The sequence below is a fragment of the Coffea arabica genome, chromosome 2c, assembly GCF_036785885.1.
Source record: "Coffea arabica cultivar ET-39 chromosome 2c, Coffea Arabica ET-39 HiFi, whole genome shotgun sequence".
NCBI lineage: Eukaryota > Viridiplantae > Streptophyta > Magnoliopsida > Gentianales > Rubiaceae > Coffea > Coffea arabica.
The window spans coordinates 53,074,068-53,146,156 of NC_092312.1; the positions used below are offsets into that span (position 1 = coordinate 53,074,068).

Below are 72,089 nucleotides of genomic sequence, written 5' to 3' on the forward strand. Positions count from 1 at the left end.
ATACATACCATTCATCAACCTGCAACTGAGAGGAGTTGACGTCAACTGTTAGTCGCAATCCCTAGGTGTTATTTCTTTCCTATAATGTGTAATGATGGCAAATCAGCCAATACAGTTAATGAAACATACGGTTAATGATATACGCTGTCGAAGTATCCAATTAACAAAACACCATAAATATGTGGGGTAATAATAAAAGCTTGTCACCTGGGGTGATTGTGAAAATACATGATATGCATCATTATCGCAGTGTTCTAAAATTGCTGCATGCTTCGCATATATTGTATAATATAACTATTCAACTGTCAACAACTCATTAGCAATGTGACAGCCCCACTTTCCCCTAAGGCGAACCAAAGGGGTGAGCGGACTGCCTGCCCAACTCTCGCCAGGACTAACGATGCAGACCAGAACTATCTATAGCGATCCGGAACTTACAAACGAGCGTAAACAAGTCAAAATGGTAAAATAACCCAAAATAAAAAAAGAAATCCGGAGTCGGCCATGAATACTAACCGACCCGTCAGAACCCAACCGAATAGCTAACAAACATTCACATCTGAACTTTAGCGTTTACAAATCAAAATGACATACAAAAGTTTTCAAAAGTTAATATATACACATGGTTTGCCAAATCAAAAGAGAAAATGCCCCCAAAAGTACACTTAGGGTTTTAATACATGAGCTATACAAAAGATATGTTCGACTAGCTCAATTTGGCAGCCATTTGTCAAATCCAGACCAAAAGGGGTTTATTTTCCTGTAAGGAAAACAAAAGGAACAGAAAGGGGGTGAGCTTGCGCTCAATGAGGTACCAAACATATAGCAGAAAAATCATGGCATTTCACATTTTACAAAATCAGATACACATGCTAGATGTAAAGCAAAGGAACCAAGGATTCAAATCAGAAGGATACGGGTGGCTCTCAGGAGCCAAATTTCCAGCGCCGTACTTGATCCAAATCGGTTGACTCTCCGTCAACGTATATAGAACCAATGCGTCCGTAGACCCCTCTTTACACCGAATTCCGTCCACCAAACACCCCTTTACCGGGCCCGCTCACCATAACCGAACAGAAATGGTAATACTCGAGTATACCCGGAATCAAGGGTCTCAATACCCAAAATCCCCGAACAGACTACCGTGGTTCGTTATCTAATCATCCAGGCCCTTGCCGGCCCGACTCGAATAACTTAGCCACAGGATTGAGCTCATAGGTCATAGAAATCCGAACAGATGCAGACACAGATAACAGACTCAGATACAGATACAGAATAGCAGATTCAGATAGCAGATTCAGATAGCACTCAAAATTGGCATATGGACAGACAAGAGAACGAGTGTGATAAAGTACACCCTCGTCTCCAACAATTAAACAGATTGCAGAGCAAAAATCAAGTTAAACAGCAATGGAGGGGAGTGGTACACTCACCGGCTCAACTTCAAAAGTTTTCACTTCAGATTGGCCTTAGTCGCCAAGAAACCCTAAAATAATCAAAATAAACCAATTGAAGGTTTTACTTCCAGAATCGAGTAAACAGAATGCACATGTGAGGCTCGACTACTAGTCGTATGCCTCGCCAAATAATTACTAATGCAAGGGTGCAAAACATGATTTTCTTGGAAACGAAAAGGTAGCATGAAGACCTAGGCGCAAACAACCCAAAAGCCTTTCATTCTACCAAAAGGCAAACCCAACTTAAAGGAACCAAACGGCCTAGAAAATCGGGCAGCACTTCCCCTAAATTTCTTACTTTTCCAGCCATTAAGGCTTCATTCTATCCTCAAATCAGTCCCAACATCTCACACAAAATTCAGCTCATTTCCCAAAAGCCGTTCACTAGGCTCAAAGTGGTACAAGTACAAAAGTTAACTAGGAAACAACCGAAATGAAAGCAAGCCCTAAAAGAGACTCGATAACGAGTCATATAGCAATGCTAAACACAACCCCAATAGGGTTTCATATGCATAAATGAGCATAATAGCAAACCAGAAATTAGAAAATGGCCTTAGTCTTGGCCCCAAATAGAAAACTGTTTTGCCCTTATTATGCGGTAATGGTGTAAAATTCTCTACGGTTATCGGATGGGGGTGTAAGACCCACCGTTTCGAAGCTATGAAACAGGGCTACAACAATGTAGAAGGTCACTCAATCCAGTTCCTAGCTTAACTAGTTCGAAAATGCCAAATACTATACCAGAATTACCAAAACAGGTTTGCAAAACACAGAAAACTGTAATCGGTATATCTCAGTCCATACAAGACCAAATGCTGAAATTCCAAAGGTATAAGTTAGCTAAGACATCCAGCTACATTTCATCAGAAGACACCAACTTCAAAATCCAAACCAATTCCAGTCAAAAGGGCCAATTACTATCGCAGTTTTCGCATTCTGATCAAAACAGAACAGCTACAGTAAAAATGGCATAACTCACTCTGCACTCATCCAAATGACCTGAAATTTTACAGACACCTCAAACACATCAATACCTACAACTTTCATGTTTTGAGCAAAGTCTAATTCGGCCTCTAACCCAGTGATCTAAAACCGGACAGAATTGGGATTTTATGAACCCTAACTTTCCATTTTTCACACCAAATCCAAAATTGATTGCATTTAACCACAATTCACACTCACTAGAGTCACTTCCAACCATTACAATTCATCATACAAGCCCCCAACATCCAGATCATATTAAACCAGAAAAATTCCCAATAAAATAAAAACTTCACCAAAACAAGCCAAATCAAGAGATAAATCACATTTTCAAACACTCAAGCCACTTCTAAGCATCATATAACCATTATTAGAGGTAGTAGGGTGTTCAAGCAACACTTACCAAGAAATCAAGAGAGAGAGGGATTGTGGACACCTTTGCTCTTCAAACAAACTTCACTACAACCCTTACTAGCACTAGAAGATAGGATTTTATGGAGTAGAAACTAGTTTAAGTAATTTTCTTGGAAGATTTGAGCTATATGGAGGCTAGAATTTGGAAGAGTTTTCCTTCTTTTGAGCTTCAAGGTGGCCGGCCAAGAGGGAAGGGAGAAGAGTGAATTTTTTTTGTAATTTTTGAGATATTTAACTCAAGTGGTAAAAGTCAAAAAATGAATAGTGTCTCAACAAAGTCCACCAATCATCTTGTGACACTTGTCACTACCATTAATGCATTCCTATCCCTTCTTTATCCTCTCACATCAATCAAATCACACATTCTACTTATCTCTTAACACCCGATAAATTTCACACAGTATCCGAAACTTAACCTTATTGGCCGAATTTTTCCAAACTTTTGGCACTAGTGGGTCCCACGTCCACTATTTACTCTTAATTTTCTAAAATTTCTCCAATGCTAGGAAAATCATCTTAAAACTATAATTGCTCATAAAATCCACTAAGAAAATATTTCTAAGCCAGAAAATGTAGAAAACATGCAATTAAGGGGAAATAAACCCTAGGAAAATAATTAGGGTTTTACGGGTTCTCACAAGCAATGCATATATTGCTCAGTTACAAAGCTAAATTGGACTAGACATTATAACAAAAATGATATTTCAGACCATTAAGATATCTCTGACGGAGTTATGGTTAGAAAATATAGAAAATTTGGGATGCATCCATTCTATAGGGATACTTCCATGAGGCTCCTGATTAGCCAAACTGTGGACCTTCGAATAATACAAAACAATATGTCATTAAAGCATTATATGTTAACTACCAAATATGCATGCTTCGACAGCGTTCGGGTGCCTACCATTACAATTAAAGAAAAAATAGCTCTACGATACGAAAAAAGAATCAAATTTTATCTACTAAATGTATATATACCGTTGAACTTTCCTTGATTTCGGGAGCAACAACGTTTGGAGGGTCATTCACTGACTGGGTCATTAAATGCTTCTACGAGTTTTGTATGGACCAAATAATTGTATAAAACAGACAAAAAGGGTATATCAGGAGGGATGTCAGCTGTAACAAAATCATCATACAATATAACATCATCATAACTAATTGTGCTGTAAGAAACATCTAAATAAAAGTTAAAGTCATGCCCATTTTATACTAATCGAAACTGAGTCAGTTGATGAACGGCATCCCATAAACATATGTTCATAAAATGAAATCGATGTCGGCTCCGATTCTGAAACCTGTATTATTGACACGACAATAATGTTATTTTTGTGACAGCCCCACCTTCCCCAAAGGCGAACCAAAGGGGTTAGCGGACTGCCTGCCCAGCTCTCGCCAGGACTAACGGTACGGTTTACGTCAATCTAAATCGTTCCGGAACTTAACCTCGCGCGCAAACAAGTCAAAACACAAAATAAAATAAAATAAAATAAAACGAAAACCGAAGCCGAAATTTATCTAAACCATAGCCAAGCATATATGTACAATGGAAACCAACATTTACAACCATAATGGCATGCCAAAACCATTCATTAAGGAGTACACATTCGATTTGCCTATCAAAAGGAAATGAACCCGTTATACATTAGGGTTTCACTTCAAGAGCTATACAAAAGACATTTACAAGCTCAGTATGGCAATTGACTATCCAGTCCATTTTCAAAAGCAATTATATCCCTGTAAGGAAAACAAATAACACGGAATGAGCCAAAGCCCAGTGGTATACCACCCAATAAGCAATCAAAGTCATATAAGAATGAACCTTCATTTAAAGTGCACAAATAAGCAATGGAGCAAAACGGTAAAAGGATACGGTCGGCTCTCAAGAGCCCATTTCCACGCTTGCAATCTTGAACCAACCTCATTGACTCTCCGTCAATGTTAAAATACCAAACCGTAGACAACTCTTTACTTCCATTCCTTCCACCCAACATACCCCAACCGGGCCCGCACTCCATTCAGTAATATTTTTGGTAATACTCGAGTTTACCGGAACCAAGGGTCTCATTACCACAAGGTTCCCCAGTACAGTCCCCGTGGCGATTCAATCTTCACGACCAAGCCCTCGCCGGCTCGATCCAATTGACTACCAAACGGGGTTGAGCTCAGTAATGCAGTAAGGCCGTTGGACATCGTCCAAACGACATCAATTCAGTTCCATGAAATGGAATTCACCAACCAATATATCAAGTTCAGTAATGCAATAAAACGGTAGCCATTCAGTGACAATATCAAAAGAGGTGAGGGCGGTCAAGTACACCCTCACCTTAATCAATTTCAATATTCGAATAAGCCATCAAGGCATCACATAACATTTAACAAAGCCACATAGTAACAATTTAGTGAGTGGTATACTCACCAAGCAAGTAAGTGGTATTTCATGTACCACGATCACCAAGCCGTCGTGCACTACCTTCAAGCCCTAGAACATATAACACATACAATGAGACTCGATGCCGAGCCATAAACAACACCAATTCACAACCCTAATAGGGTTTCATATGCATAAATGGGCATAATAGCAAACCAGAAATTAGAAAATGGCCTTAGTCTTGGCCCCAAATAGAAAACTGTTTTACACTCATTATGCGGTAATGGTACAACTCTCACTACAAATATCGGTTGGGGGTGTAAGACCCACCGTTTCGAAGCTATGGAACAGGGCTACAATAATGTAGAAGACCACTCAATCCAGTTCCTAGCTTAACTAGGTCGAAAATGCCAAATACTAACCCAGAATTCCTAAAACAGGTTCGCAAAACACAAAAAACTGTAATCAGTATATCTCAGTCCATACAAGTCAAAATGCCGAAATTCCAAAGGCATAAGTTAGCTAAGACATCCAACTACATTTCATCAGAAGACACCAACTCCAAAATCCAAACCAATTCCAGTCAAAATAGCCAATTACTATCGCAGTTTTCGCATTCTGCTCAAAGCAGAACAGCTACAGTAATTTCGTCATAACTCATTCTACATTAATCCAAATGACCTGAAATTTTGCAGACACATCAACCTCATCAATACCTACAACTTTCATGTTTTGAGTAAAGTCAAATTCGGCCTCTAACACAGTGATCTAAAACCGGACAGAATTGGGGCTTCAAGAACCCTAACTTTCCAATTTTCCATCCAAATCCAAAATTAGTTGCATTTAACCACATTTGACATCCACTAGAGCCATTTCCAACCATTACAATTCATCATACAAGCCCCCAACATCAAGATCATATTAAACCAGAAAAATTCCCAATAAAATAAAAACTTCACCAAAACAAGCCAAACCAAGAGATAAACCACATTTTCAACCACTTAAGCCACTTCTAAGCATCATGTAACCATTATTGAAGGTAGTAGGGTGTTCAAGCAACACTTACCAAGAGATCAAGAGAGAGAGGGATGTAGGACACCTTTGCTCTTCAAACAAAGTTCACCAAACAACTTGCTAGCACTAGAAGGAAGAAATTTATGGAGTAAAAACTAAGTTAAGCAAGTGGTTTAGTTGATTTGAGCTTGGAGTTGGCTAGAATATTGAAGAGTTTTTGTCTTTCTTCTTGCTTAGGGAGGGCCGGCCATGGAGGAAGAAAATGAGAGAATTTTTGGTGAATTTTTTTGAAGATATTTACTTATTTGGGTCAAAAGTCAAAAAATGTCAAAAGGTGAATAGTAACTCTTAAAGTAAGACTAATGACATGGTGACAAGTGGCACTACATTAAATGCAATCTTATCATTTCTTTTCTCTCTCACATCAATCACTTCACACACACTACTTATCTCTTAACACCCGATAAATTTTAAACAGTATCCGAAACTTAACCTTATTGGCCGAATTTTTCTGAACTTTTCGCACTAGTGGGTCCCACGTCCACTATTTACTCTTAATTTTCTAAAAATTCTCCAATGCTAGAAAAATCATCTTAAAACTATAATTGCTCATAAAATCCACTAAGAAAATATTTCTAAGCCAGATAATGCCGAAAACATGCAATTAAGGGGAAATAAACCCTAGGGAAAATATTAGGGTTTTACGGGTTCTCACACTCTCCCCCCCTTAAAAGAATTTCGTTCTCGAAATTTCTCACCTTAATTCCCGAAAAGGTTTGGGTATTTCTTTCGCATCTCCTCTTCTATCTCCCAGGTAGCTTCCTCCACTCCGTGGTTTCTCCATAGCACTTTCACTAATGGAATCTTCTTGTTTCTGAGCTCCTTGACTTTTCGATCAAGTACTTGGACCGGTTTCTCTTCATAGGCAAGTGATTCATCTACTTCGATATCCTCTGGTTGCAATACATGGGATGGGTCAGGATGGTACTTCTTTAGCATCGAGACGTGAAATACATCGTGGATTCGAGATAGACTGGATGGCAGTTCCAATCGATACGCGACCGCTCCAACCCTCTGAAGGATTTTGTAGGGTCCGACGTACCGTGGTTGAAGTTTCTTTCCTTTACCCGTTGTAAGACTTCGTAAGGGTGTGATCTTGAGAAATACGTAGTTCCCAACTTCAAACTCCAAGTCTTTTCTTCGGTTATCCGCGTAGCTCTTTTGGCGACTTTGGGCAGTTTGGATTCGTTGCCGTATCAACTTAACCTTCTCGTGAGCCTCTTCCATCCACGGAATAGTTGTCGGGTCCAGTGCTTTCTTTTCGCCAACTTCGTCCCAGTAAATCGGTGAGCGGCACTTGCGTCCGTAGAGAGCTTCGTACGGAGCCATTTGAATCGACGAGTGGAAGCTATTGTTGTACGCGAACTCTACTAAGGTCATGTGCTGACCCCAGTTGCCTCCAAAGTCCAGAATACAGGTTCGTAGCATGTCTTCTAGCGTCTGAATCGTCCGTTCCGACTGGCCATCCGTCTGGGGATGATAAGTAGTGCTCAAATTGAGTTTCGTCCCCAGGGTTTCTTGGAACTTCTGCCAAAACCGAGATACGAACCGTGGATCCCGATCTGAGACAATGCTCACCGGCACGCCGTGTAACCTTACAATTTCATCCATGTACAATCGGGTCAATTTGTCCATTGAATACTTCATGTTCACCGGTAAGAAATGGGCCGACTTGGTTAATCGATCAACGATCACCCAAACGGCATCATGTCCTCTTTGCGTCCTTGGTAAACCTGAAACGAAGTCCATGGTGATGTTTTCCCACTTCCACTCGGGTATCTCCAAGGGTTGTAACAAACCCGATGGTTTTTGATGCTCTGCCTTCACTTGCTGGCAAATGAGACATTTCTGCACGTACTGCGCGATTTCCCTTTTCATATTATCCCACCAGTAAGTTCCCTTCAGGTCTTGATACATCTTGCTGCTACCCGGATGGATTGTATACTTAGACCTATGAGCTTCCTCCAGAATTTCCTCTTTCAACACCTCTTCCTTCGGTACTACGATTCGGTTCCGATATCTCAAAAGACCCTCAGGACTCAAATTGAAGTCCGTTGTTTCTCCCTTTTCCAATTTCTCTCTCCACTTCCGCACCATCAAATCCTTGCCTTGCGCCTCTTTTATACGTTCCAGTAGAGTGGATGTAACCCTAATATTGCCAAATATCACCTTATGGCTCCCAAGACAGGGTTTCCACTCGCACACGGATTCTAGCAAATCCCATTCCTTGATCATTAGCCCTGCCACTTGCACTTTACGACTCAAGGCATCTGCTACCACATTTGCCTTTCCCGGATGGTAGTTGATTGTACAATCGTAGTCCTCCAGAAATTCCATCCATCGCCGTTGTCTCATATTCAGTTCCTTCTGGGAAAAGAGGTACCTAAGACTCTTGTGATCCGAAAACACTTCGAAGGTCACCCCATATAGGTAATGCCTCCACTTTTTCAAAGCAAACACAACTGCAGCTAATTCTAGATCGTGAGTCGGATAGTTCTGCTCGTGAAGCTTCAATTTTCTAGAGGCAAAAGCAATCACATTCCGGTTCTGCATCAAAACACATCCCAATCCTTCTCGCGACGCGTCTGCATATACTGCAAACCCGTCCACTCCATTTGGCAAGACCAGTACTGGAGCCATGGTCAATCTTTTCTTTAATTCCTGAAAATTCGTTTCGCATCGGCCGTTCCAGATAAACTGGCCATGTTTCTTTGTCAAGTCAGTTAGAGGTCCTGCCAGTTTGGAAAAATCCTTAATGAACCTTCGGTAGTACCCAGCTAACCCTAGAAAGCTACGAATTTCCGTGGGGGTTTCTGGCCTCTTCCAATTTGTCACGGCCTCAACCTTCGCCGGGTCCACCGAAATACCTTCATGAGAGATCACGTGCCCTAGAAATGCCACTTTCTCCAACCAGAACTCGCATTTGCTAAACTTGGCGTATAGCTGATGTTCCCTCAAGGTCTGCAACACCACTCTCAAATGTTCCTCATGCTCCTCACGTGACTTAGAGTAGACCAAAATGTCGTCAATGAACACCACGACAAACCGGTCTAGATAGGGTTTAAAAACCCTATGCATTAGGTCCATGAAGGCGGCGGGAGCATTAGTCAATCCAAAGGGCATAACGGCGAACTCGTAATGCCCGTATCTCGAGTTGAAAGCAGTTTTCGGGATGTCCTCCTTCTTTATCAATAACTGATAGTATCCCTGTCGGAGATCCAACTTCGAGAAGACCACTGCTCCTTGCAGCTGGTCAAACAACTCATCGATGTGGGGCAGTGGATACTTGTTCTTGATCGTAACGTTGTTCAACCCCCTATAATCAATACACATCCTCAAAGTTCCATCCTTTTTCTTCACGAATAGGACCGGAGCTCCCCAAGGAGACTCACTCTCGTGGATGAATCCCCGCTCCAAAAGGTCTTGCAATTGCAACTTAAGCTCCTTTAGTTCTGCGGGTGCCATTCGGTAAGGGGTTTTGGAGATAGGTACGGTTCCAGGTAAAAGATCTATTCGGAATTCTATCTCCCTTTCCGGAGGTAAGGCCACTAACTCATCAGGAAACACATCCGGAAATTCCCTCACTACGGCCACGTCTTCCACTTTTAACTTATCCGTAGGGGTATTAATTAAAAAGGCCAAATAGCCTCGCGCCCCTCTACTTATCAGTTTCCTAACTCGAATGCCCGAAATGAGAGCAGATGAGGCTAACCTACCCCTTATATCCAACCTTAAGGTTGCCTCGCCAGGAATGCGAAATTCAACTATTTTCGTTTTACAGTCCAGTTGGGCGTTATATTTGGCTAACCAGTCCATTCCCAAAATCACGTCGTACCCTTTAATGGACAAGCTAATCAGGTCTCCTACAAATCTCCGCTCACCTACCCATACATCACAATCCTTATAAACTATACTAGTCACCAAACGTTGATTCCCCGTAGGTGTACTAACCTCTAAGTCATATGGTAAACTAGCAGGTTTTATATCGATGCCACACATGAAATTAGGGTTAACAAACGAATGAGTGGCACCCGGATCAATTAAAACTTTGGCAAAGCGGTGGAATATAGGGATCGTACCTTCCACCACCTCGGAAGACTCTGGGATCTGGTGGGGCTCTAAGGAATATACCCTAGCCGGAACTTTTGGTTTGGATCCGTCTCCCTTGGCCGGTCCAGTATTGGTCCTCGACGGTAGTTGGCTCCCCTTTCCGTCTTGTTTCAGGACCGGACATGTAGCCAGTTGATGGTCCGCACTTCCACACCGCAGGCATTTCCCCAGTTTCCTCCAGCAATTGTCCTCGGTGTGGTTTGTCTTTCCACAGTGCCCACAGGGACCGCGAGGTGCAGAAGCCGAGCTACTCTGAACGTTTCCCCTCGGTCCTCGCCCAGCTTGACCACCCCTGAACGGAGTCCCTCTGCCTGATCTGGACTGTCAACCACCACCCATGCCCCGTCCAAACTTAGAGGGAGTGCTCTTCTCACCCTGTCCAGACGTACTCCCAGGAAAGCCACGCTTCTTGGCCTGGAAGTTTCGGACCTGTAGCCGTGCACTTTCCACTCGTTGGGCTTTTTCCATTGCCTCGCTAAAAGTAGTGATTTGAGCCGCCGCGAGGTCCTTCTGGATCTCAACGTTCAAGCCCTGAATAAAGCGCCTCACCCTTCGTTGCTCGGTCATGATTAGTTCAGGCGCGAATTTGGACAGGCGGGTAAACTGGCTCTCGTACTCCGCCACCGTCTGAGCCCCTTGCCGGAGCCGGATAAATTCGTCCTCCTTCCTCTCCTGGACTAGAGGAGGGAAAAACTTGGCATTAAATTCCCGAATGAAGTTCACCCACGTCCTTGGTGTCTGCTCTCGCTCCCATTTCTGTCTAATTACGTTCCACCAGGAACGGGCAGCCCCTTCGAGTTGAAACACGGCAAAAGTGACCTGCCGTTCGTCCGGGTAGTGTAAAGCCGCGAATATATCAACCATCTTCTCCAGCCATTTCTCGGCGACGTCAGGGTCGGGTCCCCCAATAAACTTTGGTGGGGAAAACTTTTGGAAACGTTCTAGCGCCCTATCTTCGCTCTCGATATGGTGGCCAGGGTTTCCGGGATTAGGGTTTGGGTTTTGGCCCTGTTGTTGCACAACCTGTGCAAGTAGGTTGGTCATTTGCTGCATAGCAGCAGCTATTTGCACATTAGGGTCTATTTGGGGTTCAGGATTCGGTCCAGTAGAAGCTTCTCCCGTTTCCCTAACTGGTGTGGGTTGCCTAATACCGCGCCCACGTCCCCGACCACTTCGCGTTCCTTCCATAAGATATACTTGGTCTAGGCAAGATTACTAAACCAAAGCAGTAACAAAGCATATAAGTAGCAAATAAACTTTCACTTAGCACATAACGATGCATTTCAAACAAGATCAAAAGCACACATATATACAAGCCAAACATATATACAAGCAGTCAGTCAAGTACGGCCAAAGCACGTACGTACACAAAAGATCCACCTGAGGATAGGCCTATCAAAAGAAATTTACACGTAGCTAACTCTACATCCAAAACGGTTAGCTAAGGCTCTATCCCTATCTGCCCTATACACAAGACCAAAACTATCTATAACAACTCTAGAAGTCATAACCTAGCCCGAAGATGAGCTATGAGACCCACTCGACGGAGTGGATCCAACCCTAGCCTCAGACCCCGCACAGGAGTCCTTGTCGCTCACTCCTTCCACCACCTCGGCACAGAGGTTTAGGATTGCAGCGGCTCGAGTCCTCACCTTCCGAGCCCTCTTAGACTCGCTCTCACGCGCCTCCCTCAGCTGGGCACAGAGGTCATCGACTCTATCCTCCGCCTCTAGTACATCGTACTTCAGATCCTCAATCCTTTTGGCTTGCCCCTCATTGGCCGCCTTTAATTGATTCACCTCAACCTCAAGCTTGGCATTAGCTTTTGCCAGCTCCTTTCTTTCCTTCACAACTGCCAAAACAAGGGCATTCGGGTAAGCATACTTCTCCTTACACGCGCACCGCCGAAGACGGTTAAACGGGCTCCAACGAATAACGGCCCCCTTTGGCCGGATCTGGTACTTAATCATCGGAAGCGCTACACGGGGTCGCTTGGCCGCAGGGCCATCACTAGGTCCACTGGAACTGTCCATCCTACACCAAAAGTGTAAAAATAAGAATCAATAAGCTTAAAAACCATAAACAATAAACCCTCAGATCAAGCATTCCTATAACACCCAGGCTAATTCAAACCTAGGCTCTGATACCACCTGTGACAGCCCCACCTTCCCCAAAGGCGAACCAAAGGGGTTAGCGGACTGCCTGCCCAGCTCTCGCCAGGACTAACGGTACGGTTTACGTCAATCTAAATCGTTCCGGAACTTAACCTCGCGCGCAAACAAGTCAAAACACAAAATAAAATAAAATAAAATAAAACGAAAACCGAAGCCGAAATTTATCTAAACCATAGCCAAGCATATATGTACAATGGAAACCAACATTTACAACCATAATGGCATGCCAAAACCATTCATTAAGGAGTACACATTCGATTTGCCTATCAAAAGGAAATGAACCCGTTATACATTAGGGTTTCACTTCAAGAGCTATACAAAAGACATTTACAAGCTCAGTATGGCAATTGACTATCCAGTCCATTTTCAAAAGCAATTATATCCCTGTAAGGAAAACAAATAACACGGAATGAGCCAAAGCCCAGTGGTATACCACCCAATAAGCAATCAAAGTCATATAAGAATGAACCTTCATTTAAAGTGCACAAATAAGCAATGGAGCAAAACGGTAAAAGGATACGGTCGGCTCTCAAGAGCCCATTTCCACGCTTGCAATCTTGAACCAACCTCATTGACTCTCCGTCAATGTTAAAATACCAAACCGTAGACAACTCTTTACTTCCATTCCTTCCACCCAACATACCCCAACCGGGCCCGCACTCCATTCAGTAATATTTTTGGTAATACTCGAGTTTACCGGAACCAAGGGTCTCATTACCACAAGGTTCCCCAGTACAGTCCCCGTGGCGATTCAATCTTCACGACCAAGCCCTCGCCGGCTCAATCCAATTGACTACCAAACGGGGTTGAGCTCAGTAATGCAGTAAGGCCGTTGGACATCGTCCAAACGACATCAATTCAGTTCCATGAAATGGAATTCACCAACCAATATATCAAGTTCAGTAATGCAATAAAACGGTAGCCATTCAGTGACAATATCAAAAGAGGTGAGGGCGGTCAAGTACACCCTCACCTTAATCAATTTCAATATTCGAATAAGCCATCAAGGCATCACATAACATTTAACAAAGCCACATAGTAACAATTTAGTGAGTGGTATACTCACCAAGCAAGTAAGTGGTATTTCATGTACCACGATCACCAAGCCGTCGTGCACTACCTTCAAGCCCTAGAACATATAACACATACAATGAGACTCGATGCCGAGCCATAAACAACACCAATTCACAACCCTAATAGGGTTTCATATGCATAAATGGGCATAATAGCAAACCAGAAATTAGAAAATGGCCTTAGTCTTGGCCCCAAATAGAAAACTGTTTTACACTCATTATGCGGTAATGGTACAACTCTCACTACAAATATCGGTTGGGGGTGTAAGACCCACCGTTTCGAAGCTATGGAACAGGGCTACAATAATGTAGAAGACCACTCAATCCAGTTCCTAGCTTAACTAGGTCGAAAATGCCAAATACTAACCCAGAATTCCTAAAACAGGTTCGCAAAACACAAAAAACTGTAATCAGTATATCTCAGTCCATACAAGTCAAAATGCCGAAATTCCAAAGGCATAAGTTAGCTAAGACATCCAGCTACATTTCATCAGAAGACACCAACTCCAAAATCCAAACCAATTCCAGTCAAAATAGCCAATTACTATCGCAGTTTTCGCATTCTGCTCAAAGCAGAACAGCTACAGTAATTTCGTCATAACTCATTCTACATTAATCCAAATGACCTGAAATTTTGCAGACACATCAACCTCATCAATACCTACAACTTTCATGTTTTGAGTAAAGTCAAATTCGGCCTCTAACACAGTGATCTAAAACCGGACAGAATTGGGGCTTCAAGAACCCTAACTTTCCAATTTTCCATCCAAATCCAAAATTAGTTGCATTTAACCACATTTGACATCCACTAGAGCCATTTCCAACCATTACAATTCATCATACAAGCCCCCAACATCAAGATCATATTAAACCAGAAAAATTCCCAATAAAATAAAAACTTCACCAAAACAAGCCAAACCAAGAGATAAACCACATTTTCAACCACTTAAGCCACTTCTAAGCATCATGTAACCATTATTGAAGGTAGTAGGGTGTTCAAGCAACACTTACCAAGAGATCAAGAGAGAGAGGGATGTAGGACACCTTTGCTCTTCAAACAAAGTTCACCAAACAACTTGCTAGCACTAGAAGGAAGAAATTTATGGAGTAAAAACTAAGTTAAGCAAGTGGTTTAGTTGATTTGAGCTTGGAGTTGGCTAGAATATTGAAGAGTTTTTGTCTTTCTTCTTGCTTAGGGAGGGCCGGCCATGGAGGAAGAAAATGAGAGAATTTTTGGTGAATTTTTTTGAAGATATTTACTTATTTGGGTCAAAAGTCAAAAAATGTCAAAAGGTGAATAGTAACTCTTAAAGTAAGACTAATGACATGGTGACAAGTGGCACTACATTAAATGCAATCTTATCATTTCTTTTCTCTCTCACATCAATCACTTCACACACACTACTTATCTCTTAACACCCGATAAATTTTAAACAGTATCCGAAACTTAACCTTATTGGCCGAATTTTTCTGAACTTTTCGCACTAGTGGGTCCCACGTCCACTATTTACTCTTAATTTTCTAAAAATTCTCCAATGCTAGAAAAATCATCTTAAAACTATAATTGCTCATAAAATCCACTAAGAAAATATTTCTAAGCCAGATAATGCCGAAAACATGCAATTAAGGGGAAATAAACCCTAGGGAAAATATTAGGGTTTTACGGGTTCTCACACTCTCCCCCCCTTAAAAGAATTTCGTTCTCGAAATTTCTCACCTTAATTCCCGAAAAGGTTTGGGTATTTCTTTCGCATCTCCTCTTCTATCTCCCAGGTAGCTTCCTCCACTCCGTGGTTTCTCCATAGCACTTTCACTAATGGAATCTTCTTGTTTCTGAGCTCCTTGACTTTTCGATCAAGTACTTGGACCGGTTTCTCTTCATAGGCAAGTGATTCATCTACTTCGATATCCTCTGGTTGCAATACATGGGATGGGTCAGGATGGTACTTCTTTAGCATCGAGACGTGAAATACATCGTGGATTCGAGATAGACTGGATGGCAGTTCCAATCGATACGCGACCGCTCCAACCCTCTGAAGGATTTTGTAGGGTCCGACGTACCGTGGTTGAAGTTTCTTTCCTTTACCCGTTGTAAGACTTCGTAAGGGTGTGATCTTGAGAAATACGTAGTTCCCAACTTCAAACTCCAAGTCTTTTCTTCGGTTATCCGCGTAGCTCTTTTGGCGACTTTGGGCAGTTTGGATTCGTTGCCGTATCAACTTAACCTTCTCGTGAGCCTCTTCCATCCACGGAATAGTTGTCGGGTCCAGTGCTTTCTTTTCGCCAACTTCGTCCCAGTAAATCGGTGAGCGGCACTTGCGTCCGTAGAGAGCTTCGTACGGAGCCATTTGAATCGACGAGTGGAAGCTATTGTTGTACGCGAACTCTACTAAGGTCATGTGCTGACCCCAGTTGCCTCCAAAGTCCAGAATACAGGTTCGTAGCATGTCTTCTAGCGTCTGAATCGTCCGTTCCGACTGGCCATCCGTCTGGGGATGATAAGTAGTGCTCAAATTGAGTTTCGTCCCCAGGGTTTCTTGGAACTTCTGCCAAAACCGAGATACGAACCGTGGATCCCGATCTGAGACAATGCTCACCGGCACGCCGTGTAACCTTACAATTTCATCCATGTACAATCGGGTCAATTTGTCCATTGAATACTTCATGTTCACCGGTAAGAAATGGGCCGACTTGGTTAATCGATCAACGATCACCCAAACGGCATCATGTCCTCTTTGCGTCCTTGGTAAACCTGAAACGAAGTCCATGGTGATGTTTTCCCACTTCCACTCGGGTATCTCCAAGGGTTGTAACAAACCCGATGGTTTTTGATGCTCTGCCTTCACTTGCTGGCAAATGAGACATTTCTGCACGTACTGCGCGATTTCCCTTTTCATATTATCCCACCAGTAAGTTCCCTTCAGGTCTTGATACATCTTGCTGCTACCCGGATGGATTGTATACTTAGACCTATGAGCTTCCTCCAGAATTTCCTCTTTCAACACCTCTTCCTTCGGTACTACGATTCGGTTCCGATATCTCAAAAGACCCTCAGGACTCAAATTGAAGTCCGTTGTTTCTCCCTTTTCCAATTTCTCTCTCCACTTCCGCACCATCAAATCCTTGCCTTGCGCCTCTTTTATACGTTCCAGTAGAGTGGATGTAACCCTAATATTGCCAAATATCACCTTATGGCTCCCAAGACAGGGTTTCCACTCGCACACGGATTCTAGCAAATCCCATTCCTTGATCATTAGCCCTGCCACTTGCACTTTACGACTCAAGGCATCTGCTACCACATTTGCCTTTCCCGGATGGTAGTTGATTGTACAATCGTAGTCCTCCAGAAATTCCATCCATCGCCGTTGTCTCATATTCAGTTCCTTCTGGGAAAAGAGGTACCTAAGACTCTTGTGATCCGAAAACACTTCGAAGGTCACCCCATATAGGTAATGCCTCCACTTTTTCAAAGCAAACACAACTGCAGCTAATTCTAGATCGTGAGTCGGATAGTTCTGCTCGTGAAGCTTCAATTTTCTAGAGGCAAAAGCAATCACATTCCGGTTCTGCATCAAAACACATCCCAATCCTTCTCGCGACGCGTCTGCATATACTGCAAACCCGTCCACTCCATTTGGCAAGACCAGTACTGGAGCCATGGTCAATCTTTTCTTTAATTCCTGAAAATTCGTTTCGCATCGGCCGTTCCAGATAAACTGGCCATGTTTCTTTGTCAAGTCAGTTAGAGGTCCTGCCAGTTTGGAAAAATCCTTAATGAACCTTCGGTAGTACCCAGCTAACCCTAGAAAGCTACGAATTTCCGTGGGGGTTTCTGGCCTCTTCCAATTTGTCACGGCCTCAACCTTCGCCGGGTCCACCGAAATACCTTCATGAGAGATCACGTGCCCTAGAAATGCCACTTTCTCCAACCAGAACTCGCATTTGCTAAACTTGGCGTATAGCTGATGTTCCCTCAAGGTCTGCAACACCACTCTCAAATGTTCCTCATGCTCCTCACGTGACTTAGAGTAGACCAAAATGTCGTCAATGAACACCACGACAAACCGGTCTAGATAGGGTTTAAAAACCCTATGCATTAGGTCCATGAAGGCGGCGGGAGCATTAGTCAATCCAAAGGGCATAACGGCGAACTCGTAATGCCCGTATCTCGAGTTGAAAGCAGTTTTCGGGATGTCCTCCTTCTTTATCAATAACTGATAGTATCCCTGTCGGAGATCCAACTTCGAGAAGACCACTGCTCCTTGCAGCTGGTCAAACAACTCATCGATGTGGGGCAGTGGATACTTGTTCTTGATCGTAACGTTGTTCAACCCCCTATAATCAATACACATCCTCAAAGTTCCATCCTTTTTCTTCACGAATAGGACCGGAGCTCCCCAAGGAGACTCACTCTCGTGGATGAATCCCCGCTCCAAAAGGTCTTGCAATTGCAACTTAAGCTCCTTTAGTTCTGCGGGTGCCATTCGGTAAGGGGTTTTGGAGATAGGTACGGTTCCAGGTAAAAGATCTATTCGGAATTCTATCTCCCTTTCCGGAGGTAAGGCCACTAACTCATCAGGAAACACATCCGGAAATTCCCTCACTACGGCCACGTCTTCCACTTTTAACTTATCCGTAGGGGTATTAATTAAAAAGGCCAAATAGCCTCGCGCCCCTCTACTTATCAGTTTCCTAGCTCGAATGCCCGAAATGAGAGCAGATGAGGCTAACCTACCCCTTATATCCAACCTTAAGGTTGCCTCGCCAGGAATGCGAAATTCAACTATTTTCGTTTTACAGTCCAGTTGGGCGTTATATTTGGCTAACCAGTCCATTCCCAAAATCACGTCGTACCCTTTAATGGACAAGCTAATCAGGTCTCCTAAAAATCTCCGCTCACCTACCCATACATCACAATCCCTATAAACTATACTAGTCACCAAACGTTGATTCCCCGTAGGTGTACTAACCTCTAAGTCATATGGTAAACTAGCAGGTTTTATATCGATGCCACACATGAAATTAGGGTTAACAAACGAATGAGTGGCACCCGGATCAATTAAAACTTTGGCAAAGCGGTGGAATATAGGGATCGTACCTTCCACCACCTCGGAAGACTCTGGGATCTGGTGGGGCTCTAAGGAATATACCCTAGCCGGAACTTTTGGTTTGGATCCGTCTCCCTTGGCCGGTCCAGTATTGGTCCTCGACGGTAGTTGGCTCCCCTTTCCGTCTTGTTTCAGGACCGGACATGTAGCCAGTTGATGGTCCGCACTTCCACACCGCAGGCATTTCCCCAGTTTCCTCCAGCAATTGTCCTCGGTGTGGTTTGTCTTTCCACAGTGCCCACAGGGACCGCGAGGTGCAGAAGCCGAGCTACTCTGAACGTTTCCCCTCGGTCCTCGCCCAGCTTGACCACCCCTGAACGGAGTCCCTCTGCCTGATCTGGACTGTCAACCACCACCCATGCCCCGTCCAAACTTAGAGGGAGTGCTCTTCTCACCCTGTCCAGACGTACTCCCAGGAAAGCCACGCTTCTTGGCCTGGAAGTTTCGGACCTGTAGCCGTGCACTTTCCACTCGTTGGGCTTTTTCCATTGCCTCGCTAAAAGTAGTGATTTGAGCCGCCGCGAGGTCCTTCTGGATCTCAACGTTCAAGCCCTGAATAAAGCGCCTCACCCTTCGTTGCTCGGTCATGATTAGTTCAGGCGCGAATTTGGACAGGCGGGTAAACTGGCTCTCGTACTCCGCCACCGTCTGAGCCCCTTGCCGGAGCCGGATAAATTCGTCCTCCTTCCTCTCCTGGACTAGAGGAGGGAAAAACTTGGCATTAAATTCCCGAATGAAGTTCACCCACGTCCTTGGTGTCTGCTCTCGCTCCCATTTCTGTCTAATTACGTTCCACCAGGAACGGGCAGCCCCTTCGAGTTGAAACACGGCAAAAGTGACCTGCCGTTCGTCCGGGTAGTGTAAAGCCGCGAATATATCAACCATCTTCTCCAGCCATTTCTCGGCGACGTCAGGGTCGGGTCCCCCAATAAACTTTGGTGGGGAAAACTTTTGGAAACGTTCTAGCGCCCTATCTTCGCTCTCGATATGGTGGCCAGGGTTTCCGGGATTAGGGTTTGGGTTTTGGCCCTGTTGTTGCACAACCTGTGCAAGTAGGTTGGTCATTTGCTGCATAGCAGCAGCTATTTGCACATTAGGGTCTATTTGGGGTTCAGGATTCGGTCCAGTAGAAGCTTCTCCCGTTTCCCTAACTGGTGTGGGTTGCCTAATACCGCGCCCACGTCCCCGACCACTTCGCGTTCCTTCCATAAGATATACTTGGTCTAGGCAAGATTACTAAACCAAAGCAGTAACAAAGCATATAAGTAGCAAATAAACTTTCACTTAGCACATAACGATGCATTTCAAACAAGATCAAAAGCACACATATATACAAGCCAAACATATATACAAGCAGTCAGTCAAGTACGGCCAAAGCACGTACGTACACAAAAGATCCACCTGAGGATAGGCCTATCAAAAGAAATTTACACGTAGCTAACTCTACATCCAAAACGGTTAGCTAAGGCTCTATCCCTATCTGCCCTATACACAAGACCAAAACTATCTATAACAACTCTAGAAGTCATAACCTAGCCCGAAGATGAGCTATGAGACCCACTCGACGGAGTGGATCCAACCCTAGCCTCAGACCCCGCACAGGAGTCCTTGTCGCTCACTCCTTCCACCACCTCGGCACAGAGGTTTAGGATTGCAGCGGCTCGAGTCCTCACCTTCCGAGCCCTCTTAGACTCGCTCTCACGCGCCTCCCTCAGCTGGGCACAGAGGTCATCGACTCTATCCTCCGCCTCTAGTACATCGTACTTCAGATCCTCAATCCTTTTGGCTTGCCCCTCATTGGCCGCCTTTAATTGATTCACCTCAACCTCAAGCTTGGCATTAGCTTTTGCCAGCTCCTTTCTTTCCTTCACAACTGCCAAAACAAGGGCATTCGGGTAAGCATACTTCTCCTTACACGCGCACCGCCGAAGACGGTTAAACGGGCTCCAACGAATAACGGCCCCCTTTGGCCGGATCTGGTACTTAATCATCGGAAGCGCTACACGGGGTCGCTTGGCCGCAGGGCCATCACTAGGTCCACTGGAACTGTCCATCCTACACCAAAAGTGTAAAAATAAGAATCAATAAGCTTAAAAACCATAAACAATAAACCCTCAGATCAAGCATTCCTATAACACCCAGGCTAATTCAAACCTAGGCTCTGATACCACCTGTGACAGCCCCACCTTCCCCAAAGGCGAACCAAAGGGGTTAGCGGACTGCCTGCCCAGCTCTCGCCAGGACTAACGGTACGGTTTACGTCAATCTAAATCGTTCCGGAACTTAACCTCGCGCGCAAACAAGTCAAAACACAAAATAAAATAAAATAAAATAAAACGAAAACCGAAGCCGAAATTTATCTAAACCATAGCCAAGCATATATGTACAATGGAAACCAACATTTACAACCATAATGGCATGCCAAAACCATTCATTAAGGAGTACACATTCGATTTGCCTATCAAAAGGAAATGAACCCGTTATACATTAGGGTTTCACTTCAAGAGCTATACAAAAGACATTTACAAGCTCAGTATGGCAATTGACTATCCAGTCCATTTTCAAAAGCAATTATATCCCTGTAAGGAAAACAAATAACACGGAATGAGCCAAAGCCCAGTGGTATACCACCCAATAAGCAATCAAAGTCATATAAGAATGAACCTTCATTTAAAGTGCACAAATAAGCAATGGAGCAAAACGGTAAAAGGATACGGTCGGCTCTCAAGAGCCCATTTCCACGCTTGCAATCTTGAACCAACCTCATTGACTCTCCGTCAATGTTAAAATACCAAACCGTAGACAACTCTTTACTTCCATTCCTTCCACCCAACATACCCCAACCGGGCCCGCACTCCATTCAGTAATATTTTTGGTAATACTCGAGTTTACCGGAACCAAGGGTCTCATTACCACAAGGTTCCCCAGTACAGTCCCCGTGGCGATTCAATCTTCACGACCAAGCCCTCGCCGGCTCGATCCAATTGACTACCAAACGGGGTTGAGCTCAGTAATGCAGTAAGGCCGTTGGACATCGTCCAAACGACATCAATTCAGTTCCATGAAATGGAATTCACCAACCAATATATCAAGTTCAGTAATGCAATAAAACGGTAGCCATTCAGTGACAATATCAAAAGAGGTGAGGGCGGTCAAGTACACCCTCACCTTAATCAATTTCAATATTCGAATAAGCCATCAAGGCATCACATAACATTTAACAAAGCCACATAGTAACAATTTAGTGAGTGGTATACTCACCAAGCAAGTAAGTGGTATTTCATGTACCACGATCACCAAGCCGTCGTGCACTACCTTCAAGCCCTAGAACATATAACACATACAATGAGACTCGATGCCGAGCCATAAACAACACCAATTCACAACCCTAATAGGGTTTCATATGCATAAATGGGCATAATAGCAAACCAGAAATTAGAAAATGGCCTTAGTCTTGGCCCCAAATAGAAAACTGTTTTACACTCATTATGCGGTAATGGTACAACTCTCACTACAAATATCGGTTGGGGGTGTAAGACCCACCGTTTCGAAGCTATGGAACAGGGCTACAATAATGTAGAAGACCACTCAATCCAGTTCCTAGCTTAACTAGGTCGAAAATGCCAAATACTAACCCAGAATTCCTAAAACAGGTTCGCAAAACACAAAAAACTGTAATCAGTATATCTCAGTCCATACAAGTCAAAATGCCGAAATTCCAAAGGCATAAGTTAGCTAAGACATCCAGCTACATTTCATCAGAAGACACCAACTCCAAAATCCAAACCAATTCCAGTCAAAATAGCCAATTACTATCGCAGTTTTCGCATTCTGCTCAAAGCAGAACAGCTACAGTAATTTCGTCATAACTCATTCTACATTAATCCAAATGACCTGAAATTTTGCAGACACATCAACCTCATCAATACCTACAACTTTCATGTTTTGAGTAAAGTCAAATTCGGCCTCTAACACAGTGATCTAAAACCGGACAGAATTGGGGCTTCAAGAACCCTAACTTTCCAATTTTCCATCCAAATCCAAAATTAGTTGCATTTAACCACATTTGACATCCACTAGAGCCATTTCCAACCATTACAATTCATCATACAAGCCCCCAACATCAAGATCATATTAAACCAGAAAAATTCCCAATAAAATAAAAACTTCACCAAAACAAGCCAAACCAAGAGATAAACCACATTTTCAACCACTTAAGCCACTTCTAAGCATCATGTAACCATTATTGAAGGTAGTAGGGTGTTCAAGCAACACTTACCAAGAGATCAAGAGAGAGAGGGATGTAGGACACCTTTGCTCTTCAAACAAAGTTCACCAAACAACTTGCTAGCACTAGAAGGAAGAAATTTATGGAGTAAAAACTAAGTTAAGCAAGTGGTTTAGTTGATTTGAGCTTGGAGTTGGCTAGAATATTGAAGAGTTTTTGTCTTTCTTCTTGCTTAGGGAGGGCCGGCCATGGAGGAAGAAAATGAGAGAATTTTTGGTGAATTTTTTTGAAGATATTTACTTATTTGGGTCAAAAGTCAAAAAATGTCAAAAGGTGAATAGTAACTCTTAAAGTAAGACTAATGACATGGTGACAAGTGGCACTACATTAAATGCAATCTTATCATTTCTTTTCTCTCTCACATCAATCACTTCACACACACTACTTATCTCTTAACACCCGATAAATTTTAAACAGTATCCGAAACTTAACCTTATTGGCCGAATTTTTCCGAACTTTTCGCACTAGTGGGTCCCACGTCCACTATTTACTCTTAATTTTCTAAAAATTCTCCAATGCTAGAAAAATCATCTTAAAACTATAATTGCTCATAAAATCCACTAAGAAAATATTTCTAAGCCAGATAATGCCGAAAACATGCAATTAAGGGGAAATAAACCCTAGGGAAAATATTAGGGTTTTACGGGTTCTCACAATTTTACAGTGAATGGTACTTATGGATTAGTTAACTGTATAACGATAACATTGTTGTAGCATAAATATTTACCATCCCGTGTATATCCCACATTACTTATCCAAAATCTGTCTCCTTTCCCATAAGTTCATGGCTCTGTTTCAATGAAAATCCAGCATCCTTGCTTATTTCAGGTTGGAATCCTTGAACCTCACTCACTTTTCTTTGTGATGGCATCATGTGCGAATATTGAGTAATGTGCAACTCATGGTTATGTTCTAAGACAAGGTCATGCACACGGTACTTCATTGTTCCTCTAAGCAACACGATAATCATTTTAGTTCCACACCCCATTTTCGTCGGCGCTCGTGTCCTCTTTAGCATCGCATCACCTTCGTATTTGCGCTTCACACCTTTCTTGCAGCAACTATATCTCCTAGATGTGATCACGCCATCTTTGTCTTTATTCAGATAGTTTTTGCATACACTAAAACTCATTTTAAAGGCATATTTGTTGTAAAGCTTGTACGCATCCTCTTCACTATTGAACTCCATTCCTAACTCAGGGATCTTATCTTCTGTCAATTTACTGCAATCCATTACTTCTGCTTCTATCAACTATGCATCAAACACCATAATTTGCAACATTTCATGAATTGTATATACATAAACGACAAGATGAATGTATATTACCATTCAGAATGTGTCATGAATCACATATTACTCATATACCAAATCCTATTATTATGCTTATCAATACGATTAATGAATCACATCACCTTACTTTTACTCTAAAACAACGGCATTATCTATGTACTAATAGAACTCTATGTACACTAAGTTATACGGATTGTAATGTATTGATCACACGATGTAAATCTATTTTAACTGTATATAGATCCACTCTGCTGATTATATTTAGGTTCTACATTCTTTAGTTCACTGGACCTTATGTCATTCATTAATGACAACCGCCTAAGCCAACTGGGCATTTTCTACTATTTCTACGTTTTAAGGACCAAACAAGTATTTTCTACTCATTGTAATATATTTCTTACATCATGTAATTAACTTACAACACCAGGTACATCCTTTTATTATTCACATATATGTCTTTTCCTCTACTTCACCTCAATCAACCCTACGCCTCCATTTTATACACATTGCATGGTCAGGAGAGGGGCAAACTAAGATTGTATGATGAGCATGGACCAACTACATATTACTCATTTAACACACTATATTCAGTCACGTTACCTTGGTCTTAACCATATGCTTTATGTTTCACCGAATTCAGAGAGCATAGTTGCTTCTACTATTAAGTTGCACGACAAAATCTGGCTTCATGAGATGATGAATTTTCTCTATTCGCTTCTACCTTGCCGCCTGCCTTGCACACATTCAAAAAGGATACAACACTCTCATACCCAGTTTCAAAATGCATACAACACTTTCACTGTACTGTTTCACTCAACATTATACTCCAGCTCTCTCCACCCACTTTTCTGTCAATTGCTACTTTCAGCAAGATGCCTCCTCTCTTCCCTCAGCTTTGTTTTGTGCGACTCTCTACTTTTCTATTTGCTTTCTTCCTTATTCACTCAACACCATACCCCGGCTCGCTCCACCCACTTTTCTGTCAATTTACTGCCTTCAACAGGATGCCTCCTCTCTTCCCTTAGTTTTGTTTTGTGTGACTCTCCACTTTTCTGTTTACTTTCTTCCTTATTCACTCAACACCATACTCCAGCTCTCTCCACCCACTTTTCTGTCAATTGTTACTTTTAGCAGGATGCCTCCTCTCTTCCCTCAGTTTTGTTTTGTGCGGCTGATTCAAATTTTCAACTTGATTTTCAAAATTGAAACTCTTCCGTTTGGTCCGTCATGTTCCCATTTTGGCTAAACATTTTTTTGTTTGCAACGGCATCATTTTTGGGGCCTATTGAAGGCTTCCTGACGTGGAATATTTCTCGCCTCACATTTGGGTCTTGTGAGGAGACCGTTCAGAAGCGATCGGCCTGACGACCAGTCCTGCCCCGTATCTGGGAGGCCACGGATGAGAAAGTGGGGGGCCGGTTGGAAAAAAAGGCCACGAAAAAAAAGGGACAAAAAAAGGAAAAACTGACTAAGGAAAAAAAAAAGCAAGAGGCAGAGGTTGGAGAATCAGGGTGGCGGCGAGAGAGAATAGAAAGCAGATTGGGGTGACGGCGGAAAAGAAAAGGGAGGAGGTTTTGGAACAGAGATAGAAAGGAAGAAAAGGCGACGGACCAAAAGAAAAGGGAAGAGGTTTTTGGCAGAGGAAATAGAAAATGAAGGGGGGAGAGTTGAGAGCCGAAGGGAGTGAAAGAGGATTTTTTGGCTGGCGGCTGAAGAGAGGCTTACGGGGGAGTGAATCGAGAGTGAGAGGAGAGTAACGGCGGGGGTTTTTGGGGTAAGCTAAGAGAGAGATTGTCGGCTGTGAACAAAAAGGAGAGGGGAGAAAGAGGACAGCTAGATGGCTGAGAGGAAAACCAGAGGAGAGGGGAACTTCGAGAGGAAAAGAAAGAAAATCACTAGTAGAGAGAGCTAGGAATAACGGGCTGGGGGTTGTTTACGGTTGGAAAAGAAGGGGCGGCTGAGAGTAAGGAACTAGAACCTACGGACTGAGGAGAGATTGGTGACGGCTGAACGGGAGATAAAGAGATGGAGAGGAGGAGCTACAACTGAGTGAAGAGCTGGGGGCGGCGGACAGAAAACAAGAAAAGGAAGAAGAAATTTCCGCAAAATTTTCGACAAAATGGGCTGATTTTTGGCACACCTTGCGGCATGATTATCTCCTGTCTGGTTGTTTAATCCGATTGGATTTTGGTTTCTACATAAATTACAAAGTCAGGGGGAGAATTCTTGTTCAGAAATCTCGGAGAGAAAACATCAGAAAGACCCTCGAATTTGGCCCTGAATTGGTCGGTCTCGACTCCCTATTACATGTTCGAAGTCGCAAACGATTCCAGCAGTCTCTTCTTCACGCGTTTTCCTACCCTGATTTTGATCCAAAAGGCTTTTTTCAGGTACTCTTCAACCCTTTTTCTTGTTCATTTCAAGCTCAAATGGAACCCAAATCTGCTAAACTGAAAGCTGATCCTTTGCTTATTTGCTGGGTTTCGTTAAAACCATGCCATCTGCATTTTTTTTAGGATGATCAAAGTTGTGCTTGATTTGATTAGAGCTGAATTTCCTCTAGTTGTGCATGCTTCTGTTTCTTCTTCCTTTTTCTCGTTGTTTTGTCCTCTCCAGTCATTGCGTGTTCTTGTCCTGGAAATTTGGTTTATCAAAGCTAAGGTAGTCGGTGTTCTTGTCAGAGGGCTGGTTTGGGTTTTGTTTACATGCTATAGTTTTCTTTCCTGTCCTATGTTGAATGTGCAATAGATCTGAGTAGCTGAGAGTTGTGAAAATGGCGGCTGCAATTTGCAGAAAGAAACCCAGCAACCAAAAATGTTGCAGTGAAAGGAAACCAGAAAGGAGAAAGCTATAAAAGCTTAGTGATCCTATTCTGAAGTTCTTTTTGCATGATTAGATGTTAAATTTCAGTGGTCTTATTGTCTAGATTAAAGCTTTGATGTTTAGTTGAGAAAGTTTTGATTAAAGTGTGCGTTTGAATCTGAAATTTGTGTGCGAAAATGAAATTGCAGCAGGTTTGATATGCTTTTAATATGATGTGTTTATTTGGTTTTGATGTTCTGGGTTTGCTTCCTGGAAATTTGGATTGAAGTTTTTAGAAGTTGGTTTCGGGAAAATTAGATTTGTTCGGGTGTTTTTGGTCATGCATATCCTGTCTTGTATTCTATTCCTTCTTGGCTGTTTTGATACTAAAGCTTCCGAGAAGGAATGGAGTTTATGGAATTGAAATTTACGTGTTGGAGTATTGAATGCTGTGTTTCTTTGCTTAAGATCTAAAGCTTTGATGTTGGTTAAAATGGTACTGATCAAGGTGGTGTTTGAGGTTGAAGTCTACATACAAAAAATGAAATTTTGCGGCTGCGTTTTTTGTTACAGAATGCATTCACTAGAAATGTTTCATGTTGCAGAACGTTTCAGAGCTTTTGTATGCATTTTGCATGGAAATATTCCAAAATTATACCTTAACCCCTCATATTTTTCTTTTGTCTCACTATGGCCCAAACAATTGAAAAGTCAATCAAATTGACCCCCCTTACTTTCATTTTCCCTTTCAATTGGGTTCTCATTTGGTGAATATGGACTTTTTAGTTATTTAAATGCTTTTAATGATTCAATTTCATATTCATGTGATTATTTCTTGATTAAAGTGATGCCTTGACCTTTTCTTTTATTTTGGAGGGTAAATTAGTAATTTCACTTCATTAGGGCCCCAATTCAAGGGAGGTACACCCTAATCCTTTATTTTTACTTTATTTGACCCTATGTGTGCACTTATGTGACTACATGAGCTTAATTGCATGCCTTTTGAATGTTTTTGTTATTTTATTTGCTTTATTTTGTTTCAATCTTTGTCTATTTTATTTTAATTTAATTTGTAATTATTTGTGAAAGGCAATTTAATGCCAAGGTTGTAATAGCTAGGTTATTAATTATTTTATTCTTTTTCCCCTCTTAGATTGTAGTAGAGCCCCCCCAATGTAATAGTTAGGGCTTGTTTGCTTTATTTGCTTGGTATGTTTTGCATGCTTATGTGTTATATGTTATCCACTTTCTTAAGGTCTTGCATCTAGATATCATGCTTATATGTTATGTGCTATACGTGATTTATGTGTTTACATGCTTTTATTAGGTCTTACATGATTTATTTGATTGTAACCGATGTGTGATGTCACCACACTAGTTCAATGCTAGTTGTGGCCCTTTTGTTCCGATTTTCCACTAGTCCAATGCTAGTAGGAATTCATAGACATAGGCTAGTCCAACGCTAGACCCTTAGGAGCCCCTCAAGCGTTAGATCATGATTGTGTGATAAAATCACTTCATCTCATGCATGTTTTTTCACTTTTAGGGCTTTACCATGTTGTATGACACTTTCCTTATATGTATAGCCCTTATCCCGTATTTCCCCTTATATGTATATTCCTTACCCCTTTGTATGAAAACATGACATTAGACTCGCATTTCCATTTAAGAATTAGAATTAGGGTAGTGTATTTGCTTGATTAGATAGGGAGTAACCCCTTGGATATGGGATATGAACGAGTTTGGCTTTCTAGCCTTAGCACGCTCGTATTCCCTCTATTAAAGGAAAAATTGAGTCGCGAACATTAGTCCCCCGTACCCGACATGATGCATTCCTTTAGGCCACGTATATTTGTATAATTATTTTTATTTTCCTTTTTTTTCTTAGAGTCTCATATTTTTGTATTATTCGTGACCTCTCCAAAGGATTCACATTGGGCATCACAATTATTGTGATTGGCACCAATTGAGTTTTAAAGAAAAATTTCGACCCCCCGATGCCCTCTTAGGTCTAGGGTTTGCATTCATATAGTACATCCAAATGTGATAAATCTTCAGGTTAAAATAAGAAAATCTTTGACTAAATCGCGCAACTAGCCTTGGTTAGGTTGAAAGGGTGCCTTGGATTCTTATCCTTGCCTTCCCTTTCTTCAAATGTGACTCCCGAATCTTTTTCTCTGATTTTCGTAGACTTGGAGTCGTTTAAAAAGGGTTTTTCTATTTTTCTTTAAAAATTCATTTTTAGGTGACTTAATACACCTCAACTCTATACCAAGTGGCGACTCCATTTTTCATTCAAAAAAACCTTTTTAAACTATATTTTGGGTCAAATCGTCGCATTTTCAAGCCCTATTTAGACCCATGTTCTTCATTTTCTTTTTAAATAAAAAATTTATTTTCCAATCAAAAATTGAATCAAAAGCCATTTTTCTAAACTCGTCTTTTATTTTCTTATTAAAAATAGGGCGCGACACAAACTATCTGGTTCGTTGTTACCTCTTAATCTTTATTTCCTTTCTATATTTATTGGTTTTATTCCCCAAAAATTTTCACCTGGTTAATATCTAAATTGTGCCTATATTGTTCCTTATTTCTTTATCCATGCTTTCTCACAAGACAGATGCAGCTAAAAGAAGATCATCACCGAGAAACATTGAGGGCAATTGTGCTTCCTTGGGTTTCGTCCTTCTTCATCTTAGGTTTTCTCTACTTTATTTTTTCATTTTTTTAACTTTTGTACTCTTTTTTAAGTAGTTTCTATATACTTGTTTCTTTCTTTTGGGTCTCTAGAGCCCCCTATACAAACTTGTATGATATTTATTATAGATGAAAAATGTATTGGGTAGAGAAACTGAAGGAAAATATTGTCCAGAAACTCTGGAAAATGGAGTTTTCATGGCTCATCTGATGGCTTTTTTTTTTTGGTTTGTTATGTTCAAGAGTACGTTCAATTATTGACTCACAAAAGACGATCCATATGGTAACCAACCCAAAGTCTCCATTTGCGGAGATCAAATTTTATGTCAATGACTGTTAAAAACATTAGTTATTTTTTTGTGTCTTTATTTTTGAGAAAACTATTTTTCTTATTTTTTTTCCCTTGTGAAGTTTTGGTTCTCATTTTCCAAAGAGTGTATATGGATTCTTTAAAACAAAAAAAAAAATACTTTTGTGTTTTCTTAGTTTTTTTTCCAACAAACATTGTGTTTTCTTAGTTGCTGATAAAAGCACTGAAACTGATCAAGGAGCTATTAGTTGAGATAGTCGTTTTAAGTACATGTTCCCTATATATTTGTGTATGCATGAATCTTGCCTACCTTTCTTCTTTTACACGAGTACCTTTTATTTTAGTTTTACAAGAATACCATTTTTTGGTTAAATTTTTGTTTATTTTGTTCCTAGAATATTGGTTTGAGTTCATGGGGATAACATTTTGAGAATATAAAGTGAATATAGGGTAAATATGGCAGATTGAGTATTAGCCTGTTATTGCAGAGAAATTTCTTACCATCTACTGCCATTTAAGTGGTTTACTACATGTTTCTTGCTTATTTAGACTTTACCTTTCGTGAAAATGATTTCAATGTTTATGGCAATTAAAAGTTTGGTGTGGTAATATGTTGGTCTTTCCAGATTCTTTATATTCCTTGACAAGGTAAAGAGGATTTTTGCAGCTAAAATAACAAAAAGATGTTAGGATTACTTTGCATTTAGATCCTATTTTCTATGGTCATCTTCTTTTTATTTTACTTTTGGTTATGTTATTAATTTTTTTATTCTTTTATGTTATTAATTTACTTTGTTCGTATTAAAGGTGCAAATGATTGAAGATGCAGTCACTCTGAAACCAGTTCACGGAATAACAAACTTTGTAAGTTAAAAATGCAGTCCTTTCTTATTTTTTTTTATCTTGCTTTTGTGTTGAGCATGGTCATTATTAGATGGTTTATTCTTAATTTCAGCCTTTCAGTCCTTCACTATTTGCATATCATTAATTCATTATATTGGAATCATAAATACTACTTTGTTTGCTATGGAAGGTTTTTTTAGGTCTCTTATTTTATTTAATTATCTTTTATTACAGCAAGAAACGTGAAGAATTATTGAAATTTTACTGAGGAAAAAAATGTTTAAGTGGGCAATTTTTTGTAGGCTTTACTCTTCATATATGTATTGATTTGCTCTATGGTTTTCTGCCCAAATTTTTGTCAAGAGAGGGAAGAAAGAAAAAATGGTGGTTAATTCTTACTTTTAAGCATTAGGGGGGTATACGACCATGCGAAACTTAATACTTACTGAATTTGTTGTTGACCATTATGCTGTTATTGTAAGAAAACTTTTAAGAATTATTGCCATCCAAGAGCATTCAAGAGGTTTACTCTATATTTCTTGCTCATTTAGACTGTCTATATTGTTTGGGTAAGATAGCAGATGGATTCGTCTGACATACACATTGTCATGCCTTAGGTAGTAGACATTTGTGGTATGCATCGAATCACCATTGCCAAGATTGCTTATTTTGTAAATTATAACGATTTGTTTACATATTTAAATTTGTGAAATTTACTTTACGGGATTTATTCCTCATCTCACCATTAAATGGAATCTTTTGAGAGTCCAAATAGAGCTTCATGAAAACAAGAAACTAGATTTGTGCATAATTTTGATGAAAATGGAACAATTTGGTTTGAAGGCAACATTAAGGAATCTTTGATTTTTCTTTGTATTAGCTTCTCACAATTGCAACAAATTTCTAATGGCCTTGCTTTGATTATGTTCAGGTTCCCATTTTAAACAGCAGGAGAAATGGGACAAAAAAAAAAGAAGCCATGAAAAGAAGCAAGGAGGGGAAAAATGGATCTTCACCAGAACATGTATACTTTTGTTTTCACTTTTTTTGTGAAATTTAGGCTGGTTCTGTAAGTATTTTTTTGTTTAATTTTTCCCCTAATTAGAAGGAGAAGATGAGAAGTAGCATAAGCAGATGAAGAGAAAAGTATGGATCTTCAGTCTAATCAGGTCTATAAGTTTCTTTTTTATTTTAATTTAAGCAATTTTGTAAGGTTTTATTTTAGTTCAAAATACATTTTTATCTGAGTTTTTGAAATGAAAATGAGATGAAGCAGATGAAGGGAAAGAACAGATCTTTGGTTTGATTCAATGCTGTAAGTTTTTTTTGTTACTTTTTCTTTGTAACTTGAGTAGTTTTCTGAGTTTCTTTCTTGTTTGCCTTTTTTTTGTTTCTGACTTTCTATTATTGATTATGAAGCAAAAAAGAAAGAAGAAATAATAAAATTACATAGCCCTAAGCGATTTTTTTTTTTTGGAAAAGTTTTTGTGTGAGTTGCATTTATGGTTGTAGAATTAGTTATTAGAATGATTGAAAAATTGAATTTTTGATCGACTCATTATAGATGGTAAGAGCTTGAAAGTAAAATTGGATTTCTACTATTGCTTTAGGTAGAACAATTTCAAATGTATTACACTTTGAATATGTCTGAAGATCTAAGTTTTATTTGATTGAATTGTTCCACTGATGATGCATTATCCTGCTGGGTTTAATTATTCTTGCTGCCTTTGGTTAAGATTGTCTTTGTTGCTTTTTCGGTTCTTGAGATATTCCTTTCTTTTGTTTAGAAACATTAAATTACCTCTTGTGCACTTGAAGTGTGAAGATGCTCATGGGTTATTTGCATTAATATCATCAAGAAATTTTGTCAGACCTCATTGCTTTTGGTTTCCCCTAAGGTACTGTCTTGTCTTTTTACTTATTTATTTGCTTATTTTGACCTTCGGACTATTATTATAGGTTGGTATGAATTGCTTTGTTTTTTTTTCCAATATTTGATGTTTCTGATTAGAATTAAGTGTTCCATAGAAATTCAAATTCCTAAGATCTTTTCTTTAGGATTTTTTTGTTCAAATGTTTGGTAATCTAGTTTATGACATTACTTCTTGTCTGTAGCTTTGAACTTGGAGTTTCGTCTATAGAGAGTTTTTCTAAACCCATCGTTCACTGCTGGATAGGTATTTGCTTTTGGCCTTTCACGGGAACGAGAGGAGAGTCTGAATGAAGCTGGAGCTCTTTGATGCTATTAGTCATTGAAAGTCTAGAATCATTTTGCTTTTGTGGCCAATTAGAAATACTCTTTTCTTTTCTTTGTCAATTCGTTCAATTGGCACTGGTATAGGTTTAATCTCACTAAGTAGATTTTCTCTTTATACTGCATGTATATGCATTTATTATTCGTTTGAATATATTGTAAAAGAAACTTATTGCTGTTAAATATCCTTTTCTAGGAACTAACAACTTGATTTGTGGTTTTTATCAACAAAAAACAAACTTATAGCTATTTTTCCCTTCTCCACCATTACAAGTGTCTCTTTTTATTTCTATTTTCACTCTATGCAAAAGCAAGGAGCATCTTAATGATCTTAGTAGTCTACTCATTGTATTGTCTTGCATTTCCTTAACAGATTATTGATATTCACTGCTTAATAAAACTACAAAAATAGAATGGCAAAGTTTTTGGTATATTTTTTGTAACTTTTCATACTTAATATTTGAATTTGAATCATTGTGCATTTCTGGGCAACCTTGAAAATTACACCGCGCATCGCGTGGCGTTCTCCTCCTAGTATTTTCATAAAAGTTCAAGCGACAAGATGTTGGGACGTAGGATTCGTAACTGTTGAGGGTTTTTTCTATATGTTAACCACAATGAGTTTTCCTGTATTTTACCTTTAAAGTTTGAGAATTTTACTAGCCACATTCATATGTTTTCGAAGTTGAAGGAAGGCAATCTACCCCTATCAAGGAGATAAATGGGTTTATGGCGTTCCACTTAAGTATTTCTCAAACATACATATCCATGAGCTCATTTGTGCTTATAATAGTTGCCTAGGTCTATTAGTTTCTTTTTTTTTCCCCTTTTCTCCCTCTTTTGGGCAAAGCAAAGCCAATAGCGTTGAGAGGAAATAAATTTTTTTCTTCCTTTCAAATAAGCAACTTAAAATTTAGCCATTTGTAAGGGCATAATGAATAGGTGACTCATAACTGTTTATACGCATCCTAACAAGTTTGTAATTGAAGAAATATTATCTCGTTCTAAACTAATTACTTGATGTTATGAAATAACAAAAAATGTGGATGTCCCTTTGTATTCTCAAGGGGATTAATTCATGATTTTATAGTTACATTATGTATAGAAGTTACAATCCATAAATCTATTCATGTAATGGAGAAACCGTTTCATAGGTTTCTTCATATTATTGTAGTAGTGGATGTTTAATAGGATTTATGTACCTTTAATCTTGTAGTGCCTATATATAGAAGAACATTGAGACCCTTTAGGAGTACTTTTGTATCTTGTTGAAATATAAGGATATCATTCTCCCTTTCTCTACTCCTTTCTCTAATACTTTTTCAATTCCTATTGTAGTATTTCATTTTATTAGTTTTATAACACGTTATCAGCACGAAAGTCTACTTTTGAGCAAAAAGTGAAAACGGAGGCGCTATTTTGAACAAAAGTGAAGCACAAGATTTTGTCGAAATTCTGCCCGTATTTCTTCAGGTGACTTTTGAGGTAAATTTCTAAGTCAAAAACTTATTTTAATTTCTTATGGCTAATCTTACGAAACAAGAGCTCGTATCTCTTGATATTTCTGGAAAAAATTATTTATCATGGGTATTGGATGTTGAAATCCATCTTGAGGCAATGGGTCTTGGTAACACTATTGTTGAAAAAAATGAATCCTCAAACCAAGACCGTGCCAAAGTTATGATTTTCTTTCGTCATCATTTAGATGAAAGATTAAAAATAGAGTATCTTACTGTCAAAGATCCTCTTGTCCTTTGGCAAGATTTGAAAGAAAGATTTGACCACTTGAAGTTGGTCGTTCTTCCAAAAGCCCGATATGATTGGCTTCACTTACGGCTGCAAGATTTTAAATCTGTCAATGAATATAATTCAACCATGTTCAGAATCACTTCTCAATTATCATTATGTGGCAAAAAAGTCACTGATGAAGATATGTTAGAGAAAATATTTTCTACTTTTCATGTCTCTAACATGCTCCTGCAGCAGCAATATCGAGAGAAGGGATTTAAAAAATATTCTTAACTTATTGCATGTCTTCTCTTGGCTGAACAAAACAATAAATTGTTGCTGAAAAATCATGAGTCCCGACCAACTGGTGCAAGTCCATTCCCTGAAGCGAATGCGACCCAATTTCAAAATTCTGGTCGAGGTCGTGGACGTGGCCGTAGAGGTGGCCATGGAGGAGGCCGTGGACGTGGGCGTGGCCGTGGACGTGATCGTAGTAAATTTGTGCCCCGTGAAAATTTTAACCATGACAAACAACAAAATGTTTTCCAAAAGAGGGAAAATAACTACGATCAAAAAAATGGAGAAAAGAAAGTTTATGAAGAAAAATGCTACCGGTGTGGTATGGAAGGTCATTGGTCCCATACCTGTCGTACGGCCGAACATCTTGTTGACCTCTATCAAGCATCATTGAAAAAGAAAAACAAAGACATTGAGACAAATTTCATTTATCAAAAGAATGACTATGATGATGGTGATGATGCTGATATGACACACCTCGATATTGCTGATTTTTTTGAACATCCTGAAGATGTCAACAAATACTCCATGATTATTTAAATATTTTTATGATGCTTTATCTTTTATGTAATTTTTCTTTATATTGAATATTTATTTTCGCATCTTTATTAATATTTATTTTTGTTTGAAATTTTCTTCCTGAAGAAGAAATGGATGTCAAATATTTAGGATTAAATAATAGTGATGATGACATTTGTCTCATTGATAGTGCTACTACGCACACCATATTGAAAAATAAAAAATATTTTTCTTATTTAAAAATGGGAGAAACAAATATTAATACCATTAGTGGTAGTGCAAAATTGATTGAAGGCTCTGGAAGAGCCACTATATTTCTCCCTGAAGGGACTAAAATTATTGTAAATAATGCACTATTCTCTCCCAAGTCTCGAAGAAACTTATTGAGTTTTAAAGATATTCGCGAAAATGGATATCATATCGAGACAATGACTGAGACAAATGGTGAATTTTTATTAATCACGAGTATCATTTCTAGGCAGAAATACGTATTAGAAAAATTACCTTCTTTTTCTTCTGGGTTATATTATGCACAAAATAGTGCAATTGAAATTCATCACCTAGTAGACCAGAAGTCTACTCATCCCGATAATTTTATGGTTTGGTATGATCGTCTCGGACATCCTGGATCTATAATGATGAGACGAATAATTGAGAATTCACATAGCCACTCATTGAAAAATAAAAAAGTATTAAAAGCCAATGAATTCTCTTGTGTTGCTTGTTCTCAAGGAAAATTAATTATTAGACCATCACAAGTTAAAGTTGGAACTGAAACCCCTACATTTCTAAAACGAATTCATGGTGATATATGTGGACCTGTAGATCCACCATGTGGACCATTTCGATATTTTATGGTGCTAATTGATGCATCAACTAGATGGTCACATGTATGTTTATTATCTACTCGCAACCTAGCGTTTGCGAGATTGCTTGCTCAAATAATTAAATTGCGAGCACAATTTCCAAATTATCCAATAAAGAAAATTCGTCTAGATAATGCTGGTGAATATTCGTCACATGCTTTTGACCATTATTGTATGTCCATTGGAATAACTGTTGAACACCCTGTAGCTTATATTCACACACAAAATGGTCTAGCTGAATCACTTATTAAACGGCTACAATTAATTGCTAGACCATTGTTGATGAGGTCTATGCTTCCTTCATCTGCTTGGGGACATGCTATTTTACATGCAGCAACACTTGTGAGAATTAGGCTGACAAATTATCACACTTATTCTCCCCTACAATTAACTTTTGGTTATGAGCCAAATATTTCTCATTTACGAATATTTGGTTGTGCGGTGTATGTCTCAATTACACCGCTCCAACGTTGTAAATTGGGGCCACAAAAAAGATTGGGAATATATGTCAGTTATGAATCACCTTCAATTATTAAGTATATGGAACCATTGACAGGTGATTTATTTACTGCGAGATTTGCAGATTGTCATTTTGATGAATCATATTTTCCGATATTAGGGGGAGATAAAAATCAACCGAAAAAAGAAATCACTTGGAAAATATCATTGAATTTTCTTGATTCTCGTACTAAAGAATGTGAATTAGAAGTTCAAAGGGTTATACATTTGCAAATCAATTACCGGATGCATTTAATGACTCCAAAAGAGTTACTAAATCACATATTCCTGCCGAAATGCTCCGATTAAAATTGATGTCCCTGAAGGATAAATCACAAGTGCTAATGAGTCTAAAGCACACTTGAAACGTGGGAGACCTCTTAGATCCAAAGATAAAAATTTTCGAAAGAAAAGAGGAGTAGATGAATCAACAATTAGTAACAAAATTCAACCTTCTGAAGAGGTCGCTCTTAAAGAGCCAATTTTTGAAGAGAATGAAATTATAGAAAATTCATAAAATTTTGTCACTTCAAAAAAAAGTTGGAACCGAAAAAAAATAATTATTGATAATATTTTCGCATATAATGTAGCACTTGATATTATGGCAAAGGACAAGGATCATGAGCCTAGATCGGTTGATGAATGTCGAGGTAGAAATGATTGGTCAAAATGGAAAGATGCGATCTAATCTGAATTGGACTAACTGGCTAAAAGAAAAGTTTTTAGACCTGTAGTCCAAACACCTAAAGGTGTAAAACTAGTAGGATATAAATGGATATTTGTGAGAAAAAGAAATGAGAAAAATAAAATTGTGAGATATAAAGCAAGACTTGTAGATCAAGAATTTTCACAAAGGTCTGAATTTGATTATAATGAAACGTATTCACCTGTAGTGGATGCTATTACATTTAGATATCTTGTGAGTTTTGCAGTACATGAAAAATTAGATATGCGTCTAATGGACGTCGTTACTGCATATTTATATGGGAATCTTAAAAATGATATTTGTATGAGAATCCCCGAAAGATTCAACATGCCTGAAGCATGCAAATCAAATCCTAAAAATATTTATTCTATTAAATTACAAAGGTCTCTGTATGGATTCAAACAATCTGGACGTATGTGGTATAACCGCCTCAATGAATGTCTGACAAAAGAAAGTTATACCAATGATCCAATATGTCCATGTGTTTTTATCAAGAAAAATGGATCAAATTTTGTGATAATTGCTGTATATGTTGATGATCTAAATTTGATTGGAACTCCTAAAGAGATTCAAAATAGTGTTGAATATTTGAAGAAAGAATTTGAGATCAAAGATTTTGGAAAAACAAAATTCTGTCTTGATTTACAAATTGACCATTTGAAAGGTGGAATTTTTGTCCACCAAACTGCTTATACCCGGAAGGTATTAAAGCGATTTTACATGGACAAAACACATACATTGAGTACCCCAATGGTTGTCCGATCATTAGATCCTAATAAGGATCCTTTTAGACCATGAGAGGAAAATGAAGAGATACTTGATCCTGAAGTACCATATCTCAGTGCAATTGATGCACTAATGTATCTTGCTAATTGTACAAGACCTGATATATCATTTGCAGTAAATTTATTAGCAAGATTTAGTTCCTCGCCCACAAGACGACATTGGAATAGTATTAAACATATTTTTCATTATCTCCAAGGAACAATAGGTCTTGGTTTATTTTATTCAAATAAATCCAAACATGAATTGGTTGGTTATGCTGATGCTGGGTATTTATTCGACCCGCATAAAGCAAGATCTCAAACTGGTTATTTATTTACATATGGAGGCACAGCTATTTCTTGGTGATCTACAAAGCAATCACTAGCCGCCACTTCATCGAATCATGCTGAAATAATAGCAATTCATGAAGTTAGTCGAGAATGTATTTGGTTAAAATCAATGATCCACTATATTCAGAAAAATTGTGGGTTATCCTCCAGAAAAGAAAATTCTCCAACTATATTATATGAAGATAATGCAGCTTGTATAGCTCAATTGAAAGGAGGATATATTAAAGGAGATAGGACGAAACACATTTCACCAAAATTTTTTTTTACTCATGATTTGCAAAAGAATGGTGAAATTGATGTGCAACAAATCCGATCAAATAATAATCTGGCCGATTTATTTACCAAGGCATTACCAACTGCGATATTTGAGAAATTGGTGAAGAGTATTGGAATGCGACGATTAAAAGATCTCAAATGACGTTTGCATCAGGGGGGAGAAATTATTACACAAGAATAGTGTACTCTTTTTCCTTCACTAGGGTTTTTGATCCCACTGGATTTTTCCCTAGTAAGGTTTTAACGAGACATATTTTTTGTGTAATGGACATCCAAGGGGGAGTGTTATGAAATAACAAAAAATGTAGATGTCCTTTTGTATTTTCAAGGGGATTAATTCATGATTTTATGGCTATATTATGTATAGACGTTATAATTCATAAATCTATTCATGTAGTGGAGAAACTGTTTCATAGATTTCTTTATATTATTGTAGTAGTGGATGTTTAATAGGATTTATGTACCTTTAATCTTGTAGTGCCTATATATAGAGGTACATTAAGACCCTTTGGGAGTACTTTTGTATCTTGTTGAAATATAAGGATATCATTCTCCCTTTTTCTACTCCTTTCTCTAATACTTCTTCAATTCCTATTGTAGTATTTCATTTTATTAGTTTTATAACACTTGACAAGTTTATAGTTAGTTTTAAACAAATAAAATTGCTCCAAAATAAAATTATACAGCTCAATTGTTTTATGTTAAATGCAATCCTAATATTATCATAGGGTTTTATTTGTTTATTGGGCATATCATATTGATCAAGGTTCAACTTGTTTGGACAGCTATTTTTTGCCGGAAAATTGCATCGTTTTCCATGATCACATTTCCCTATTACCTTTTTTCCTCACATATATCAAATCGCTATAGTATTTTTTCTACAAAAAATTCTAAAAAATGCAATCCAAACACAACTTAACCATGTAGTTTGTCCGAACCACCAAAAAATATCTTGATATATTTGGGTTAGATATTTTCTCATCCATTTTCCAGTTGTTACCTCCTAAACCAGATCTAGAGATGGCAGTACGTGCCAAATTCCAGTGGGCTATCCAAACCTAAAGAAACTTTGGGCAAGATGAATATTCTAATTTTAAGATTGGATTTGAAATTGGACTAATCCAATTTATACCCATCAATTGATGGAAATTCTTGGGAAGCTCTCTTCTTTGTGTTTTATGCAGCAACTGCAATTGGTGAAGTTTTCAGAGGATGAGCAATATTTGGAAGCAGAATACAAAAAAGAATAGAATATAAGTGTTTCGTGTAACTTTGGTTCAAAATCCAGTCTAGCTTCTTGTTAGTTTGTTGCCATTGTATGGACAGTAATATAGTTCGAAATTAGTGTCTTCTTCTACGCTCCAATCTTTTTGCTGTTTACCTTTCTATTTTTCTCAATGAGAAGATGAGAGCATTGGTATTAATTTTCATGTGGTTATCTAATCAACATTGAGGTTCATATTCAGTCTAAAGAATTTTTGATCTATGCTAGAAGTAAATGAATAAACTTTGGCCCTGTTTGGAAGGCAAGTTTTTTACTTAATTTATCTTCTACAAGTATTTTAACAACTTTAGTTATAATAATTTCAAAAAATTCCTGAAAATTTTTAAGCCACACATTTCAAATTACTTAAAAAACACACAAAAAAATTTTCATGTCCACCTTTGTTCTTCATCCCCCCTCACCTCAACCCACCACTTGCCGGCCAGTCCACCTTTTTTTTCTCTCTCTTTTCCCTTTCCCTTTCCCTTCTTCCCCTCTCCCTCCCTCTCCCCTACCACCTCTCTCTCCCCCCTCTTCTTCCCCCACCACCCTCCCCCTCCCCCACCACCCTCCCCCTCCCTCTCTACCTGATCTGGTTGCGAGACTAGATCACAAGCGCGATCTAGTTGTGCGACTAGATCGTGCCAGTGGGAAGAGGAAGGGAAGGAGAGGGGAAGAGGGAGAGGGAGAGAGAGAAAAGCAAAAAAAAATGTTGTTGCTGCTATTGGTTCTAGCGGAGGAAGGAGAGAGGGGAGTGGGAGGCTGGCGGTAGGAAGGGCAAAGATGAAGAAAGGAAAGAAAAGGAAAAGGAAAGAAACAAAAAGAAAAAGAAAGAAACAAAAAGAAAAGAAGAAAAAAGTTTTTCATCTTAAAAATTTTTTTCTACAAATTTTACAGTAAAGCTTTAAACAAACACCGAAAAACTCATTTCTCAAACAGGGCTTTGTTGTTGTTACTGAAGATATGTGGAATTAAGCAAGGCCAAGTGGTTAGAAATTCTTTTGTCCTCAAATTCTGTTCTTCTTTCTCTTATATATTGCAAGGGAAAGATTAAGATAGTAATTCTGGATTGAGTTTCAAATTAGACCATCTGGTTAACTAGGCAAAATGATTCTACAAATTTGTTGGCCGCTAAGTGAAATAAAATAAGGAAATTGTGTTATTTTTTATTTGTTCAGGCTAAAGCATTTCTTTATAACAATAAATATAGTCTTTTTAAGCTTTTATAGGACTTAGTTTTTCCTTAACTAAATTTAGCAATATTGGAATCAGAGATTAAAAATATATGCATAGAAAATAAATCAATAAAATTTCAAAAAAAAAAGAATTCTAAAAAATATAAATTCACAATAAGACCAAAAGAAATTTAATAAATAAAAATATTAAAGTTATAAAAAAATAAAAAGAATTAAAGAAAAAAATACAGGAAATAGATTTAGGTATTAGATGAGATCAATCTAAACCCATCCCAAAATGATCTCCCCAAATTAGTTCCAAAATATATATGTATAAGATTGGACCTAAATTCATATTATTAAGTCCCATCTAAAATTCAAGTAGATTCTGTCCATTCCGCCCATTTTGCCATTTCTAACGAGGCCATATCCCTATTTGACACGTGTAATTACTGCTATACATTTTACCCTAGTTCCATCTATCATGTAGCTATTTCCTCTATTAAATTAAAAAGTTCCTAATTTCTATTAAGTTATCAAAAACGTTTAACAATCTTTTAGCTTTTTCCTTTTTTCCTTTTCGATTCACAGCAATATTTTACCCGCTTTTGAATCAAATTATATATTATCTAAAGCTATCACGGTGAATACAATTTCTCCATAAAAGAAAGGAAATTAAAAAAAAAAGGAGAGTGAACGCCACACTCTAACAAAGTGAGTTGGACTTCGAACTTCGACGTTCCTTTTGGTCACTGCTTCCCCCACCCACCCAGAACTGCATGGCGGTTCAGTCTGACACTCAGTCACCAGAAAACCCCCAACTGTAAGGTGCAGAAAAACCACCTCATTCATCCTACGCACCCCCGGTCATTATAGCGATTCCGGTGTCTATTTATGGTTCACACCACTCTATCTCATCAACAACCTCCATTTTTGTCCCTTCCCGAAAAACTGCATATCGTTTCCTTTTTCCCATAAAATACAACCCCCTAAACCCAAACCCCTCTCCTCTCTCTCTCTCTCTCTCTCTCTCTCTCTCTCTCTCTCTCCAAGCATTTTTCTCTAATATGTAGTGGTCTTCTCTCTCTCTCTCTCTCTCTCTTTCTTTGATTTTTCCTCTTTTTGTTTTTCCATTAATCACATTCTAACCCACAATTTAACAGTCTATATGCGTTACATTAGTGTGTTGTAATGGATTTTGGAATCCTATTTGGTCCTGACTCTTCTCCTTTTTTTTATTTTTATTTTTTGGGATTTGGGTTCAGGCTTGATTGCTGATGTTCCTGAGTGGGGACGACAACTGATTGCAAGCTTCAGCATTGTTAGTAAGGATCACTGTGGTTTAACCTCTTTTGCTTGTTCCGATTTTTCTTGATTTTTTTCTGGTTTGAGACTAAGATTTTTCCACAAGGGTTTATTTCGAATTTTTTCCGATTCTGAACAAAAAATGTAGAATAGAAGTGAAGAAAAGACGGAAAACGGGAAATCATACTAATCATTTTCTTTTTTTTTTTTTTGGGGGTACAAGTAGTAGTCGTCAAAATTAGTGCTTACTTTTTTTTTTTTTTTGCTTTTATTATTTGGGTGAAGAACTTGTTGATGGGAAAGTTATTCTGACATGACGGGTCGTATCTGATTGAAATGGGTACCTGTTTTCTACTTTGGGTGGGGCCCATTGGAGAAGATTGTTGTGGATCCCAGGATTAACTTGAACTTCGGTGTTGACGTTATTTTGTTTCTCCTTTGAACTTTTCTGCTGGGATTTTTGTGGCATTTGATTTTTTTTCTTTTTTAGTGTTGTTGAGAAGTTGATACGTATTTGCTTCCAGTGTTGAATAAATGATGTTGTTGCTGACTGCTGAGAGCCTTTTTTTTTTTTTCAGTTTACAGGTCCAGGTAGTTTACAGAGTACATGAAGAGTAAAGACCATATTTACAACATTGTCCCCTGAACTCTGTCTCATTGTCCATATTCTCCTCTTGAAATATATTGACATTTTGACTCGACTCCTCAATTCTGTATAATGTTGAAAAATTAGGGGAGCTTTGTCTAAATTTTAGGTTTAAATGATTTTACCTAATGTTTAGTGCACATAACTTTTGCCTGGGTCTTGATTTGATTGCGACAGCAACCCTGATAGGACATGTCTTTCACCTTTGAAGTCCAATTTCCCTTCTTAATTTTCCCACTTAATTTGTATTAAGAGGTTCTATATGTGAGTGAGTGTATATGGTCGGCACATAATGTCTTTTAGTTTAATCCTAGTGAAAGAGAGGGGTGTTATTTTTGGTACAAAGATAACAGTTTGTCATTTTTGGACGTTATTGAAAGTACGCATTTTATAAGTTTTGAAGGCAAAGTTAACTTTATAGTTTTTAGTGTGGTGATTATATTTTCTTAATGTTTCTTTAAGCAATATCCAGAGTTGTTGGCATTTTGAGCTGAGATTAAATTTGATTAAACCAGGTTTCTCAGCTTAATTTCTGGAGCCAGTAAAATTGGGGGAAGACTTGTGTCAATTAATAAGTAGAAAGTAAATGTGACATAAGTTAAAAAAAAAACTACAAAAGCTTTCAAGGATGTGCTGTTATATTAAGCGGAATTGCATGTGTTATTTGAGAACATACTAACTTGAAGCTTTTTTCCTGTTACTGATAATTTTGTTGTTTTTGCTCTGTGCATTCTGGACTAAACTACCTTAGTGCTGGTACTTTGACAATGGACTGTTAAAATCAACTTATAGTTCTAATTGTTCTAAAATTTTGTGTGTTCTGTGTTCCAAATAAAAATCAGGTAACATGAATTGTGAAGAAGAAAACTGTTACTGTGCTTTAACCAACTTGCTTTCAAGTAACAAAACTACTTTCCATTATTTTCATATTTAAATAACTGGAGTATCATGTCCATGTCATGCAGTTATATTGACCTTAGACATCACGGATACATGTAAATTTTATGCCGGAAATGTGTCTTTTGTGTTAAGTTTCTTTGGCTTCCTAATGTTGTCTACAAATATCTATTGCATCACAGAAAAAGCTAGATGATTAAGAAGACAAGGCATAGGAAGCATGGTCAAGAAAGATATAATTTCAAAAGTTAGACCGATCCTAGTTATGGACATCTTAATGGAAGGGACTACCTCACTATGCCCTTAGTCTTTCCCTTTTTAAGACATGTTTTGGACACATTAACAATATTTGAAGTCACTTTTCTTTTTCTTGTCCTTTGTCCTGGACCTTTGTGTTTGTTTTAATTTTTATCATTTCTCTTAATTAGATATATTGCCGATGCAATTTGTTCTATTACTGATGAAATAAATGAAGACTTTGATTTTCATGCCATCCAAGATCAATTGCTAGACATTAATTGAATTGTATGCGCACGGATTTGGTCTGACTGGTTGTTTTTACTATTGAATATGTTTGAACTAAATTTGGTAGATAAAAACAAATTTGGATCCACTTGGATAGGAGATTGTAGCACTTTTTTGTGATGTGATGTATGTGAGATAAGAAAGATGGTTGGAAATTGTGTTTATGATACAAGTAGAACAAAATTTGGATTTTTTTGTTTTTTGGCAAATCTTGCTACCCAAACGGACCCTTTCTTCTTGCTTGCATGTTCCTGCTGCGAAAGAATCTTAGCCTAATCATTGTGCACTAGACCATCTTATCTATCAGGTGATGAAGTGTCTTGGACTCTTGGTCGAAAGTTATGTAACATCTTTTAAAATTATTTTAGCTGTGATTTTGGTGATCAATAGAAGTATCTTGGTTGAAAGTCATTTAACATCTTTTATGAGCATTTTAGTTGTGATTTGTTTCACTTTTTGTTTCTCAACTATTTATTCAAGACTTACGTGCCACACAACTACTTTGACAGTTCTTACGTATGCCGAACTTTCTGGAGTTAAAAGAGGAAGAGGCTCTTGAATTTAGTTGGGGTCACAAAAGGTGTCTTGGTGGCACTTACAATGGTGTCCAGTTTTATGATTCATTCACTTATGATGGCATCAACTACTCTCTTTATGATTGTGTCTACATGTGGGCTGATGATCAACGTGAACCTTACATTGGTAAGCTTGTTAAAATATGGGAGACGGCAAGCCACAAAAAGAAAGTGAAAGTTGTGTGGTTTTTCCGTCCCATTGAGATAGCACATTGGTTAGGAGATATCAAGCCACTCAAGACTGAGATATTCTTAGCTACTGGGGAGGGAAAAGGCCTTTTCAATCTCAATCCTTTGGTAAGTACTTTCGTTGCTTCCTTTTGTTATCTATTTGATTTATATTGTCATATGATGCAATGTTTTGTCAACAATTAGAACGCCATCCTTGAAGGATTGCCTTTTTTTTTTTAGAAAACTTTTGTCATATGATGCAATGCCTTGTCAACAATGAAATGTCATCCTTGAAGGATTTTTTGTTCTTTTGCATTTACTTGCAGTGTAAAGTTAGGCATCAAAATGCATTGATCTGTAATTTAAGGTGTATATGATGGGGTAAATTGATTTAGTGGAGGATCCACTTAATATTGGATTTAAATTGTTATTCTGTTCGAATAACAAAAGAATTAAAGCAGGTTTTGAAATCACTTGTTTTAAAACCACTGTAGACTGGCAAATACAGCTTCTGATTAGTAATCTGAAGGATGATTATTGTTAAAATCAATTATTGATAACGAGATGTAAGCCAAATATGGCTGCTGAAGCCTTTATGCTTGTCATGGAGGATTTGGAATCCATAATGAATCAAACCATTGAATTTTTGGGCACCATCAATTTGAAACTTTTTTTTTTTTTCAAATTTTTTGAACTATGTTCAAGTAATTGGTGACAAAGTCTTCCGTGCTGAAAGATGTCATGCCAACAATATTGGATGCTACATAAAGAAATCTGTGAATCAACTTAAAAGGTTCAAGTGGAAGTTAGTATATCATTGATAGAAAATGCTGGAGTTGACAAATCGAGACCATAATCGCAAGAGTTCTAATGAAATTTCCCTCTGTATACGCTGACATATCTTGGTGGATTGTTTATATACCACTTGAGAGAAAGGAGTGTAGGAGTGATAAAAGTTGCTGCTTTCATCTAACCCTTTGGCATCTCATGAAATATGAATGAGCAACTCGGACTTGTGCTCCCTGTTATTCATCAGTAACTGTCTATTGTTGCTAACCATGACTTTTTTTAAAAAAATTAGAACACATGAGATGCTCTTCATAAGTGATTTGGTTAAACTGGGAGGCTTTGGGTGGCAAACTTGAAGCTTTTGGTTTCATGCCAGGAGAGATGTTTTGCTTCTTTTCTCTGGCGTAGAAGTATAGGTTGCTCTTAAGATATTATGAAATCCTACTTCAATGCAAATAGTCAATGCTTACTTGTCTTTTCTTTGTTTTGAAAAATTTACTTTTCTGATTATCAGAAATTGCTTTCTCCAGTCGAAACTTTTCTGCAGTGACCATAATTTTATCAGAATGTCATTGTCTCAGACTCTTAAGAAGGATCATTTTGCTTGAGCTATTCTTCATCTAAAGTTATGGCATAATTGGATCCTTTACTTCAGGAAGCAATTTCTGGGAAGTGCAAAGTTGTTTGTGTGTCAAAAGACCCAAGAAATGCTCAACCAACGGAAGACGATTTGAGGAATGCTGATTACATATTTTACCGTACTTTCGATGTGGGAAGCTGCAAGGTGTCGACTGCTTTTGCTGACCAAGTTGCTGGCATTGAAGGTTACAATAATTCCTAGTGTTGTTTAGTTTCTGGTCGTTTAAATTGTTTGCATCTAGCATTATGTGCACTTTTGCATGGCCTGTTATTTTATTTTATTTTTTTTCCTTTTTGCCCTTTATTTGTTTAACATGAACTTTGTTTTCTTGAGATTTCTATAGCAGTGCCATCTGCATTTAGCAAGCCCAGAGCTATGCTATTTGATTATTGTAGTTCTTTTGCATGATCCCTTGACTTGATGGGATTATCGGTATCTTTGTTTTCTCTCTTTTCGTGTGTCTTATACTTTGAGAATCTTGCTATTTGATCAATAACTCAGGAAGAGTGTTGTCATCATCTACTTGAGTTATCATCAAACATTTTAACTAATTGAGTTGCTATAAAATTTCCTAGTATCTACATGTCTTTCTGGTTGTTTCCATATAAATTTGTATCGGTAGAAATAATTCTGGCGCTCAAAATCTTTTGACTTATTGTAATAACCCTGCAGTGAAGCATTACTTCAATTCAAGAAAGGTTCAAAAGTCAATCCTTGATACTGAAAATGTAGCAAATTTTCCTGTGAAGGATGGGACACCTGCTAGAGTTAAAACGAAGTTTTCAGATACTTCTGCATCTACTGATGTGCCTGAGATTCAGGCACAGAAGAGGAGGAAAGTTGAAGGCTCTTTAGGTAGCTGTCCTAGAGTTTTTTTTTTTTTTTTACTCTTCCCTGTCTATTAAATGAATTATGGGTCTAGAATGGACACCTAGTATCATGTTGAAGTCGTATGATCCAAAGATGAAGCTACAGGTGCTGAAAATCTACACTGATCATCAGGGTACAAGGAAAAATTGGATGTCAAGGATCCTTTCGGGAAGAATATAAGTATGTCGAAAGGAGTTAATATCAATGACAAAGCTAGCAAGGACCCTCACCAACTTGGACAAAACAAAGGCATGAAGAGCGATAGCCAAGTTATGGAAGTAACAAGCAGGCTGGATACGGTAAACACTTGCCTAAAAGGGACTATAATCTCCTAAGCTTGTGTAGTAAAGAAACTAATCTTATCTCCATGTTGTGATTCACAGAAGTTATCTAAATTCGTAACTTTTCTTGCTTTAGTTGATTGACATTTCTCATTATCCTCATACCTCATGTGATTTTCATAAATATTTTAATGTTTTGATTTTTTTTTTTCCTGTTAGAAGGTTTTGATCTAAAGATTGAAATAGAGAGAACTTGACATCTAAAGACTGAATTCCACATGTATATGTAGAATATAATGTGGTGCAGGCTAAGCACATTGGGTTCTCTGCCATGGCACCATCCATATTTAGCTTAACCCAATTAAGTTTGGGGGCATCTAGTTTTTGAAAATGTGCTGATTGAGAATTTGAGATGCCAAGTGCCAAGCTTACATCGATCTGTAGGTTCTGTAGAAAATGGTTTATACATGATATCACATTTAGGTTAAACTTTTCTTAATTTGAGTGGAGTGGGATATTTGTGATATATTGCTAGTGAAATAGTGAAGAAAAAGGAGTTTCTTTTTGACTACTATTTTTATAATGTTGCATCTCTCTGAGTAGCTATGAAGCCTAAAATAAATCAAATGTCTTATTGGTTGATATCTTATGAAGTTGATTTTTTAGTTTGTTTTATCTTATTTATTTGTTGGGTATCAGTTAGACAAGCACTGGCATTATATATATCCTCAGCATTATGTTTTATGTTTCAGAATTCAAATTTATAGAACCAACAGGCAGATCACCTTATCTTACATAGATTTTTTAAACTACCCTTTCTTTAACTCTAATAGTCGATTTTTGAATGCATTGTACACAAGTGGATTGTAGTATTTCACTGTTTGTCATCAGGGAAAGTGTTCAGCATTTTGAATAATCTAGATTTATTTTTGTACTACAAAAAAAGGCAATAGGTGTCAGGTACTCTCTGGATAGTAATGTGCTCCTAAACAGTGTATGACGTAAAAGTGTAGAAAGTAAGTTCAGGTCTAATTTGTATTCAATAGAAAGGCATGGTACATACATAATACTCTGAAGCAAATGGATGTTAAGTTATTTTTACTAGGTAAGCTGAAAGAAATTGATTTATTAACTCACAAAATCTTGCATGAAAGTTTTTCATCAAATTTAGGATGGAAAAACTTTGAGGCCATATTTATTTTTTTGGTTTTTCCTGTCTACATGTCGAGATTGGATTTTAAATGTACTAGCTACTTAGAAACAATGTTTAGGTAGGAAGCTGCATCCTGATCTTCAAAAATCTTAGTGGATCAGGGGTTACAACATGGAAGGGTGATCAGCAAGGTAGGAAGTTCTTGTTTTCATGAGAGTTTAGGTATTTTTGTTTACTAATTTTCGTACAATTAGAAAGGAAAAAAAAATAAAAAGATAACTAATAAATTTGCTCATGCTCCATATGGCTTTTTTTTTCCTTGGAATATTCCAGAACTCCAAAGAAATTTTCCATTAAAATGAGACGTTGAAAGAAAGATTTAGTGTGACCATCAACAGGGACCTATACAGCTGGAATTGTTAGATTGACCACTTTTCTACCTGAACTAGAGGCCAAGACCATTGAATCCACGTGAGGAATGGACTAAAGAGACGCACTGGAACTTATCAAATTTGAAGATGCTGATAGGGCAATGGTTAGGGCTGCAGTCCTGACCTTCAAAGTTGCAGTCTTAGATAATAATGCATCTGGGATTGATTAATGATGGTAGACTATAATGTTATTGCAGATTTGAATTTGATGATCTTGTGCTCCTGCCCTTGGATAAATGAAAAATATAAAAGTGATTTGTTCACCTCTAGATTACAAGACCACCAGGCAGGAGGAGTAGGATTTGTAAATGGAAGTACAAATCGTCCTTTCTGTGTGCTTGTTGGCAAACTTGACTTCTTACTATGGGACAACTATGCACAAAAACATGTTACATCAATGTGATTGATATTTGGATATTATAGTTATACATTCAGATTTGTTACTGGTCAGGCGTGGCCAAAATATCTTTAAACATGTTTGTATAGAACTATATCAACTTTGTTCTATAGCAGTATTTATGATGTAGATTAGTCTTTGCCCTACCTTTATTTATTTGGTGAGTGCATAAAGGCTTCTTGAAATGGGGGTTGGGGTTTAAAGATGTGAACGTAGAACTTTCTTTGCTTTTTATGTTTTTTTCCTTGCTCCTGTTTTCCTTGGTTGATTTGAGCTGATTACAGGCATCTTTTCCATCTATAGACAAATCTTGTTAATTATAATAAGGTGGGATGCTTGGGAATGATACATCTATTTCGTGCTTGCAGGATTCAAGCAAATGGTTCAAGATCCAAGTGAGTACCTTTTGCGTTTATGGCTATAAGTGTCTTTGTTGTAAGGGACAAAATAAGTTATGTTTGAGATTATTTCATTTGGAAGTCGGTATTACCTGTTCAAGTTTCCGAGGAGATGATAGTTTGAAAATTGTGAAAAGCAATAAATTGGCAAGGTATGCCACTCCTTAATTGTTTATGTAATCTTTTGCCGCCAATTTTCATGTGAACAATTGCATCCTCTACCAAAGTGAGGGATAATATTCCTCATTCATTTTCTGATCTTTGGTATTCAATGTCAATGCGATTCATTTCCTACTCTACAGGAAATGCAGTTGTGTATACACACATTCTCATTCTCTCTCCAACATGCTTATGCAGAATATGAAGCGCCTTTTTACTACACAAAATCTTTTGTCGCACTGTCTCTGTCTCTGTCTATATATATATATATATATATATATATATATATATATATATATATATATATATCCCCTGCAGATGCTTAAGCAGACACCTCCTCTGCCAATGAATGTGTGCCTAATTCTTTTCTCATCTCTATGTGCTAGATTGGATGTAAGTTTGCTTGAGTTGTAATTGGAAGTTCTAAATTTTTCTTATTCTGCCGAACCTTGTTTTTCAATTTCTGTGTTTTCCTATTTTGTGATATGCAAAATGATAGTTTGACACTCCTATTTATCCCTAAATTGACTCCATTTTATGTCCTTCATGCAGTTAGTTTCTGCATAAATTTAATATCCAATCTTGTTTTAGATCCTTTGGAATTGTACTTATTCCTTGCCTTCAGATCTCATAGTTTATTTTCCTAAGATGCTGGCTCTTTTCTTTTCAAAATAATTTTTTCATAGCAAGAGATGCTTGCATGTTTAGAGGATTTGCTATTGTGATGAGAAAATTCTATCTACATTATTTATTGCCGATTGTATTATAGCATTTATCTGTTTCAACCCCACCTTTTTCAGTCTTGGGATGACAGAATGAATGCAGCTCATGAGAAGGGCACACTTGTCTTATTTGAGAATCTGGACCCATCCTATACGTCCACAGAAGTCGAGGTATAATTCTTTTAAGATCATTGAACATGCATTATATAATTTCTATCATTTCGGCAGCTTAACCGAGAACTTATAAGCTTTTAACTGTAATTATTGACTAGTCAAATCACTGTCTTCCAGGATATTGTGTTTCATGTATTCAACCAACAAGTTAGTGCAAAGATGATACAACACAGCCCATTTTCCAGACCAAATTATGGTATGACATATTATCATTTTTAATTTTGGAAAATTCACTTGTTACTAAAGCATAATTTGAGTGCTCATGACGTGCTCTTTTTTTTTTTCATGGTTAATGGACTAACAGGACAAGCATTTGTCATATTCAAAACAAGAGATGCTGCAGATGTTGTCATCTCTCAGCTAAAAAGGAGATGTCTTATGTTGGGTGATCGAAGGTTATTGTTTCCCTTCCACTAGTTAACAATTTCTGCATTGGGTTGACAATATTATTTCCTGTTTCTGTCATATTTCTATCATCACCTTTTGTACGATATTTATTCTGCTCTCAAAACAGATTTAGTTATGTGAACTTGAAAAGAATGAAGAGGTACCATAGTTATTAATCACAGAAGTGGAAAAAATAGACTAGACTGCCATGGGTTATTACTCACAAAAGTGGAATTGAAAATATCAAACACTTAAAGATGGATCTGATTTTCTGATACTTCACTGGGAGATTAAGATTTTCTTTAATTTCATGGATTTTAGTTTTGGTGATTCAGTTTTTGCTTGTTGCTATAGACCTGTTGTGGGTCGTCGAGCAAAACCGACAGATCCTCGTAATCCACCAAAGTTTTTTGGCCATATTTCTATTCCCAAACTTCGGTTACAGAAGCAGCATGAAGATATGGTAATTCGATTCTTTGTCAATTCCCAAATTCTCAGAGATATATATATTTGTGTGCCATGTACTGACCTTTTGCACGATACCACCTCCCCAATTCTGGCTCTCTTTCTTGGTGCTCAAAGAGAAATGCAGTTTCAACACCACATTACTCTCAGAGCAATACCGTTGAATTTGATATGGCCATGGAATGGTGTTCACTCTATGGAAGATCAAAACTATGGTGGGAAACTTTGCATCAGGTGCAACTAACTTCTCTGAAAATTTTTCTTATTGTTTGTAGCTTTATGTTAGTATTCTGCAACATTTACCATTATTAGTGCCTCTGCATTATCTTCAATTGAAGGTGAATCTTTCTTATTTCCAGGAACAAGCAAAGGAGACTGAAGCTCTAAGAAACGAGATCAAGATTCATCATCCCAACGAGCAAGGGTACCTAGTGTTTCCATTAAGTTTTTACAACTTTTTACTTCTTAAGGGACAATTATTACCCTTTCCAGGTTCTATTTATCAGATTTTGATTGCCATGCATTTATCTGGTTCATGTATTGCAGTAGCATTAATGACACGTGCATTAAACGTTGCAGGTAGATTTGTTTCAGCTACCGTATATAGGGAAGCATACATGGGTGTACCTTTTTTTTGCACAGTTTATGAGGTTACACCCACCCATAGAGTTGGTCACATAGTTCAGGCTTTAGGAAGCAAAGTTATATACAAGTGCTTAGAAGATGTACCTATTTTTGGTCATGTAGATGGGGCTGCATCTATGCATATAATTTCGAGCAAATATACATAGCTCTATCTTCAGGAAGCAACTATAACTTTTTTGCACATGCTGTATATGTGACGACTCCACCTCCTCTAGGGCGTAGCCCAGGATTTAGAAGCTGTCTATCTGGCTCTTGCTAGGACTCGTTCACAAATCTCAATAGCAAAACAATAATATATACACACACACATTAACCTCAATTGTCCATTCGAAAGATTCAACAACAGATTCAAAAGCTTCAATATATATATATATATATATATATATATATATATATATATGTATGTATATATATATAAAGACACAACAAAAGATTCAACTGTGTATCTCCTACTTTCTCAGATTCACACTCTCAAGTTCTCGCCCTCTGTAAAGAAAACAAACTGGTGAGGTGAGTTTTCGTCCAATAAGATTCGAAAAAAACATACAATCAAAGTGGTAAGATAAAAATCACATGAATAAAAATCTCAAAGCGAAGAAAGTGAACGATAACAAGACAAGTTCTAAACATTTCAAATAAACAAATAGCACTTTCATGTACAAGGACAGTTTGTTCACACGAACAAATTTAGTGGTAGTTTATCGAGGATTCGTTGACATTCCGTTAACCTTAGAAATGTAGTAATAATATCCTATAGATCACTGTTTAATTCTAGTTTCTGTCCACCGATCATTCACCTATCGGATCCAAACACCATATGTAAAACAATAGAAGGGAAAATATTCAAATATATTGAAACCAGTATAATAAATGGTAAACACCATCCATGGTTGGTTAATCTACTCAACCAAATCTTTACTGGTTCAATTTGACCAACTAACTAATGGGGTTTGGGATCCAAAGCACTAAGTATAATTGATGGGATATCATATTCAAACGACTTTTAAGTCATGCAAATGAACGCCATTTTATTTGTAAACAATGTTACAGTAATTTAATCAAGTTAGAGTAAGTGCGATAAAGTATGCATTCGTCCAACCAAAATCAATTCAAGGAAGTTTAGCATTTCACTAGTATTCAATCAATCAACGATCAAATCAAGATAGCGTTTCAAGTATTCAACAATTTCATCAAGATAACATGTTAATCAAGCAACAAGTCCTAACATGCAATTGAAACACTCACCAACTTATCACGATCTTTCCACTTCAATCACATGTTTTCCCTCTTGGTCACTCTCGAGTCTTGTGATCATATAGTACATCAACAATCTATCTCCAAACCACTTTAAATGAGAAAATGTGAGTTTCAAAGCCCCCACTTTAGAAATTACACAAATCGTCAGTTTAACCTTTAACATAGCTTCCAAAATCACAAAGTTTTCTTACTCAAATCAAGGGAAAAAATCACGTGCATGTTAGATCAATGTTTCAAACATAATGTGGAGCAATTTGAGGCTATTTACTACATTCACCAAAGCTAAAAATTTTACACATAGCTTGAGAAGAAGTGAAATCTTCCATAAAAGTCTTTCCTTTAAGCTTATAGAGTATCGTATATCAAGTAGACACAAGAATAAGAGAAGTAAGATAGGTTTTCTAGCAAATTTATCTTCTTTCCCACAAAACCTAAGATAGGAAAAATAAAGTACTCAAGGATTTTTTCTTCCAAGAACTCCCTTCCAAATTTGCTTCAAAGGTTGAAGGAGTGAGGTACATTTTTCCTCTTTTGTTTTCTCACAAATTTGGACAAAAAAGTCAAGGTTAGAATTTGTTTTCTCTCACTCTTTCTTTCTCCCTAAATTTTGGCCAGCCCTAGCAAAAAAAGAGAGAAATTTTTGATGAAATGGAAGCTTGGTTGTGAAAAGAAATAGTCTTGATTTTGGTAAAATTTAGGTGGATGGTTGACAAATGACAAGAAAGCAAATAATGTCTATCTAATTCACCCCAAATATGTCTCTTTCTCCAATTGTCTCTTAACACCTCTTTTCCATAAAATCTTTTTTGCTCAAAACTCCCTCTTTTCCACTAAAATTATTGCACACACCGTACTAGTTGGTTACATTTGTATAACGCACTATGAAACTCAACATGCAAACAAGTTGAATGAGGTAATAGGATACAAAATCATTACTCAACCATTAAATCAATCAAGAATTCAAGACAAGAAAGTTAAAATACAAGATATGAAAATAATTTTCAGGTTTTCACAATATATATATTATGCAAATTTGTTCTCAAATTTCTTGGGAGAAAGCTCTACCTTTGCAATTTAGTGTGGTAGTTTCTGACTAACCACTTCTAATTGCATATTGTCTCTGCATTCATTCTGTTACAGTTATTGTATATCTTTGTTCATTTGGAGAAGGGTGTTATTCCGTTTGGAACTCACACTTGTATGCTATGTTTTTAAATTAGCTGGTCCGATCGGTTGAATCGGTAGTTGGCTATGTAACAGTCCCACCTTCCCTTAAGGCATACCCCAAAAGTTAGTAGACTGCCTGCCCAACTCTCATCAAAACTAACTAATCCAAAATTCTTAATAGGCACAAAAATGAACTACATAACTTTAAAACACCGCAACCCAAAATTATATGCAATGGAGTCATTAACAATTCAATCTTAAAGTACAAGTCAAAGTATTCAATCTTATACTAATACATATGAGGTTTTGATACGAATCTCGTTGGTGAGAAGATTCGCGACCCAAGATCACTTGTTAGATTTGACTTCAAACGCAAGCAACAGTAGCAGCGGAAACTCTACGACCCCTCTAACCCCCGTGACTACGAACTTGTTGATATTATCTCAACCCATAATCAAACGAATTAGCAAACCTCAGGCAAGTGTAGAAGGCGCCACAATTCAAGTGTGGTTCTTGAATTGATAAGCCAAACAAGAACACTAGAGTAAAACTCTAAGTTGTTCAAGGGTTGCTCGAAAGCTCTGGAGAAAATTCTCTCAAGTATTTTTTTTGATAAAAGTGTCTACCCTTAAATTATCAAAGCTTGGCTATTTATAGCCTTACAAAGAAGCAAACCTAATCTAAGTTGGAAACAATGCAAGTTTCCTTATTCGATTTGACAACTAAACTAATGACTCACTAATCATAGTTAGGGCTAACTAATGGACAGCTTATAATTGACCCAATGAAGGCTTTAAGCTGGCCCAACATAACCCAATAAAAGCTAATTAACCAACTTAAGTAATAGTGAGCCTAGACTCTATAAATCGGATCCAACTCAACATGAGGTCTTGGACCGAACTTATTCCTACCAAATAAAATAGAAATCTGAAAAATAAACTACTAAACTATTACTAAAAGATTTATTCTCTTGCAGCCTGAAACGCGGCCCATATTTCGTATCATTCCCCTCCTCTTGAAAAAGATTTGTCCTCAAATCGTGGTTGGAAATGAATGGTACTAACAAGAGTTGGCAGGATGAAACCTCAAATCTCCACATATTGGCTCTCTTAGAATGAATGATACTTGCATACGTCATGATTATTATAATTTGGTGCACATGTCTCTTGGTCAGCTTGAAAATGCTCACAATCAGCCATGGAAAACTCAAGGCTTTACTCCAACGACTCCTCGAAGATAACGCATATAGCTTTGGTTCCATGATGCAAGGTAAAATGTATGGTACATTGGCAGCAAGCTCACATCTTCTTGGATCCTCCATAATGCAACTGACAAACTGAAGAACACTTTGAACATGATCGACTTCATTAGATTAATCAGCACTTGGGACACTTGTTGCAAAGTGGTAAGGAGGCAAAGGACAAAATTCAAGTGCAAGGACTCCCTTTGAAACTTCATTACTCCTCCCAACAAGCAAAGCAGGCTCATGGGTGAAGTTGTATATCAATGGATAGTAAAGGGATACAACACTTAAGATGCAAACTCCATGAAAATTCTGATATTAGCCAATGTATATAGGGATAGAACATGCCATGATCAATTCAATCTCTCCTTGCTTAACCTGTATAAAAGAAGAAAAGCTAAACATAACAAAGGTAAGTTCGTTAGAAAAATAAGCCCTCGCATTATTTCCCAAAGTCAACGCACTTTTTCCCTTGTCTTCCTTCTCAACTAGCTCAAGACAACTAACTTGTGCAGATGGGACTTCAAGGTTTCCAATCTCAAGTTCATTGCTAGCATTCGTAGATATTTCTTCAATCAATGGCGGACTAGAAGGAACATCTTTACCACCATTGGTTGACACATGAGTAAGTTGCTCAAAATATGAATTCAGCACTTGGCGAATTTCTCCCATTATAGAGTCAAATAATTCTTTATTCCGGCTTCGGAAATCAGCCTTTGATTCACGAGGCTTTGATTCAATTCGAGAATTCATGACTCGATTGTCACAACACTCCTTAGATGATGCTCGTTTACTTGATGAAGACGTTGGTTTAGATGCTCGATGCAAACTCCTTTGCTCCTCCTCATACTCATTACAAGTATGCTTATATCTTTCATATACGCACAAGGCACGAAAATGATCCATTTCCTCCTGAAGTGGATGAAACTCATGATGTGAATGCTCGGAGATGGAACGCGTGGAACTAGAGTACTTGGAAGTAGTTCGCTTGGAAGCCCTCCTCTTAAGAGGCTCGTTCTCTAAGAATTCTTGATGATATGAATGAGATGCAACTCCACGAGGCATGGTTAAGTGACCTGCAAAATTGGTTAGCAGAGAAGAGAAATTTCTCACAACACACAAGCTCACGTGTATGCACTCGTCACTCATGTTTTCACTCTAATTTGTCCCTCAAGTAGTCCTCACTAAAGATTTTCTCACAGCCCCTTGCAAACCTTGAAGAAAGTAGAATTCTCCAAGTGCTCAAGTGTAGCTCAAAAACAAGTTCACGCTAGAATTTGAGGTTCGTAAGAGTAGAGATTTGCTTGGAAAACAAAATTAAGACACTAAGAATGGAGTGGTAGAATATATTTAAGAATAAAAACTGGAAAAAGAATGGGCACAAAAGCTACAAAAATTAAGAAGGACGCTCAAAAGCTCTAGCCGACGAGGAGGATGGTCCTTTTGCTTTGCTTGATTTTCTTGGGATGTTTACCCCTGTCCTAACCGACTCAAAGCTGAAACTAGAACCTACTTGGACACTTGAAAACACAATAAAGCTGACTGGGACAAATTGAGTGCTAGTGTCGGTTTCTGGTCAGCACAAGGAATGGTATAGTATCGATTTGGAATTGGCAGCTTTGGTTTGTGTGTTTGGGGAGTTTCCTAGAGCTGACTTGGTCGGTTGAGGAAGCCTGTTTGGGTTGTGTTTGTGGTAGGGGCGGTGGATCTGGTTGTTAGATTTTAGGAATCACGAAGTTCCCAATTTAGTGTCCAACAAGGAATTGGAAGGTACTCAGATTTGGGAGTTAGTGGAGATCCGAATCTCACTTGGGAAAAAGTATGCCGTGGACTGCTATGTATCCCAGATTTCTTGCCTTTCTTCCTCCTCTTTATTTATTTATTTTTTTGTTTAAACCCAAATGATGTAACTACCAAACAAATAGCCTAAGAATAACACAAATAATTCCCAGGATTTCCAGAAATTAAAACGGCACAAGAAAGACACCAAAACACTGACGGGCAGAATTTTTTTACAAAGAATAAGACTAGCGGCTGGTTCTATATATATATTCTTGTTTTCTGAGCAAGACCCAATCACAGCAATGGACAGCGAGTCTGAGCAACAATAGACAACAACTAGGCACAAACGTGGTGATACAAATCTGTACTAACGCAAGACACGACGCACACAACCTGGAGATTGCAGACATCAACCGAACAAGCAAGGGAAAAGGATTAGCTACTGGCCTTCTTTTTTTTTTTTTTGATTCACGACTCTGTCATGGAGTATGAGGGAAATACAGAAGTCGTGATCTAGAATACAGGAAAGGCGTGTTCCAGCTTGAAGAAGGAGGAAGGCGTGTTCTAGTTTGTGTGAAAGGCGCAGCTGCTCAACTTGAAGAAGAAAGACGTGACTTACAAATCACGCCTTCTACCTGACATAACAGAATTATGCTTCTGTTTGGCGCAAGTGGAGGTGATGATTCCAGAACTTCCACGTGGCCTCACCTGATTAGCTAGTTTAGAAGTTAGTTAGTCTGGAAATGCCATAAAAGGCTGAAGAATCCGAGAGTTAGACAGATTTTTGCCATATTATTTCCATTGATTGTAATAGAAATTGGCAGAGCCAATTTCCCTCTCTTTTCTCTTTCAATTCCTTCAATCTTTCCTTTTCGATCCTAAATCCATTGATTCTGTCTCTGTAATTGATCTACCTATTGTCAATCAGAAATTGAAGTCCCAATATTCATTATCAATTCCTGTTTCATTCAGAATTGTCAAGGGTTAATTCACTTTTGCTGCAAGAAATCTGTCACCATTGCTGCATATTGGTCCAATACCATAACAGTGGTATCAGAGCAGCTACGATCCGTCTGGGTTTGGCTGCTTGATTAGAAATCTTTCCTCCTAATTTTTTCCTTCACTTCTGATTCATTTTCTTTCCTATCCATCTTCATCTCTTTTCCGACCAACCAAAATATATATATACATACATATATATATATATGGAGACCCTTGAAGAAATCTCTAAAATGCTGAATTACTTCCTGGTGGAGCATAAGAAGCCTAAACAAACAACTAACGTAGTAGAGTACTGTGAGGAATTTGAAGAGTAGAGAAACGAGATGTTGGCTTTGAAACCAGAACTCAGTGAGGAATACTTTATTGATGGTTTTAACTTTGGGCTTGATTGGAATATCCATATGAAGCTAAAGGGATTTAGGAATCCACCCAAGATCATGTATGAAGCATATGTCCGAGCAAAAATCGAGGAAGCCGTGATGGAGAAGCATGATTCTGCTCTTGTGTAAGTCCCAAAGACAACCAAAAGGGGGGGGGTGAATTGGGTTGATTAAAATCTTAACCAAATTTATGCACTTTTTCTTTAATAAAAATTTACCTTCTTTTCTAGTAATGATCAACCAAGTAGATTAGATGACAAGAGCAATATTGATCAGAAAAACAAGTATAGATAAGCAATGAGAATTTTATTAAACAGAAAAGTAAGATAGGGAATCAAACCAAGTGTCTACCAAGCTATCCTCAAACTTGAAGACCAATCACTAGGTTGAGCAACTTCTCTTTGATGAAAGAAGGTCAACTAGATGTACAATGGAGGGAGCACTTCCTCCTTGCCCTAAGCCTCACTTAGTCAAGCTAAGAAGTTTTACAATCACTCAGAAAACCCTCAACAAAGCTACACTAAAGATCCTTTCAACCACAAAAGAAATGCTCACAAGAAGTTCACACCACTTTAAAACAAATCTTGCTTTGGAGACTATTTTCTAGCTAAAATATCTCTTGAGATCTTGTAAACAAAGTGTGCAAAAGTCCCTACTTCATTCAGAACAGTTTGTTTTTAAAGGGGAACAGAAATGGGCTTCATTGAAGCTTCCAACGGATAGAAGGCAGATGAAGAGTCAGCTAGCCGTTGGGGCTTTCGGACGTCCGACGACCAAGTCATCGTCCGAACCAATCGTCCGAAAACAGCTAAGTTGAAGTTCGGACGTTCGATGAGTTTTTATCGTCCGATAGCACAGCGTCCGATCGTAGGCAGAGAGTTGGCAAGTCATCTTGGAATTTTTCGGACGTCCGATGCGGTTGAAATGCGTCCGAGGTGTGCGTCCGATCCTTCCGGACGTCCGATGCTTCCTTATGAGCGTCCGACAAAGCTTCCTTCTTGATATTCTTTATCCTTTCGGACGTCCGACAGATTCCTTTCGGCCGTCCGACATGATTATCCTGTTTTTGCTTCTTCTTTTGGTTGTTTTGCATTTCATGACATATTCGTACCTGATTCTTTGATAGGCAAAGACACTTATATTTGAAGAAGGTTAGATAAAACATTTCAAAGCACCAAGAATAACAAAATTGACATACTTAAAAGACAGTATCTTTGATCGGAACAAAACAATGACTAAATTTGTTTATATTATTCCAATCTTGTTTGCCACATCCAAAGCATCTTAGTCTGGAGTTAATCGAACATATGCTTTCTTTGTTCCATCAGGCCTGATCATAGTGTTCACTTTCTTGGTCAGTATTAAACATTTCAAATAACTTTGTGATCATCAAAATCAAGAATAACATCTTGATTTACCAAAAGGAGAGCAGCTTATGAGAGAAAATGAGCTTATAGAGGCTGAACACAATGATATAATCACTAACTTGAAGGATGAAAGTGTAGTCAGCCACATGTTTGATGAATTGTGCCAAAGGACTCCAATGGATTTTTTAGAGGAGAACCAACATAAAACATCAGCAAGGGACTATCAAGAAGAAAAAGCTATAAACCAAGTGTTTGATAGATTGGCTCACAACGATTGTGTTATCTCTTAAGGGCTTAGCTATGAATTGCTTATAGGGGAGCTAGCTTGGCAACAAGGCTCTATAGACAAGGAAATATTTAACTCTGCTTCACCGCTCCATTGTCCCAGAAATTGGTCTTCGGTCAGCTGCAAGGATGGTGCTGTCAATATTGTTCCTTCGCAACCAAATAGACCACTTGATGACTTGATATTTGATCCTGGGGGCAGTACTAAAATAGCAATGAACAAAGATGCAGAGGGTGAAGGGGGAAATAAGATGCAAAATCAAGAGAAAGAGAATGATGGAAATAAAAATAATGGTGAGGAGGAGGAAACTAGAGAAAATGACCGGGGAAAGCATGATGAAGAGCAAAGTGGTGAGGAGACTGGAGAAAATAAAGAAAATGGTGGCGCAGAAAAAGAGAATGAAACGAAGGAGGAGAACAATGAGAATGCTAATGAAGACACACAAGAAAATGGAGCTGAGCAGAAAGGTAATGAGGAAAAGGATGCAAAAGAAGAGAATGGGGAAAATGAAGAGACCAGGGAAAATAAGAATGACCTGGATAGAGGTGAAAAGCAGGAAGTGAAGGAGCAGGTTAACGATGAGAGCAAGGCAACAGAAAAGGAAGAGAAGAAACAATTAGGCAATGAAGATCAAGGTAGAGAGAAACAGGAAGACCATGAAGTGAAGGAACAAAAAGAAGGTAAATCTGAGGAATCACCAGATGAGAAGGTTCATCAAGCAAATGAGCAGACAAACGAAGCTGCTGCACGGGAAAACACCAATGGTGGGAATGCCCAGAGTGAAGAGGTTCAGGATTCTCAAAGTATGAAAGACACTGAGAAAGTAAATAAGGAAAACGTAAATGGGGAAGAACAGTCGACTGAGAAGGTCCAGGACAAGTCTGAAGGCAACAGTGAATATGTGACAGAGGCAAATAAGGTACACGATAATGAATCAGGTTCAAATGCAAAAGAAGGTGAGTCAAATGAACAGATCCAGCAGAGGCAACATGGGAATTTGCAGACGAAATTAGGAGGCAATTCCCTCATTTCCAATCTTGAGGACAAGATTCTTTAAAGGGGGAGGCTCTGTCATGGAGTATGAGGGAAATACAGAAGTCGTGATCTAGAATACAGGAAAGGTGTGTTCCAGCTTGAAGAAGGAGGAAGGCGTGTTCCAGTCTGTGTGAAAGGCGCAGCTGCTCAACTTGAAGAAGAAAGGCGTGACTTACAAATCACGCCTTCTACCTGACATAACAGAATTATGCTTCTGTTTGGCGCAAGTGGAGCTGATGATTCCAGAACTTCCACGCGGCCTCACCTGATTAGCTAGTTTAGAAGTTAGTTAGTCTGGAAATGCCATAAAAGGCTGAAGAATCCGAGAGTTAGACAGATTTTTGCCATATTATTTCCATTGATTGTAACAGAAATTGGCTCTGCCAATTTCCCTCTCTTTTCTCTTTCAATTCCTTCAATCTTTCCTTTTCGATCCTAAATCCGTTGATTCTGTCTCTGTAATTGATCTACCTATTGTCAATCAGAAATTGAAGTCCCAATTTTCATTATCAATTCCTGTTTCATTCAGAATTGTCAAGGGTTAATTCACTTCTGCTGCAAGAAATCTGTCACCATTGCTGCATATTGGTCCAATACCATAACAGACTCAAACAACACAAGACCCTACACGCATTAAACCAGACGCTGGACAGAAACTAGAGCCAACTAGTGACCGAAATTTTTGGGCAGGTTTGCACACGATACCACGAGACACGCTATGAAGAAACAAGAGAAAGTCCTTACGGCTGTAATTTTTTTTTTCTCTTCGGGTCTTGCTTCTGTTTTTTTTTTCTCAGGTTTGGCACTTAATCACAAAGGCAATAGACAACAACACTGAACAATAGACTTGCACTAACAATAAGTAGACAATTCGTCAGATTGGTCAGTGCAAGGAAAACAACACCAAGTGCGGCAAGACAGAAAGAATAAGCACAGAAATTCCTATGACTATAAGCACCGTTTGATACTTTGATTTGCTGGTCCCAAGCGGTGGAGATAACAACAACAAGACACGACCAGATGTTGTCACACAAGACTCAATAGGATTTGGCAATAACGGGACATATTGCACCGGATTCAATGGACACAGCAATACGGGAGCGACACTAGGAACACTAGCGGTTTGGTCTTGTTTCTCCCCTTTTTTTTTTTTTTTGGTAGCAAACGATGGATCACACAGATAACCCAGACACAACACAATTGACTCCCTGAAATTCCAGAAATTGAAGATGACAACAGGACAGACCCAAACAATGATGGCCAGACTTGAAAACAAAGGAAGCTTGCGGACAGAAACTCACGGATAGAACGCGACGTGCAAAGAGTTTTTTGTTTTTTTAACTTAACAAGATGGACACGAATTAAAACACAGAAAGAGGGATAAATGATGTTACCAACAAGCTAGCTCTAATGCCAACTGATATGAATCTCGTTGGTGAGAAGATTCGCGACCCAAGATCACTTGTTGGATTTGACTTCGAACGTAAGCAATGGTAGTAGCGAAAACCCTACGACCCCTCTAATCCCCGTGACTACGAACTTGTTGATATTATCTCAACCCGTAATCAAACGAATTAGCGAACCTTAGGCAAGTGTAGAAGGCGCCACAATTCAAGTGTGATTCTTGAATTGATAAGCCAAACAAGAACACTAGAGTAAAACTCTAAGTTGTTCAAGGGTTGCTCGAAAGCTATGGAGAAAATTCTCTCAAGTATTTTTTTTGATAAAAGTGTCTACCCTTAAATTATCAAAGCTTGGCTATTTATAGCATTACAAAGAAGAAAACCTAATCTAAGTTGGAAACAATGCAAGTTTCCTTATTCGATTTGACAACTAAACTAATGACTCACTAATCATAGTTAGGGCTAACTAATGGACAGCTTATAATCGACCCAATGAAGGCTTTAAGCTGGCCCAACATAACCCAATGAAAGCTAATTAACCAACTTAAGTAATAGTGAGCCTAGACTCTATAAATCGGATCCAACTCAACATGAGGTCTTGGACCAAACTTATTCCTACCAAATAAAATAGAAATCTGAAAAATAAACTACTAAACTATTACTAAAAGATTCATTCTCTTGCAGCCCGAAACACGGCCCATATTTCGTATCAGGTTTACTAATACAAAGGAGTTTAAACAAAACGCCTAAGATCTAAACCTAGCTTAACTCTTTCTCAAAATCACCGGCCCAAGTCTTCGCCCCTGATAGGAAAACAAGGATAATGGAATGAGCTTTTGCCCAATGAGATACCACAAAGACGTGCAGTTAGCAATAAAATGGAAAGCAAAATCACATGTAAGTAACAATTTGAGAGATAAACAAGTGCCACAATTTATAGAGTAACTGGATATAGTTGGCTCTCAAGAGCCAAATTTCCAGTCGCAGTAGATTGATCCAATCCCATTGACACTCTGACAATGTTTCAAGAACAAATAATATTGTCCGTTCACCATTCGTACCCCTTATGGGTCCGAACAGCAAACAGAGGGGGTAATACTCCAGTATACCAGATTCCAGAATAAAAAGTATTTAGAGATTCAGAGACAGATTCCCTATAGTCCGTCAATCTATCTCGACCAAGCCCTTGCTGGTTTGAGTTGATTAATTAACCAATGGGGTTTGAACCCAAGTTCATAGAGTGATCATTGGATAGTAAGTTCCAAATGACATTCAATTCTAGCACAAGTAACACATTTCAAATGAACAGTAGAGCAGTCAAACAATCAAGTGGAACCAATTGCGATAAAGTGCACATCCGTCCATCCTAGAGTGAACCAACCATAGTCATACATTCATAAATTTCAGTCACAAAGTAGTTCATTTAAACAACAAGTCATGCAAGTGGTACACTCACCAGTTCAACTAGAGCAACATTAAAAGTTCGTCCCCGGGTTATGCTCGTGTTTACCGACAAACTCTAAGAACAACCAAGATAAAAGTATTATGGTCCAACCATCCAAAACTTAGGTGAACCAAGGAAAATCCAAGTAAATACTAGGGCAATGATTCAAGTATGGTTTTGAAGCGAAAGAGAGCATTTGGACCCAAGAAACATGAGTAACCAAAGAGTTCCTCATTTCACTTCATGGCTGGAAATTTCCAACAGTGAAAAAAAATTTGGTAGCTCACCTCTTTAAGCTATGATATTCACTCCAATTCAACCCCCCATTGTAGTTCAAGGTTTTAGCAAGTGAAATGAGCAAGATTGAGTCCAAAAGACCACCAAACCAAAGGACTTTAAGGCTAAAAGACAGAAGGGTTTACAGCTGCGCTACCTACCAGAAATTTCCAGCAATGAAACAAGCACAATAATGAGGTTTTCACCTTCCAAAATGCATGGTTTTCACCCAAGTTCAACATACAAAAATCTTAACTAGTGTTTGGAACAAGATTTGGCCAAAACTCATCATAAAAAGGTTGAGGAAAAACAAGGTAAAATGCATCACTATCAACTCGGCCAACAAGCAAAATCGCAGCCCTAAAAATTAGCGAAAATCACCAACGAAAACCCTCTATTTCATCTAAAATTCAACACATAAGTAAAGCTTAAAGGTTTACCAAGTATCTTAGGCATATTTACCACAAAATCACTCCACAATCAAAGGAAACCAAGATGATTCCAAATCGGACAGCATTTCCCCTATTTCTCCTTAAATTTTCCTCCAAATTCAACACTTAACTTCATGACAAATCCACCTTAAACAAGACCCTAAGTTATAAGCTATACGAGGTACTTATTCTAGGCCATAAAGCTAACCAAATTGGATATAAAACTAGCTCTTATACTATCATACCAAGGCTGGAAAAATATAAACCCTAAGCTGAAATTCATAACCACAAGTTGGAAATTTCTATAACTAAGCTAAAAGAACATATAAAAGCTAGAAAAACCACATGACAAGACTTATAGGTCATAGCAAAGCTGAAATTAGCATATCAAAGCTGAAATTTCTCAATCAAAGCTGGAAATTTCGAACCACCACACAAACTATGAAATTTTCCATGAAATCTACCATAATCAAGTCTTAAATCTACTCAAGTGCAAGATAAAAGAGAAAAGTTGGTTTCTAGACTTAAATACCTTTAAACCTTATGAAGAAATGCAACCAAGAGCTTCTTTTTTCCCAAATCTCTCAACGAAAGCCTTTCTTTCTACCTTGATACAACTTTCTATGGATTGGATTTGGATGGTAGGATGAATTTCTCAAGGATTCAAGCAAGGTATCAAGGTGAAATTTGGAGTTTCTTTTCTCTCTTGTCTTGCTAAGGAGTTCGGCCAAGAGGGAGGAAGAAAGTGAAGGAATTTTGTCCAATTTCCCAAGATAAAGATCAAGAAAAGTCTTGGTCAAAGAATGGCTAGATTGTCGACAAGTGTCGGCTTAGGGTTTAAACTTATCCCTTTGTCTTTCCTTTGCCTCTAATGGCTAATCTATATTGTTTTCCTCTAATTCACTTTTGGCACTTCTAATCACATAAACCATCCTGTAAAAATATCTATTTGTCCACTAAATTTAATACACACCTCACTAGTGGGCCCATTTTCATAACGCACTACGAACTTAACATGCACTAACTTATATAAGAAAAATGATAAAAAATATTGACTCACTTATAAAAATATCTAAGAAATTAAGACAATAAACTAAAGTAAAAAAAATGTATTCAAAAAATTCCTAAAAATCTACTCCACCAAACCTTAGTAGTAGACGACAGCTCTTGTGGTTTCGGATCTTAGGGCGGCACCCATGGCTGCTCCTCGGCTAGGGGCTGATGGCAGTGGCTACTCCTTCACAGATGTAATGCGAGACCAGCATGCCCCCTCGCCATGCAACGTCAAGCCAGTCATGAACTTCAACTGTGAACCAGCAGTCATGTTCTCTGAGAAGGACGTTACCATGTTGGCAGCGCCCTTCAAGCTTGCACTCGTGGGATAATTCTCCCATGGGCGACCGAACCTGGAGGCAATACAGAAGTTCTTCCAGAGTTTTGGCTTCCACTCAGAAGTCTCAATTGGCTTGCTGGATCAGAGGCATATCCTCATTCATTTCTCAATGGAGGAAGATTTCCTAATCTGCTAGCTAAAAAGCTTCTGGATGATTTCTAACTTCCCGATGTGTGTTTTCAAGTGGTCACCGGATTTTAAACTCAATAGTGAATCCTTCCACTCTCCTGTTTGGGTATCATTTGAGTGCTTGCCCATCCATTTTTTTGAGAAATCCTCCATTTTTTCTATCGTGAGTACCATTGGCACCCCTCAATATTGATGCAGTCATAGCTTTTCTGTCTAGACCAAGTGCTGCGCGAGTTTGCATCGATTTGGATCTTCTAAAGGAGCTTCCAGGCCGCATCTGGGTTGGCGTTGGTAGCAGCGGCTTTTGGCAGAAGGTGGACTATGGAATCCTGCCATTGTATTGCTCCATTTGCTGCAAGCAAGGCCACGCCCAAGTTGACTGCTGCCGCACTCGACAGCAAGCAGCGGGAGCCCAGCAAACTAACCAGGTTGTTTAGCCAGGCCTCGCTCCGATAGCTCCCACTGACGCCACGGCGACGGCGACTGCGACTGCCCATCATGACTCAACCTCTTGCGCGTTGGTCGAGGGAGGGTCTACTCCAGCTAATGTTCGGGACGCTCTTTTTGGTAGCATGGTTCCTCCTGCTGCTAGTGCAACTCCTGCGTCGACGGACCCTCACCCCCAAGGTGATGAGCCACACCACTAGGCAAGGCTTCAGTTGGGGAAGATTGCTGATGATGCGATCGTACACCGCAAGGCCAGACCTGTGCACGCAGGTTCCTACTCAGATGGTGAGGACGCGGCTGCTACTGTGATGCCCATGCCTCGTGCTTTGTTGTCCGCCCCCCTCAAGCATTTCAGCTCATCCCTGAGCCAACACCTCTCTGCACCAATCTAGAAGGAGGATGATTTCATCGCTGCTGGCCCAAAACGCGCACGAAAAAAGAAAAAATCCTACTTACAGCTTCCTCGGCATGTTCTCACCAAGCAAGCTTCTAAAGCCAGTAATACATTTCCTCCACCATTATCCCATGCATAACCTCCTCATCTGGAGCATTAGAAGGGCGTTGGGCAGATTCTCTGCCCGCTGTTTGAAGCATTTAATTCGTTTACATAATATTTCGATACTTGTTCTTCTTGAGCCTATGGCAGACATGTCTGTTATGGAGTTACTTTGCCTTAAGTTTTCCTTTGACTTTTGTTTGTTTAACACATCCAATAAAATCTAGGTCTTCTGGAGGTTGTATTTTCATTTTAATGTTCTTCAGAACTTTGAGCAAATGCATCACGCGATGGTAGTGCATGACACTTGGCCGCATGTAGTGGATGCTACCTTTGTCTATGCAAAGTTACGTGGCCGGAAAGGAGGGCACTATGGTCCGAATTAGAGGCAGTTGCCGGGTCTGTTACACGGCCATGGCTAGTAGGTGGTGATTTTAACGTCATATCCTCCCTTACCGAATATGCTGGTAGGCCATCCCAAGATTTGGGAGCCATTGCCGATTTTAATGAAGCGATGTCCTCCTGTTATCTCAAAGAGATCCCTCTTTCTGGTAGCTCTTACATGCGGACGGGTGTGAGAGCTGGCGCTCGAGGTTGGAAGCGGTTGGATAGGATCCTGGTTAATCAACATTGGTTCAACCTTATGCCCAATATTTGTGATACCCTAACTTTTAGGATCATCTTTTGTTTAGTCTCAAAGAGGATATTACGATTTCTTTAGTTTATTTTATTTTAAAATATTATTTTGTTTTAAAGAAGATACTAAAGTTATTTCTTTGGGTTTGATTTAAAACCTTGTTTTGTTTTAAAAGACTAGAAACCCTAGAAGTCTAATCAAAACTCTAGTTTCACTTGTGACTGATCGTTTTCTCAAATTTCTCATATTTCAATCAAAATCCTAAATTCAATTTATGGAACCCTCACATTTTTCTTAAAAATACCCTTTTATTTGGAAATTATTCATTTATAATAGCCCTACTACTCAATCACCCCATAATAAGTGCAAATGAACCTAGAAAGTAGGGTTTCACTTTTCGATTTCAAGTTAGAGTGAATTAGGATTTTCACGTTTTTCCGTAGTATGATTATTCTGTGACGCCCCCACTTCTCCCTAAGGTGAACCAAAGGGTATCCGCGGGACGCCTGCCTAGCTCTCGCCAGGATTCAAGCAATTCCATTCAAGCTTAATATCGAACTACACAACACACGTAAATAACTTAAATATAGTAAATGCGGAAGCGCTCAAGCTTAACAATATTCATCCATTAACTAACCCGCACGTCGGGTGTTCAAAGTACATCACGAATCCCAAATATACATCACGCCCCAAAAGTTACATTTCAATTCCAGAAGTACAACTCAAAACCAAGGGCATAACCAAAATATAATAGAAATCCTAAACAAAAGAACATCAGGAGGGTTTCTCCAGTACACCTCCGAGTTCAAACTTGTTAAGGAAAACAAATCTACAGGGTGAGCAAAAACGCTCTTGAGGCCAAAAGCACACATTCAAGCACGTTGATCAGATAACAAGCCCAAATAACAGTTCAAGTGATAAATTACAAGTAATTCATAAAGCCAACGAAATGTAAACAGAAACAATTCAAGGATATGGTAGCTCTCAGGAGCTAAGTTCCACTTGTTTCGCCAGTTCATTCGTATATCTTCCCGCGATGACTCTTCATCAACCGGGTTGATATTTTCAAACCGTAGATCACCACTTACTTCTTATCCGTCCACCATACACCGTTTCGGGCCCGCATGATATTTATAAGGCGATACTCCACGAGTATGCCAAACAAGATCTCTCAATAGATCAACCTTATCATGTGAATCTTATGGCTCATCGAGATTCCCGACCAAGCCCATGCCGGCTCGAGTTCCAAGGTGTTGACCTTGGTCGATCAATCCTTGGTTTTGATGATTAACAAACCAAAATGTAGATTTGGGCTAATGTTTTTATGTGAGTAATTTGTTAGAACAGATTCTTGTGGCATAAAAGAAGAAGCAAAAACAGGGCACTCATGTGGGACGTCCGAAAGGAAGCTATCGGACGTCCGAAAGGATAAAGAACATCAACGGACGCACGCATCGGACGCATATCGATCGCATCGGACGTCCGAGAAATTTCGCAAAGATTTGATGACTCTCTGACGACGGTCGGACGCAGGGTTCGGACGTCCGACAGATGGTTTGGACGCAGGGTTCGGACGTTCGACAGGTGGTTCGGACGTCCGACAGGCCAACGGCTAGTTTTGACAGCATTTAATATTTGACCGTTGGAGAGCCTTTTGGAGCCATTTCTCACCTTCTATAAACACCCCAAAGCACAAGAAGACAAGGGACTTTTGCCAACACAAAATACAAGCTTACAAGTGAGATTTTTGAGTAGAAAGATTCTTTGTTGGTTGTATAAGGGGTTGGGAAAGTTGGGTTGTGAGGTTGCTGAAGTGAAGGTTACTCTCTAGGAGGAGTAAAACCTTGGTGAAGGTGAACCTATCACTTGAAGTGGTAAAACCTTGGTGAAGGTTGCCTCATTTGTATAAAATAGTTCTTAATTGGGTGAGTGATTTTTCAAGTGTAGGTTGTTGAGGGTTAACTAGAATTGTTGTAAAACTCCTTGGCTCAACCAAAGTGTGTTTGGGGTGAGGAAGGAGTGAGCCTTCACTTGTACATCTTGGTTAGCATCGCCATCAATTGAAGAGGCTATTGGATTGATATTTGGTTTGCATTTCTTATCTTTTTAATTAAGTTTTCTTTATTGTGCTTAAATTTGATATATCTTTGTGCATCATTGTGAAATTGTTTGTACTCATTGGGTTGCACCGGGCCTTACAATTGGTATCAGAGCTTGGTCTCTTTTGATCAAGTTTAACCGCTTAGAGTAAAGATCATGGCAACCATAAAAGTTTCTTTTTTAGAAGGGCAATCTATTGATAGACCACCTATGTTTAATGGTTCTCATTTTAGCATGTGGAAACAAAGAATGATGATTTTCTTACAATCCGTTTATATTGAATTATGGTATGTGGTAGAAGATGGTCCTTATGAACTTAGAATAGTTGACTCTACCACCAATTTGAGTAGATTAAAGACTAGACAAGAATTGAATGAAAAAGACAAGAGATACCTTTCTTTGATTGCCAAGGCCATGTGTTTATTGTACAATGCATTAGATGTAAATGAATCTAGTAGGATTAAAGGTTGTAAATCAGCTAAAGATATTTGGG

The 72,089-nt window shown here is 38.6% G+C and overlaps 2 protein-coding genes across 8 annotated transcripts; one reads left to right on the plus strand and one right to left on the minus strand.

Annotated features, from left to right (window-relative positions):
- Positions 1–23,801: 23,801 nt before the first annotated feature.
- On the minus strand, positions 23,802–24,284 carry LOC140035697 (protein FAR1-RELATED SEQUENCE 5-like). The gene has a single exon (XM_072077029.1). It carries the CDS (start codon positions 24,282–24,284, stop codon positions 23,802–23,804), a length of 483 nt encoding a protein of 160 aa, XP_071933130.1.
- An 18,106-nt stretch (positions 24,285–42,390) lies between these two features.
- On the plus strand, positions 42,391–53,640 carry LOC113732559 (protein ANTI-SILENCING 1). Of its 7 annotated transcripts, XM_027258408.2 has the most exons (14): positions 42,391–42,519; positions 42,957–43,016; positions 45,574–45,936; positions 47,255–47,423; positions 47,912–48,094; positions 48,242–48,408; positions 50,740–50,766; positions 51,729–51,821; positions 51,942–52,020; positions 52,129–52,219; positions 52,566–52,674; positions 52,794–52,910; positions 53,036–53,100; positions 53,256–53,482. In XM_027258408.2, the coding sequence occupies exons 3-14, from the start codon at positions 45,583–45,585 to the stop codon at positions 53,257–53,259; spliced, it is 1,458 nt and encodes a 485-aa protein (XP_027114209.2). In that variant the 5' UTR covers positions 42,391–42,519; positions 42,957–43,016; positions 45,574–45,582; the 3' UTR covers positions 53,260–53,482. The 7 variants fall into 7 exon arrangements, with proteins under 7 accessions (XP_027114209.2, XP_027114204.2, XP_027114205.2 ...); XM_027258403.2 differs by having other exon boundaries at positions 53,036–53,640; XM_027258404.2 differs by having other exon boundaries at positions 42,957–43,012; positions 53,036–53,640.
- Positions 53,641–72,089: the final 18,449 nt, after the last annotated feature.

Bases quoted from the DNA above. Each gene is read 5' to 3' on its own strand.
- LOC140035697 (XM_072077029.1), bottom strand. From the start codon at position 24,284: ATGGATTGCAGTAAATTGACAGAAGATAAGATCCCTGAGTTAGGAATG.
- LOC113732559 (XM_027258403.2), top strand. From the start codon at position 45,583: ATGCCGAACTTTCTGGAGTTAAAAGAGGAAGAGGCTCTTGAATTTAGT. The intron at 45,937-47,254 runs GTAAGTACTTTC...CCTTTACTTCAG, and splicing joins TTTTCAATCTCAATCCTTTG to GAAGCAATTTCTGGGAAGTG. The intron at 47,424-47,911 runs GTTACAATAATT...ATAACCCTGCAG, and splicing joins CCAAGTTGCTGGCATTGAAG to TGAAGCATTACTTCAATTCA.